The following is a 72,089-nucleotide window of genomic DNA, read 5'->3' on the forward strand; positions in this document are numbered from 1 at the left end:
TGAGTCTTACTCAAATTCACACCTTACAATAGAGCCAAGAACTCCTTCTTTGACCGATCTAGTTTGAACTCCTTCAAAATATTGTCAAGGTATGTATTCATTGAAAGTTTTATCAAGCGTTTTGATCTATCTCCATAGATCTTGATGCCCAATATTTAAGTAGATTTATCCAGGTTTTCCTTTGAAGAACTCCTTTCAAACAACCCTTTCTGCTTTCTATAAATTCTATATCATTTCCGATCAACAATATGTCATCCACATATACTTATGAGAAATTATATAGTGCTCCACTCACCTTCTTTTAAACACAAGTTTCTTCATAAACAAAAAAGCTTTGATCACCTCATCAAAGAGCTTATTCCAACTCTGAGATGCTTGCACCAATCCATAAATGGATCGCTGGAGCTCGCATGACTTTTAGCATCCTTAGGATCGACAAAACCTTCTGGTTGTATCACATCCAACCTTTCCTCAAGGGAACCGTTAAGTAAATGATGTTTTGACATCCATTTGCCAAATTTCATACTTGAAAAATGCAGCAACTGTAACATAATTCCAGTAGACTTTAGCATCGCTACGGATGAGAAAGTATCATCATGGTCAACTCCTTGAACTTTTGAGAAACCTCTTTGCAACAAGTTGAGCTTTAAAAATTGTGATATTGACCATAATCGTTTGTCTTTATCTTAAAGATCCATTGTACTCAGTAGACTTATGACCATCAAATAATTTCCAAAGTACATACTTTGTTTTCATACATGGACCCTTTCTCGTATTTCATTGCCTCTAGACATTTGTTGGAATCCGGGCCTAGCATTGCTTCTCCATAGCTCGTAGGTTCACTGTTGTCCAACAACATGACCTCCAAGACAGGATTACCGTACCACTCATGAGCAGTGCATGTCCTTGTGGTCCAACGAGGTTCAGTAGTAACTTGATATGAATCTTCATGATCACCATCATTAGCTTCCTCTTCAATTTATGTAGGCGCCATAAGATCATCTTCCTGCGTCGTCGTACTCTCAGGTTGAAGTGACGATTCAATAACTTCATCAAGTTGCACCATCCTCCCACTCAATTCTTTCAAGAGAAACTCCTTCTCAAGAAAGCACCCATTCTTAGAAACAAACACTTTGCCCTCAGATGTGAGATTGAAGGTATACCCAACTATTTCCTTTGAGTATCCTATGAAGATGCACTTATCAGCTTTGGGTTCGAGTTTATTAGGCTAAAGCCTTTTAACATAAGCGTCGTAGCCCCAAACTTTTAAGAAACGACAGCTTAGGTTTCTTGCCAAACCATAGTTCATACCATGTCATCTCAAATGATTTAGATGGTTCCCTATTTAAAGTGAATGTGTTTGTCTCAAATGTATAACCCCAAAATGATAGTGGCAAATTGGTAAGATACATCAAAGTATGAACCATATCCATTAGAGCACGGCTAGGACGTATGAACACACCATCACACTATGGTGTTCCAGGTGGCATGAGGTGCGAAACAATTTCCACATTGTCTTAAATGTATACCAAACTAGTAACTCAGACATCCACCTTGATGTCTACTCCACAACCTGTTCTTGTAGACTCGTGTTGGGCCTCCAAGTGCAGAGCTTTGTAGGATAATAGCAAATTTCCCTCAAGTGGATGACCTAAGGTTTATCAATCCGTGGGAGGCGTCAGATGAAGATGGTCTCTCTCAAACAATCCTGCAGCCAAATAATAAAAACTGTCTTGTGTCCCCAACACACCAAATATAATGGTAAATTGTATAGGTGCACTAGTTCCGCGAAGAGATGGTGATACAAGTGTAGTAATGATAGTAGATATTGATTTTTATAATATGAAAATATAAAAATAGCAAGGTAGAAAGTAACAAAGTGAGCATAAACAGTATTGCAATGCATGAAAATGAGGCCTAGGGTTCGTAATTTTGCTAGTGCACTCTATCAACAATGCTAACATAGTTTGATCATATAACAATCCCTCAGTGTGCAATAAATAATCACTCCAAAGTTCCTATCTAGTGGATAACGTAATAAAAATTGTTTGTAGTGTATGAAACCACCTCAAAGTCATTCTTTCTGATAAATCTTTCCAAGAGTTCGTACTAAGATAACAAGCTATCCTTTTCGATCGATCTATCAAGAGTTTCATAATAAATCAACTCTTTATGTACTTCATAGACAAGTTTCATAATAATTTTCAAACATTAGGTACTATATGATAGTTTCTACAATTTATATCTATTAATATGAGCCATGAAAACTATAGGATAAGTAGATAAGGAAACTATGACAGCAACGTGTCCAAATAGAACAGTCTGTAGCAATCTATATAAAAAGTGTACTTAAGTATCTCGAAAAATACTTAAAATTTAGTACGTGATAAACAATTTGTATGAAATTACTGTGTAAAAATTTCACAACTTTCCACGTTCCAGTAAAATATGATAATTCAAATCTCCAACAAAAGTTTCTATTTTTGTACAACACAGATCGCACATGCAGTTCAAGCATTCTAAAGGCAATTCTTGGAAATTTTTATTTAAAAACAATATTATAAATAAAATATAACAGATAACAAAGTAAATTACGCTCCAAGCAAAACACATATCATGTGATGAATAAAAATAATGTTGGAGATGAAAGAGGGGATGCCTTCCGGGGCCTCCCCAAGCTTAGACGCTTGAGTCTTCCTATGATATTACCTTGCGGGTGCCTTGGGAATCCCCAATCTTAGGTTCTTGCTGCTCCTTATTCTCCTCATATTGTATCTCACCTAAAACTTGAAAACTTCAATCCCACAAAACTTAACGGAACTTTCTGAGATGGGTTAGTATGATAAATATAGATCATTCACTTAGGTTACGTCAAGACAAGATTAATAATTGTTATCACATAATACCTACTCTATTATATCATTACCTTAATTTGTATCACTTAATATAAGCTATGGAAACACTGAAACAAGCAAACTATGCATGAAAAACTGAATGCGTCAAGAACATAACAGTCTATGAAGATCTGCATGAAAACCATACTTCCCTGACTTTAATAACTATGAAAAATTAGGAAAACTCATAGAATTTGCATACCAAAAGTTTGTGAAATTTCAGAATTTTTTGACGCTACAGTAAATTCACATAAATTCTGCACTAGACGCATAGTTTTTGTTTTTGCAGAGATTCAAACAAGCAAGTATCCCACACTGTCCTAAAGGCTTTACTTGAAACTTTATTGAAATAAAAGCTATAAAACATTATTAATACATTATATTAATCATGTTAACACTCAAAAACATTAAGGATAATTATTGGGTTGTTTCCCATCAAACGCTTTTCTTTAATGCCTTTTAGATAGGCATGATGATTTCAATGATGCTCACATACAAAGTAGTAAATGAAACATGAGCATCATGAATCACATGATAAGAAAATTTAGTTCTAACCCACTTCCTATGCATAGGGATTTTTCAAGAAAACATTTTTTTTGTAGCAACAATCAATTTGTATAGGAAGGCAAAACAAGCATAACTTCAAAACTTTGAACACATATGGAGGAAACTTGATGTTATTGGAATTCCTACAAGCATATTTTCCTCCCTCATTATAATTTTTAGTAGAAGCATGAAGGAATTCAACAATATAACTATCACATACAACATTATTTCATGATTCATAAGCATATAATTTTTATTACTACCCACACAAGCAAAATTCTTATCATTCATAGTAGTGGCAGCAAACTCGAGAAAATAACTATCATGTGATACTTGAGTGGCATAATCCAAATGAAAATAAAAATCATGATGAAAAGTTTCATGGTTATTATTAATATTTATAGCATACATATCATCACAATAATCATCATAGATAGCAACTTTGTTGTCATAGTCAATTGAAGCCTCTTCCGAAATAGTGGAATCGTCACTAAATAAAGTCATGATCTCTCCATATCCACTTTTATTATTATGACAATAAGATTTAACACCCTCCAAATTAGTGGGATCATGATTACCTAGATTTTACACTCTTCCAAACCACTTTCATCAATATAATCATCATAAATAGTAGGCATGCTTTCATCATAATAAATTTGCTCATCAAAACTTGGAGGACTAAAAATATCATCTTCATCAGACATATCATCCCCAAGCTTGTGGCTTTGCATATAATTAGCATCATGGATATTTAGAGAAGTGATACTAATAATATTGATATCATGCTCATCATTGAAGGAATGCCCATAAGCATTTTCATACATTCTTCCTCTAGCAATTGAGCACAATTTTCCTTTCCATCATTTTCAAGAATGACATGATAGAGATGAACAATATGAGACCACATCAATTCCATTTTTTGTAATTTTCATTTTATAAAACCAAACTAGTTAAAACAATAAACTGAAAGATTTAATTGCAAGATCTAAAGATATACCTTCAAGCACTCACCTCCCCGGTAACGACGCTAGAAAAGGGCTTGATGTCTACTACACAACTTGTTCTTGTAGACTCGCATTGGGCCTCCAAGCGCAGAGTTTTGTAGGATAGTAGAAAATTTCCGTCAAGTGGATGACCTAAGGTTTACCAATCCGTGGGAGGCATAGGACGAAGATGGTTTCCCTCAAACAATCGTACAACCAAATAGTAAAAAGTTTCTTGTCTCCCCAACACATCAAATACAATGGTAAATTGTATAGGTGCACTAGTTCGGCGAAGAGATGGTGATACAAGTGTAGTAATGATAGTAGATATTGATTTTTGTAATCTTCAAATATAAAAACAGTAAGGTAGCAAGTAACAAAAGTGAACATAAACGGCATTTCAATGCTTGAAAATGAGTCCTAGGGTCCGTACTTTCGCTAGTGCAATATCGCAACAATGCTAACATAGTTAGATCATATAACAATCCCTCAACATGCAATAAAGAACCACTCCAAACTTCCTATATTGCGGAGAACATAAGAAGAAATTGTTTGTAGGGTACAAAACCACCTCAAAGGTATTCTTGTCGATCAATCTTTGCAAGAGTTCGTACTAGGATAACAAGTTATCCTTTTTGATTGATCTATGAAGAGTTCGTACTAAAATAACACCATAATAAATTCAGATTCATAATAGGTAATCCAACACAAAGAACTTGAAGGAGCACACCAAGATTTCTATCGGATAACATACTATGAAAACGTGCAATCAACCCCTATGCCTAGATTACCCCATTGTCACCTCGGGAATCCGCGAGTTGATGCCACAACATATATCTAGTGAATCACTTGAATACCCCAATGTCACTATGGGTATCCACGTGCAAGGCATATATTATGTGCTCTCAAACCTGAATATTCAATCCAACATAACGAGATCTTAAAGTGAAAGATTCAATTCATCACAATAATAGCATGGGACAAACATCATATGATCCATGTATATTAACAAGGCCTGTGATATATCAAGATCATGACATCTCAAGAACATGAGAGAGAGATAGAGATAGAGAGAGAGAGAGATTAAACACATAGCTATTGGTATAAACCCTCAGCCCCTATGGTAGACTACTCCCTCCTCATCATGGTGGCCGCCGGGATGATGAAGATGGCCACTAGAGATGATTTCCCCTCTCCGGCAGGGTACTGGAACGTACCCAGATTGTTTTTTCATGGCTACAGAGGTCTACGGCGGCATAACTTCTCGTCTAGGGTAATTTCTAGAGGATTATATATTTGTAGGATTTTTGGGCGTTGGAATCACGCCAAGATGGGCCATTAGGTGCCCACTAGACATCAGCCCACGAGAGGGGGGCTAGCAAGGCCTGGTGTCTAGTGGGCACCAGGGGAGGCCCTCTGGTGGTTCTTTGCTCCAGTATCTCTCTTTTCTTCCAAACAAAATCGTCAAAAAATGTCCAATTCAGAGAACTTTTATTTCTGCACAAAAAACAACAACACGGTAGTTCTGCTAAAAACACCGTTAGTCCGGGTTAGTTCTAAATAAATCATATAAAGTGCAGCTAAACCATATAAAAGTATTGTAAACATAGGCAAACATGAATACTTCGTAAATTATTGATACGTTAGAGACGTATCACACCTCCACGATCACATCATAGATATTTTATCTTCTTGTCATAATTTTCTCAACTTCACTCTGAAATTCTGTGAACTTTTCAACATTTCAGACTTGCGTTTCATCAAGTAGATATACCCGTATCCACTCAAATCATATGTGAAGGTAAGAAATAACTATATCCATTGCGTGCTTCAACACTCATTGGACCGGATACATCAAAATGTATTATTTTCAATAAGTCACTTGCCCGTTCCTCGTACAGGAAAATAGGATTTTAGTCATCTTTCCCATGAGGCGTGGTTCCCATGTCTCAAGCGATTCAAAATCGAGTGAGTCCAAAGATCCATCAGCATGGAGTTTCTTCATGCGTTTTAAACCAATATGACTTAAGCACCAGTGCCACAAGTAAGTGGTACTATCATTACTAAATTTACATCTTTTGGCATGAATACTATTAATATGTGTATCACTACGATCGAGATTCAATAAATCATTCATCTTGGGTGCATGATCAGAAAAGATATTATTCATGTAAATATAATAACCCATTATTCTATAACTTACATGAATAATCGTCTCACAATAAACAAAAGCAATATAATGTTCATGCTCAACGCAAGCACCAAATAACATTTATTTATGTTTACCACTAATCCCGAAGGTAGATGGAGTGTGCAATGGTGATCACATCAACCTTGGAAACACTTCCCACACACATCAACACCTCACCCTTAGCTAGTCTATTTTTATTTCCCAACTCATGTTTCGAGTTACTAATATTAGCAACTGAACCGATATCAAATACCCACGTGCTACAACGAGCACTAGTAAGGCACACATCAACACCATGTATATTAAATATACTTTTCTTGACAGTGCCAGCCTCCTTATCTGCCAAATATCTGGGGCAGTTTCCTTTCTTGCCTTTAACCATTCTGAAACTAGTGGTTCTACTAACCATCAACATTTGATGCTCGTTCTTGATTTTTACCTTCCTGGTGTAAAACATCGCGAATAGCTCAGGGATCATCTACTCCATCCCTGGCATGTTATAGTTCATCCTGAAGCTCTAGTAGCGGGGAGTGACTTGGAGAACTCTGTCAATCACTATATTATCTGGAAGATTAGCTCCCACTTTATTCAAGCGATTGTAGTACCTAGACAATCTGAGCACATGCTCACCGATTGAGCTATTATCCTTCATCTTGCAGACAAGGAACTTGTCGGAGGTCTCATACCTCTCAACACGGACACGATCCTAATAAGCTCGAGCCCAAAGCGGATAAGTGTGTATTCATAGGATACTCCAAGGAAATAGTTGGGTATACCTTCTATCTCAGATCCGAGGGCAAAGTGTTTGTTGCTAAGAACGAGTCCCTTCCCGAGAAAGAGTTTCTCTTGGAAGAATTGAGTGGGAGGATGGTGGAAATTGATAAAGTTATTGAATCATCACTTCAACCTGAGAGTACCACAATGCGAGAAGATGATCCTATGGTGCCTACATCAATTGAAGAGGAAGCTAATGATGGTGGGCATGAAGCTTCATATCAAGTTACTACTGAACCTCGTAGGTCGACAAGGACACGTATTTCTCGTGGGTGGTACGGTAATCCTATCTTGGAGGTCATGTTGTTGGACAACAGTGAACCTACTAGCTATGGAGAAGTGATGCTAGGCCCGGATTCCAACAAATGTCTAGAGGCAAAGATATCCAAGAAAGGATTCATGTATGAAAACAAAGTATGGACTTTTGAAGAGTTATTTGATGGTCGTAAGGCTATTGAGTACAACTGGATCTGTAGGATAAAGACAGACGATTATGGTAAATGTCACCATTTGTAAAGCTCGACTTTTCACAAAGAGGTTTCCAAAAAGTTCAAGGAGTTCACCATGATGAGACTTTCTCACCCGTAGCGATGCTAAAGTCTATTGGAATTATGTTATAGTTGCTGCATATTTCAAGTATGAAATCTGGCAGATGGATGTCAAAATATCATTTACTTAACTATTTCCATGAGGAAAGGTTGTATGTGATACAACGAGAAGGTTTTTTCGATCCTAAGGATGTTAAAAGGCATGCGAGCTCTGCGATCCATTTATGGATTGGTGCAGGCATCTCGAAGTTGGAATAAGCACTTTGATGAGGTGATCAAAGCTTTTTGGTTTGTACAAAGTTTATGAAGAAACTTGTATTTACAGAAAAGTGAGTGGGAGCACTATATAATTTCTCATAAGTATATGTGGATGACATATTGTTGATCAAAAATGATGTAGAATTTATAGAAAACATAAAGGGTTGTTTGAAAGGAGTTCTTCAAAGGAAAACCTCGATAAATATACTTAAATATTGGGCATCAAGATCTATGGAGATAGATCAAAACGCTTGATAAAACTTTCAATGAATACATACATTGACAAGATTTTGAAGGAGTTCAAAAAAGATCGGTCAAAGAAGTAGTTCTTGGCTCTATTGTAAGGTGTGAATTTGAGTAAGACTCAAAGGTCGACGGTGGAAGAAGAAAGATAAAGGACTAAAGTTGTCCGCTAAGCCTTAGACATAGGATCTATAGAAGAACGCCTAGTGTGTGCAACACCTGGTGTGTGCCTTGCCATGAGTTTGTCAAGGGTACAAGAGTGACCCAGGAGTGGATCAATGGACAATGGTAGAAATTATCCTTAGTAACTAGAGGACTACGAAAATGTTTCTCGATTATGGAGGTGATAAAAGAGTTCATCGTAAAGGGTTACGTCGATGCAAGCTTTGACACAAATTTGGATGACTCTAAGTAGCAAACCGGATTCGTATAGTGGACCAGTCATTTGGAATAGTTCCAAGTGGAGTATGGTAGCAGCATCTACACTATGACATAGCTATTTTCAAAGTGCACACGGATCTGAATGTTGCAAACCCGTTGACTAAAACCTCTCTCACAAGCAAGACATGATCAAACCCAGATCTCATTGGGTGTTAATCACATGGTGATGTGAACTAGATTATTGGCTCTAGTGCAAGTGGTAGACTGTTGGAAATATGCCCTAGAGGCTATAATAAAAAAACTGTCATTTTTCTTGTTCATGATAATCATTTATTATCCATGTTATAATTGTATTGATTGGAAACATAGATACATGTGTGGATACATAGACAATGTCATGTCCCTAGTGAGCCTCTACTATACTAGCTTGTTGACCGAACATAGTTAAGGTTTCCTAACCAAAGACATGAGTTGTCATTTGATAATGGGATCACATCAATAGGAGAATGATGTGATGGATAAGATCCAACTTTAAGCATAGCATTTGATCATATGGCTAGGTTTATTGTCATTGCTTTCTGCATGTCAAGTATTTGTTGCTAAGACCATAAGACCATGCAACTCCCTGACACCAGAGGAATGCGTTCTGTGTATCAAACGTCACAACGTAACTGGGTGATCATAAATATGCTCTATAGGTATCTCCGAAGGTGTATGTTGGGTTGGCATGGATCAAGACTGGGATTTGTCACTCCGTATGACGGAGAGATATCTCTAGGCCCACTCGGTAATACAACATCACAATAAGCTTGCGAGCAATGTGACTAAGGAGTTAGTCACAAGATCTTGTATTATAAAACGATTAAAGAGACTTGCTAGTAATGAGATTGAAGTAGGTATGGAGATACCAATGATCGAAATCTCTGGCAAGTAACAAACCGATGGAAAAAGGGAACTGCATACGAGATTTGTTGAATCCTTGACATCGTGGTTCGACCGGTAAGGATCTTCATAGAATATGTAGGAACCAATATGGGCATCTAGGTCCCTCTATTGGCTATTGACCGTAGAGTTGTCCTGGTCATGTCTTCATAGTTCTCAAACCCGCAGGATTTGCACACTTAATGTTCAGTGACGATGTAGATATAGTTGAGTTATTATGTTGTTGAGCGAAGGTTGTGCGGAGCCCAGGATGAGATCACACGCATGACGAGAAGCTTCAGAATGGTCCAGATGGGAAGTTGGTATTCAAGTTCTGGAAGAGTTACAGAAAGTTGCCGGTTTTGTGACGGAGGTTCCAAAAGTGCTCTAGGGATCCACCGGGAGGGTCCACCTGCCCAGGAGGGCCCCATGGGCTATGAGAAGTGGCGCACCATCCCCTGGTGGGCTGGCCGTCCCTCCCACCAAGAGGCCCATGCGGCCAAAGGGCTGGGGCAGCCCAAGGGTGTGCGCCACCCCTTGCCTTGGGTGGCAAGGCAGCCCCACCTTGGCCTCCACACCTCCTAGGGTAAATCCTAGGTCGGCCACCTCTCCACCCTCCCCCTATATATCTGAGAGGAGAGGGAGGGATACATCACACAAGTCCTTTGTGGCACCTCCCTCTCTCTCTTGTAGCACTTCTTCAATGTCGCAATCGCGGTAGCGCTTGGTGAAGCTGTGCCGAGATCGCACCACCACCACCGCCACCACGCATGCGTGCTGCTGGAGAACTCAGCTACAACTTCATCCACGCCCGCTGTATCGAGGTGGTGAAGGAGTCATCAAGTTGTACATGTGTTGAAAGAGGCAGCGCTAGATCGGGACAGATCGTGATTGGATCGCGGGACGGATCACAATTGGATCGCGAAGACGTTCGACTACATCAACCGCATTTATTAACGCTTCCACTTTGCGATCTACAAGGGTATGTATATGCACTCCCCTCTCATAGATGTCGATCTCCTTAGATAGGTCTTGGGTGTTTGTAGGATTTTTTTTTGTTTCCCATACAACGTTCCCGAACAAAATTATTTTTAGAATGCTTGAATTGCATGTGTGATGTGTGTTGTACAAAAACAGAATGTTTTGCTGCAGTATTTGAATATGTTATTTTATTGGAACATAGAAAGTTTCTGAAATTTTAACACACTACTTTTATAGAAATTATTTGCCATGTTCTAAATTTCATAATTTTTGGAATTACAGAAGTACACTGTTTCCAAAATTGCTAGATACTATTCTGTTTGGACAAATTATTGTCATAGTTTTGTTAGCTACTTATCCTCGAGATTTCATGGATTATATTGGTAGTTATAAATTGTGGAAATGATAGTATACAATACCTAATGTTTGAAAATTAATATACAACTTGTCATGGCAGTACATGAAGCATTAATTTATTCATATGTGTACTAACCTATGTCATCAGTTCTTTTCAAGTTTTGTGTGGATGAAGTTTTTGAGACTTAGGTGAAACTGGGATACGAGAGGATTAAAAGAGATACGAAATATCAAGCTTCGGGATGCCCAAGGCACCCCAAGTAAATATTACAAGAAGTCTCAAGCATATAAGCTTTTATGTCCCACCTCTCTTCGTCAACAAATATAAGTTAGCCTCTGTTGATTCTAAGTTTTTTTGTCCACATGATATGTGATATTCTTTGAATAAAATTATTAGATCTAAAAATCATTATTGAGAGAGAGTCCTCACATAGCTACTTGATTGTTTGACCACTCATTGATCTTCACTTATATCTTTTCAGAGTAGTTTGATGTTTACTCTTGTGCTTCACTTATACCCTAAGAGTAAATTATGAATGAATGAAATATCATAAATATGAAATTATCAATGAGGTATATTTTTAGCGGTAGACTCCAATTTGGTTTAGAAAGTAAAATATATTGAAGTTTGACAATCATCGTATTAGTCATACAAGCAATTCATGAATGACTAGTATAAGAAAGAGAACTTTTACATTTAAATATATTATGTGGGACATCTTTTGTGATTGTGAATAACCATTAATAATTTTCAAACTTGATAAAATAGTGGAAGTTGGACAAGGAAGACACCGTAATGAGTTATGTTTGGATATATTTGCACATAAGTTATATTGTTATGGATGCTCCAACGCGTGGTGCTTGTTTAGAACCTTTTGCTAGCCAAAACTTCGTACTAAGTAGAGATACTACTTGTGCATCCAAATACTTGAGCCAAGTTTATTCCATGAGAGTCCAAAATACCTACCTATATATGGTATTTCACTGCCATTCCAAGTAAATTTGCATGTGCCACCTCTAAAACCTTCAAATAAACATCTATTTTGTGTGCCCGTACCGCTCATGGAGCAATCAGAGTGGTCGACATCTTCCATGCTAAGCGAGTCATTCTCATGATGAGTATTTATTCTCTTTGTATTGCACTATATAGGTTGGTAAAAAGGATTCATAGTCATGCCTTATACAAAAATAAATAAACAGGAACTCCTCCTAGAAAGTTGATTGTTTGGATGGTACCCGTGGATATGACAAGCCACGAAATGTATTTGAGTGGTGGATGGGGGTAAAATTTCAATTCTGTTTGGGAACCGCCAATGATGTGATTATCATGGAAGATATTGAAAACGCTATTGCGACGTCGGCATTAAAGGCATACCACCCCAAATTACATATTTATCTATGTTTTAAGCAATGAGCTCTCGCACCTCTGCAAATCCCCGCTTCCCTGTGTAAAGGGACAATCTATTTACTTTCATGTTATTTACTTTTTAAGTTGAGTCAACTTCCCATTCCAACCTCAGTCTATTAGTCATCAAGCATCATGTGGTGGGGAAAGATACAAACACATATATCTATCAAATATATTGACCATGATTCAATATTGTTGACAATTATCTTCATGATATGTATGTTCAGAGGCGAAACATTAAGCCCCTATATTTCTCGGTGCTTGATGGATGTTGTTTGTTCTAAAAATTATGCCGTGAGTACAAGCAATCATAGAAGACAATATGATAATTGAGTATGTGGAACTCTTACTTAGACTTGATGATGCATTGAAGTTGTTTGGTGACTAAGAATACAGGCTGTTAAGTTTCAAGAAAATGCATTACTTTAACCATGACATGTGAATTGATTGCTACTCAACCATGATGATTTATATGAAAAAGGTTGCTGGTTATGATGCTAGAAAAAGTGATTGGAATTATCATTGATCAAACTTATACATAATATGCTAGCATTCACACTTCATAAATTATTTCTTTTATCGTTTACCTACTCCAGGAGGAGTAGGAATTAAGCTCGGGGATGTTGATACGTCTCCAACATATCGATAATATATGAAGTATTCATGCCATATTCACCTATGTTTACAGTATTTTTATATAGCTTTGATACATGTTTTGTCATTATTTAGAACTAACCAGGACTGACATTGTTTACAACAGAATTATCGTGGTGTTGTTTTTGTGTAGAAAATGAAAGTTCTCGGACTCGCCTGAAACTCTTTGACGATTTGTTTTGTAATATATTAGCAATACTGGAGAAAAGAACCACCAGAGAGGAGCCACCTATGGGCCACAAGCCAACAGGGCGTGGCGACCCCTCCTGGCCACGCACAGATGGCTTGTGGGACCCACGTGGCTCCGTTTAGCGTGTTTCCAATACAAAAAATCCTATATATATAGAAACCATTAGAAATAAACAAAGAACTTCCACTCCATCACCGCAAATCTCTCTGTATCAATGAAAACCCATGTGGAACCTTCCCAGGACCCTGTCGGAGGGGGAAATCATCTCTGGTGGCCATGTTCATCATCCCGACGAAGGCCATGACAAGGAGGGAGTAGTTCGCCCTCGAGGCTGAGGGTATGTACCAGTAGCTATGTGTTCAATCTCTCTCTCTTTCTCTATCGTGTTCTTGAGATGTCCCGATCTTGATGTATCACGGGCTTTGTTAATATAGTACGATCATGTGATGTTTTTCCCTAGCCATCTTGTTGTGATGAATTGAATCTTTCCCTTTGAGATCTCATTGTGTTGGTTTGAATATTGTATTTCAGAACACTTGATGTATGTGTTGCATGTGGATACCCGTGGTGACAATGGGGTATTCTATTGATTTACTTGATACAAGTTATGGTATCAACTTGCGGATTTCGGTGACCTTGGGGATCTATGCATAGGGGTTGATTGCATGTTTTCATACTACGTTCGCTGATAGAAATCCTGGCGTACTCTTTATAGTTGTTTGTATTGGATTAAATATGATGAATCTGAAATTGTTTGATGCATGTCGTATACTTAACCAACGGATACTTGAGGTGACATTGGAGTATCTAGGTGACATCAGGGTTCATTGGTATGTATCATGGGTGTTATTCTAGTACAAACTCTAGGGTTGTTTGTGACACTTACAAGAATAGCTCAAAATATTGATCGGAAATACTGACTTTGAGGTGGTTGTACTACCTATGCCAATTTCAGCTTATGTTCTCCGCTACTTATGAACTTCAGAGTGAATCTTTATTACATGTTGAGGGATGATCATATGATTCTACTATGTTAGCATTGTTGAGAGATTGCGCTTGTGAAAATATGAACCCTGGGCCTTATTACCAAGAATTTATATAACATTTTGCTCACTATTTTCAACTTGCTACCTTGTTGTTTTTTGTTTTTTCAGATTACAAAAAACCTATGTCTATCATCCATACTACACTTGTATCACCATCTGATCACTCATCTAGTGCACCTATACAATTTCCATTGTATTGGGTGTGTTGGGGACACAAGAGATTTCTTGTATTTGATTGCAGGGCTCTTTGAGAGAGACCATATTCATCCTACACCTCCAACAGATTGATAAACCTTAGGTAATCCACCCGAGGTAAAAAAATTGCTGTCTACAAAACTCTGTACTTGGAGGCCCAACGACGTCTACAAGAACAAAGTTGCATAGTACACATCAGCAGGGGAGATTGCTTGGTCTTGACCTTCTTGCTCTTCTTAGACTTGGGTGCAAACCCAATTCCTTCCTTTGCAACAACCTTATTTTGATTGCTCAAAAGGTCATTGAGGTTCATATCATCTTGGATGCACGTCACAAGGCCTTTCTCGAGTTTCTCTTTCAACTTGACATTTTCCTCCACAAGATGCACATGCTCACAACAAGGGTTAGTAGCACTCGCATTATCAATTAACTAAAATGGAGGACACATGGATATCTCCTTAGTAAGATTTACTTGGATTTGATCATGAGACCTTTTTAGAGAAGCATGCACACTTTTGAAACCTTGTGCACCTTGTCAAGTGTAACAAACTCTTCATTGACTCTATCATGGTCAACCCCTAGTGCAACCTTTTCAGATTAGAGCACACGAGTAATAACAAAAGCATGATCATGATTTTTTCATAATTTTGCAAGGTCATCATCGTGTGACTCCTCAAGAACCAAATGAAGACCTCGCTCTTCTTCAATAGAAATGGAAAGATTCGCTATCTCAAAGGCATAATCATGATTATGACCCTCTAAATTAGAGATGGTCTCTTCATGAGACTCAGTGAGATCACTTGCCTCACCTAGTTGTTCCAAGAGAGCAACAAAGTGCTTCTTGGTCTCACCCTTGATTTTTATCATCAATTTATGAAAGGAATTTTCCTCAATGTTTACCTCCTCTTTTTCATCTCCACTATCCGTAGCATAAGGGGTAGTAGAAATGGTAGTTTTGATGTTGGAGGTTACCTTGTTGGTTGCATTGGCCATAAGGCACTTGGCAATGTGGTTGTTGTTGGGGGAGTCGAAGAGATCCATCTTGATTGGAGAAGATGTCACAATGGCCACGGTGGCCATTGCCATGCCTTCACCACTTGCATCATCATCATTACCAGAGAAATACTCTTCTTGAGCCACCAACACCTTTTGAGGCATTTTCTTGGGGAAGATGTTTTTGTTGGCGAAGGAATTGACTTTGTCTTTGCAAACAAGTTTGCCACCATTGTCTTCGCTCTTCTCATACAAACAATCCACCACAAAGTGACTCGCATTGCCACAATTATAGCAAGTCCTCACATGTTGCTTTCCCTTTGACCCGCTTGAATTGTTCTTGGAGAAGTCAGGCCTAGAGTTTCTCTTGTTGCCCCAAAATTGCCTTGATGCAAGATCCATGTGTTCGTGGTATGCTGTAACAGCGAGAGACCAACGCTCTGGAGGATTCCTGTTTTATTTCGTTGTCATCTTATGATTCGTTTGGTTGTCACATTCATCATCGCATCATTCGCACCATTAGCATCACATCGGCACTCCACCACCATCATTTTTTAAAACTTGCATCCGTCCATAGCCGTCGTTCTCTCCGTTCTTGTCGCGGACTGTTTCATGGCCAAACACAAACACACACACCCGCCACAACATTAAAATATAGTTTTTAAAGTGTGTGTTAAAAGTTTTTGAAATGAGTTGAAAGTTAGCACACGGTCTTACTATATTGTTGGTACACCGCGTGCCAAATTTTGTCGCATTCAGAGGTCGATTGATACCCTAACCGTTGAACATATAGCGGCACTATAGTCGGTTTATTCATCAGACGTTTTTGGTTTATAAAACCATGTTGTCGGGCTGGATGTTTTCCCTCTCATCTCCGCCTAGCCCCTCTGCATAGTGCACCGACCTGCGTGCAACCTAGTACGAAAACTAACCTGAAGCCGAAACGTACGGTCGTGACTGTTGGATCTGGATCAACCTCGTAATACTCTCAAATCATCATCCATTTTTCAATTGGACTCCTTGTCGTGGGTATAATCCTGACAGTAGATGAATAGGGTACGAATGGAGAAGGCAGAGTCCTAGCTACGGCAAGGTTGTTGTTGCTGGCTAGGCCTATGGGGATTTCCTTGGCAAATATGCAAAGGATTCTCCCGCGGCCTTGGAGCGTTGCGTTGGTGTTCCCTTGAAGAGGAAAGGGTGATGTAGCACAGCGGCGGTAAGTATTTCCCTCAGTTTGAGAACCAAGGTATCAATCCAGTAGGAGGATCGCATCAAGTCACAAGAACCTGCACAAACACAAAGAGCTTGCACCCAACGCTATGAAGGGGTTGTCAATCCCTTATAGATTGTTTGCAAAGTGAGAACTGAAAGCAAAAAAGTAAACAAAGCAAAGTAAAAGTAAAAGCGGAGACGATAATTGTGAGTAGACCCGGGGGCCGTAGTGTTCACTAGTGGCTTCTCTCATGAAAGCAAGTAGGCGGTGGGTGAACGAATTACTGTCGAGCAATTTATAGAACCACGCAAAGTCATGACGTTATCTTTGGCAATGATCATACATATAGGCATCACGGCCAAAACAAGTAGACCGATACTTTCTGCATCTACTACTATTACTCCACACGTCGACCGCTATCGAACATGCATCTAGTGTATTGAGTTCATAAGAACAGAGTAACGCCTTAAGCAAGATGACATGATTTAGATGGACAATCTCAAATCTATGATGAAAGCCCATCTTGTTACCCTTGATGGCAACAACATGATGTGTGCCTTGCTGCCCCTTCTGTCATTGGGTAAGGTCACCGCACGGTATGAACCCAAAACCAAGCACTTCTCCCATTGCAAGAATCATAGATCTAGTTGGCCAAACCAAACCCAAGACTCGGAGAGACTTACAAGGATATCAAATCATGCAAATAAGAAATCAGCAAAGACTCAAATATAATTCATAGATAATCTGATCACAAATCCACAATTCATCGGATATCGACAAACACACCGCCAAAGAGGATTACATCAGATAGATCTCCATGAAGATCATGGAGAACTTTGTATTGAACATCCAAGAGAGAGAAGAAGCCATCTAGCTACTAACTACGGACCCGTAGGTCTGAAGTAGACTACTCACGAGTCATTGGAGAGGCAATGATGTTGATGTAGAAGCCCTCCAGCTCCAAAGTCCCCTCCGGCAGGGCACCGGGAAGGGTCTCCACATGAGATCTCACGGAAACGGAAGCTTGCGACGGCGGAAAAGTGGTTTCGTGGACGCCCTGATTTTTTCTGGGATTTTAGGGAATATATAGGCCAAAGAGCTAGGGCAGGGGAGCTCCAGGGAGGCCACAAGCCTGGTAGCCGCGGGCCCCCTGGCCACGGCTAGAGGGCTTGTGGGCTGCCTGTGGGCCTCCTGCCTTGGCCCTCTAGTCCCCCGATCTTCTTCTGTTCTGAAAAAATTCATTTCGGGGATTTTATTCCGTCTGGACTCCGTTCCAAAATCAGATCTGAAAAGAGTCAAAAACACAGAAAAACAGGAACTGGCACTTGTCACTGAATTAATAAGTTAGTCCCAAAAAAGATACAAAAGATATATAAAACATCCAAAGTTGAATGGATAACATCATGAAACCATCAAATATTATAGATACGTTTGAGACGTATCAAGCATCCCCAAGCTTAACTCTTGCTCGTCCTCGAGTAGGGAAGTGATAAAGAATGAATTTTTGATGCTTTCATGCTACCTAGCATAGATGTCCTTTGTAACTCCTCTTACATGACATGAATGTTCAGATTCGTTAGATTCAAAACAGTAGTTTGCTATTGATGTGGACACAATAATACTTCAAGCAAACTAGCAAGGTAATCACGAACTTTCAAAATAACAAGGCCAAAAGAAAGTTATCCCTACAAAATCATATAGTCTGGCTATGCTCTATCATCCTTGCCCAACGAAGTTAAATCATGCACAACCTCGGTATTGGCCAAGTAATTGTTTTCACACCTTTACTTTCTCAAACTTTTTCAACTCTCACGCAATACATGATCGTGAGCCATGGTTTTAGCACTATAAGTGGAATGGAGTGTGGTGGAGGTTGCAAGGCAAACAAGGAGAAGATGGTCACATTGACTAGGCATATCAATGAGCTATGGAGAGGCTCATCAATAGATATCAATGTGAATGAGTAGGGATTGCCATACAAATGATGCACTAGAGCTAAGAGTAAGTGAAAGCTCTTAAAGAAAACTAGTGGGTGTGCATCCAACTTGCTTGCTCACGAAGACCTAAGGCAATTTTGAGGAAGCCCATCATTGGAATATACAAGCCAAGTTATATAATGAAAATTTCCCACTAGCCATGAAATGCACCGACAAGGCCATAAGGACCGATTTGGTCAAGGTTAACCGCCCGGTAACAGCCAACAGCTTTGGCTTCCATCCTTTCAAATTCTCGGAGAACTTGTCAATGAGGGCTCAAGGTGGTGGCGCTGGAGCCAATGAATGGATAGAAGAATCCCAAGGTACTGCAACGGAAATGGTTGGAGCTTGCACGACAAAAATGTCGCCACACTGCCCGCTAAGCTGTCGTCCCAACGAATGGAAGTTGTAGAGCAGTTGTTGAGGTTCACACGTAGACCAGAGCCATCCCCAGACAGGCCTAGCAGGGAGGAAATAACTTGAATATCCATGGGCAACGGCCTGAAGAACACCACTGCATCATCCGCAAACATAGACGTCCTCGGAACTTCGGGGCTAAACACGATATCCGAGAGCAGCCGGTTGCCGGTAGCCCAAGATGCCATCGTTTGCAAGACAACCATCGCTAAGATGAAGAGAGCCGACAACAGCAGGTCCCCCTGGTGCACACCACAAGCGAGGGCGAAGGCCTCAGACTACTAACAATTGATCATCACCTTTGAGGAGGCGGAAGCCAGAGCCCACATATCCACGAGCACCACCGACGTCCAAAGCCCCTTCTCATGAGAACCTCAAGCAAAAATTCCCAGGACAAGGTGTCAAAGGCCATGGAAGTGTCAATTTTCATCCAGACCGCAGAGGTTTTTCTTCCACGCAACCATTTCGCGCATTCTTCACCAGCTTGAAATTCTCGTGGATATTTCTAGCAAACACAAAGGCGCATCGAGCCTTAGAGATCAGACCGGGTAGAAGGGGGCCAACCTGTCTGAGAGGGTTTTGGCGAAGATCTTGGCAGCCGAATGAATGAGATTAATGGGCCTGAAGTCCGACAAATCACGGTATCCGCCTTCTTCTCGAGCAGAGTGATCACAGACGAATTGAGACAATCAAAGGAACCAAACCTCCCGGCATGCAGTGTCTGAAACACCCGAAGCAGGTCAACTTTCACTGTATACTAGCAGACTTTGAAGAACAACCCAGTGAAACCGTCCGGGCCAGGTGCACGGTCAGATGGCCTATCCATAATCACCCGGCGTACTTCATCCTCAGTAAAAAAAAAGGTGCCTCCAAGCAAGCGACCGTTTTCGGGGACAGAACCCATAGATCAAGAGCACCCAAGTTAATGGCCCGCGAGCGGGCACGCGCCTGGCCCGTCAGTCTGCGATAGAAATCACAGGCCAGCTCCACTTTGGCCTCCGGATCTGCAACACAATGAACGCCATCTTGCAGCATTGGAATCAAACCCTTGCAGCGTTGAGTGTTCGCCTTCATATGGAAGTATTTCGTGTTCGCATCACCCTCCTTCAGGTCCCTGACTCGAGGGCTGCCTTAGCCTGACCCTCTCCAAGGAAGGGAAGGGAAGGCACTTTCCTTTGAGAAGCGCCCGAAGGCCCCGCTCCTGCTTCGAGAGAGGGTGACGCTCTCTAGCCTCATATAGGCGCAAGATAACCTCATTAGCAATATGAAATTGCAGAGCGAGTTTGCTCTGCCTCCTTTGGCCCCAACTCCTCAGCCCCTTAGCAGTACGCCCCAGCTTGGTGTTGAAAACGAAAACCGGATCACAACACAAAACTTCCCTATCCCACGCGTTGCCGACTACATCCATGAAACCACACAATTTGCACCAGAAGTTCTCAAAGCGGAAGCGGAACGCCCTAGGTCTCGCCTCAGAGCATGACAACAGGAGAGGGCAATGATGTGAAATGTTGGAACTCAGAGCTGAGATGCCGCTGATCAGAAACGTGTCCTCCCAAGTATCATTGTAGAACACCATGTCCAGCCTAGCCAAAATGGGGTTCCGCTGCTCATTACACCAAGTATACTTCCGCCCCCTCAACGGCATGTCCAGCTAGCCCAACACATTGATAGTATGTGTGAACTTGTTCATAACCCCACGGTTGGCTCGGCCACTTCTTCTTTCTTCCGCATTCCTCACGATATTGAAGTCTCCACAAACGATCCAAGGCGAAATCTCCAGACTGCCCAAAGCGACCAGCTTCTCAGCCCGGCCCTATGGTCCATAGACAAATGTAACCCTCCAGGTCTTGTCATCTCTCAAAGAGGTCACCCTGATAGTGATCGAGAATTCCCCTTTGTGTACCAACGAGCAACACAGTCTGTCCGAGCGCCATGCCAAAAGAATTCCACCTCTCGTACCATCAGCCGACAAAAAATCAAACCCATCAGAGGCAGGACTAAGACACTGGCTGATCAGAAGCGGATCCACTGAAGCTAATTTAGATTCTTTTAGGCACACAAACGAGACATCATAGGGTTGCACAAATATCTTGACCAAACTCCGCCTAGCCAGGTTATTAATGTTAGGAAAGCAACTTATATGTATTGAAGGCCCAAGGGGCATATATATATTACAAATGACTTGAGGTGCAAGGAAAGTAAACATAGACTAATAAGGACTCCTAGACTAATACTAATAGAGTAATAAGGACTCCTAGACTAATAATAATACTTCCTACCCCCCCCCCTCAAATGCAAAGCGTATGCAATAGCATTGCATTTGAAGAAGTGTAATACTGAAAAAACAATGATAATCCAAATCCGCGTCTTGAGAGTGTCGTTGTAGCATGAAGAGTCTTCAAAACTTGTTGAGTCGCCGAAGGAGAGAACGAAGAGATGGCACCTCAGAGGTAGACACGGCATCACTTGAAGATACAAGATAAGTATCAAGAAAAGATGGGTTGTCAAAAGAAGATGGCACATGAGAGAATACAGCATTGTGCAGAAAATCATAGTCGACGACAACCGTCGGCGAAAGAAGCTCGGCGGATAAGGCACGATGGACGTAGATCGACAATGCAAAAGAAATCCAGAAAATCCTATAGAAAACAACAAGGGCAAATAGGCCACAAAAGTTGTATACAAAGGATCAGGACCGAAGAAAAGGCCGACGGGCTAAGGTATGGTGGACTCGCATGGCATGAGAAAACACAAAAATATCAACGGATTTGGTGGACGCAGCGGAAAAAAAACTAGAAAACAACTAGCGAGAAGAGCATGCAACACGAGACAAAGGTGCATGAGCATGCAACACCGGACAAAGGAGGTAGCTACGGGAAAGAGCTAACACATGAAGCAGCAAGCATGTAGGAAAGCAACACGTGGTAACAACAGGAGAGTAGAACGTTGGTTACCACGCAGCCATGCAAGCAATGTGGTGTCAGCAGAAGAAGAAAAAATATCCAGAACATCGTGCCCTCTTTTGTGAGAAGTCAACCATGTGGCTAAATCAGCAGAAGTCGGCCAAGTGCGGGACGCTTGAGGCCAGAGGGCGTTGCGCTGGTTGGTGCAGTGCGGGTGAGTTCCTGCAGCGAGCCGGACGGAGCGTGATATGTCTCAAACGTATCTATAATTTTTGATGGTTTCATGTTGTTTGAGCGGGGCTTGAGCGGGAACGGAAAAAAAATTGGATCGTCAGGACAAGTTGCGGCGTCCGGAGACCTAAACCTAGGCTCTAATACCATGTTAGGAAAGCAACTTATTTGTATTGAAGGACCAAGGGGCATATATATATATATATATATATATATATATATATATATATATATATATATATATATATATATATTACACATGACTTGAGGTGCAAGGAAAGTAAACATAGACTAATAAGGACTCCTAGACTAATATTAATAGACTAATAAGGACTCCTAGACTAATACTAATACTTCCTAACAATTAAGACCCCGGACAATCCATACTAGCAGGCGTAACGACATGGAGAACTGACAAAGCACCCTCACAAAGCAGAAGACAAAAGTCACGTACCGCAAGGCTCCACCTGATCCGACAGTAATAGAGCGCCCTGGCCAGCCTAGTCCAGCTCAACGAACAGATCCTCCCCTTGCACAAACAACGTCGTGATGGCCTTGACATGATGAGGGCGAGAGGTTTGTCAGATAGCATGAGATACTCAACCAGCACCTGTTCTGAGAGTCGCTCTTCCGGCTGAATGACCCTCATCTTGCGCAGCAGCACAGTCTATGCCCGCTCGGCCCTAGACGCGCCCCAGGCCGATCTTGCACAGGTGCTCGCTACGCCCAGGAGCAAATCTAGGCAACAGTTCACGCTTCTTCCTCACCGGTACCGACCTGACTGGCCTATGATCCGGGATGGAGGTAGGAGCTCGCAACTCCAAGCCCCCGAGTAGTGAGTCCATAGTCGAGAGGGGGACTTGCGGACCAGAAGGAGGGAACAGCTGATGCGGAGGGAGCGGCGAGGCGATCGAAGTGCGCGGAGGAGATCGCATCGGGCTCACGGCTGATCCTGTCTCGATGCCGAGGGGTGCCACACGCTAGCGCCGAGCAGACGGCGACCCGGGGGTCTGCTCAGGGGGAAGCACGACGCCCACCGACGACCCAAGAGGAAGCGATCGCGTTCCAAGAACCAGGGGTTCACCCTAGCGAGCGCCCCGGGCTCGCAAACAACTGCCTAGGCGTGGGCCGCCCTAACAGCAAGGCCAAGCCCCTAGCAGGGGTGGAGCCACTGACCGTAGAGCCCACGGTCATCTCCGACACCGACCACGCCAGTGCAGGAATGATCATCATGGAGGAGGCCCCAACCGTGGCGCCCGACTTGGCCACCTAGGCCAAAGCTGACCCATGAGGGCACGCCGAAGCCAGCGCAGGAGAGACCACAATGTCAGAGGCCGTGCCCGTGGCGCCCGACCTGGCCGCCGAGCCCGGCCCCTGGAGGAACGGAGCCGCAGTCCTACCGGCGGGGAGGAAGAGGTCGTTCAGCCTCTGTCCCACCTCCCCAGTCATCGTCGACCCCGAGGCCGCCCGGTTCGCCGAAAGGGTGACCACCAGAGCACGGACAGCTACCGCGTCCAGTGTCATCGACTCGCCCACGGTAGCAGCTCCTAGAGTAGTCATGTCGTCTAGTTAGGTCTTCATCGTCGTCAGGCTCGAAGTCCGGGTGGAGCTTCATGAAAGGCACTGTACTGTCCACCACATCCAGCACATGGATGGTGAGGTGATGGATGACGGCGTGCTGGTCAGTCAGAGGCGCCAGGATATCCGGCGTGAAAGGAAGGTCTTCGTCCATGGAGTTTGGCCTCCCCGCCGGCTCTAGCACCTCCAGATCGTATAGCTTGGGGATGCCGGAGGGATTACGCAGCCAGGCGGTCACATCGAGCTATCAGCGGTCATCTGATTGGAGGATCTCCACCAGTTGCCCTCCAAGGTTTTTTAGAAGCTGCCCGATCGCGTCACACTCCCACGTATCGGCCCGTAGCCCCTCGATGCCTAGCTTGGAGAATAACTTCAGGGGCACGCTCGAGGCCAGCGCGCTCCTATGCCAGCGCTGGAACCCCACCGGCTCACCACAGCAACGGAACCGGCCCAAGCGGGCGAAAACACGGTCGCACATCTCCATGGACGCGAAGGTGATGAAGAAGTCCGCTAGATGCGTCACCTCCATGCGGACCTGGCTCCTGTCCACCCCACACTGCACGGATAGAGCTCAAACCATGACCTCCCAAGACACCACAGACCCCCCCCCCCCCCGCCGCACTGTGGCCAACAGGGCACGACCATGGAAATCGGCCTCAAGGGCGTCCATACCCCTAGTGCGCGAGATGATCTCGTTGCCCCGCTCCGGGCGAAGATCCAGATTGCCATGGGTCCAGGTCTCGCCCAGGAACCGGCTCCTAGCCTGCAGGGGGTAGTGCGCCATGGAACTCGAAGGAGGGGGTGGGGCAACCACCGAGGAATGAGCAGGAGGAGGGCGAGCCGCCGGCTTGGCCGTTAGAGGAGGGCCCGGCGAATCTGGGAGGCATGGGGCAGGCTTGGGGGCGGGGAGAAGAGCAGTCTCTTGCGAGATGCTCCCAGAACCAGCAGCGATGGCAACGAATCTCGTCGGTGCGGCTCTCCTTAAAGTGCCCAGGATCCAGACATTAAAAACACCGGCCCACCAACCACCGGGGAATCCGATGCGACGGAGGGGGACCAGCCGGCCGCGGGATTTTTTTCACTGTTTTAACCCATAAGACGTAAATAATTCACAGAATAAACTCGATCTGGAAGTATTTCCGAATCTGACCCTTCTTTGAAACGCCAGAGACCGTGGCGTTGCTGCTGCACGTAGAAATGCCTGTCTACCATGATGTTGTAGACTCACATTCAAACGACAGTCTAGTATGCATTGCAGACCCAGGCCAAAACGTCAATGACTTTGACGTTTCTACTCAGGAGGCAAACGTCATGAACCATTATTCGATTTTGTCAAGGATTGCTAGCTGCTGGTAGAGAGAGTGTACCACGCTGGACAGTTGCATGCGCATCGGCTAGCTAGGTAGCTAGCTGCTCTACTCTACCCACCTAGCCCTAGGACTAGGAGTAGGAGTAGCTAGCTATGTCTCTCTCACTGAGTATGTTAATGGCGGTCCTGCTCTAGTAGCTAGAACGTCTAGCTAGGGGTAGATGTTTAGGTAGGTAGGTGGGTAGCTGCTGTCGATCCTACTTGCAATTGCAAGTTGCAGCTGAAAACGAGTATTCTGATCGAGCCCTAGGCAATGCTAGGCGCTCTCTCTCTCTCTGTCAGCGCTACGCGTCCACGGCACAGATAGATCGATGCAGCAATTGGCAAATTAAATTGTGCCTGGCAGGCTGCTCCGTCGACCGGCGTCGCAGTCTCTGCATAAAATGAGCTTAAATAAAAGGTTGCATGCCACGAGGAGCATGGCTGAGGAATCGCCAGAGCTGCTGCTGCAGGTGGTTGACAGCAACGCCGAGCTGCTGCTGTTGGTGCTGCAACGCCAGCTTCCATGTCGTTTCTAGCCAGGGAGGCAACGCCAGCGACAGTGGCATTTTAAACTAAGCTGCATTAGACTCGCGTTTGAATATATAGATCAAAAACGTTACGGTAGATTAACGTTTCTACGTGCAGCTGCAACGCCACGGACTGACGTTTCTAAAAGGATTAAATTCAGAAATACTTTCAAAATGAGTTTATTTTGTGCTCATGTTTATTTGCAAGGTCAAAACAGTGGAAAAAATCCCCGAGCGCGGAGCATCATTCACGGGGCAACATGAGCGCCTCCGGTTTTGTGCAAACATCCACCCATCATCGACCGGCTCCAGGTCACATGAGGTCGGGCAGGACCGACCGGGAAGCAGCCGAGCCCAGGCCCCCAGGGAGGACGCCTGAGACGACACAGGGCGAGCAACGGCTTTATCTGGCCGCCCGGCGTCGGAGCGACCGCCAGGCGGGGCGTTGAAGGGGGGAGGGTGAGGAGGGGCGCCTATGGCGGAAAGAGGAGGCGGCGGCGGCGCAGGGAGCGAAGCGTGCGGACAACCGTTAGAGCGACATCCGTGTCACGAAGCGCCAAACTCGACTCGAATTCGAGTCGCACGACCCAAGGGAAGCAGCAGAATCGATTACTCACTGTGCGCTAGCGGTGGATTCGCCGCTGTCGGAGCGGCGCGAACTGGGACGGGGCAAAGCTCCCCGCCGGCCGAATCCACTCAGGGTCGACGAGACGAGGTGCGGGGAGGGCCGGACGGTCGGGGGCAGGTCAATCCGCGGGTGGCTGGCCCTTAGGGCCCGCCCTGCCTCGCTGTGCGAGCGTGCGTGGATGCGTCCTCTGCCGGAGGGAACCCGCCGCTGGCCTGGGTGGATGGGAGGTGGGGAACAGGAGGTGGATGGGAGGGGGCGCGTCCCCTAAAGTCCAGTATGCACTAGAATATCAATTTTCATTACAATCTTGTATGGTCCCAGAACTGCATTACTCCCATCACTTCTCTTCCACGGCGTCTCGGGTTAAGCTGATGCTAAAAATTTGCTCATCTGTATTACTACGTCATTGCCACAACGGCAGTGAGATATCTATCGATCTCTCTGCCCACATCACGAGCTCACTGCAAAGCCAACGCCAGTTCCTTCATTCTCACGTGCTATCATGGATTCTGCTACTTACAAGTCACAGGCAATGTAAGTGTAGCTATGGTTAGAACAGTAAATGTGCACTGTGCATGTCTACTGTAATTTTTGCAATACATGTGTAATGTCTGCTGGAGTTCCTGCAATGTTGTAATACGACAGACACCAACCTATTTCACTTCCTATCACATCAAATCAAAGAGATGGATAATCTCTCTATAGTAGATCAAGAAGTGAAGCAAAAGGTGACTGACCTGCCGCGGGAGTTGTTAGTGGAGCAATTTGATCAAGTTGCTTGTTGATCTGTTCAACCCTCTCAGATATGGCATTTGAAGATGCGGTGTGCACCTGAAGAGCCTTCTCAAGTTTAGCTTGTTGCAACATGATCTGCTCTAACATGTATGTATCTCTTTCAAGCCTTGCTGAAAATTGCTCCACAATTGCTACTAGTCTGTCTTGGCTAGTTTGAAGACGACTTAACCACTCAGCCATTGAAACTCTAACGGCTGGGTCAGCTTCAGCACCATATGTCTGCCCCGGTGCATCTGATGGAGCAGCCTCAGCATCATTAGTGCGTCCAGGTGTGTTTGGTGCAGCAGTATCAGCACCATGTATTCGCCTTGGTACGTCTGGGTCAGGAGGTAGTGATTGATCAGCATGCTCCCCTTTGGCTGCAAGCTCCTCAGACCTCGTTCTGCAGGAGTGTCCATCATCATCCCCCTGCACTCAGTAAAGAAACACTACAATTACATATGATATGGAAATTAAAAATAAAATCAATAACAGAAATGAGATGCTTAACAAGTATACCTTGTGTGTTGAACGCCACTGAATAACACCGAGTGTATCATTGGCTTGAATGGTATAACGCCGTCTTTCCCACATATTTCCTTCCATAGTATGCTGGCATAATTTTATGGTGCTTGAAATCTGAAACAAATAACAGAAGCATAAGGTGTAGAAGATAACTTTTCCATACTCACAGCAGCATCTTATTTTCTTACATAGCTCCCTAGCTGGAGCAGTTCCGATTCAGACCACTATGTTCCCATGGAGCAACCAGTTGTCCAATCCCATCGATCTCATCATTAGGAAGTAAATATCCAACATTATTTAAGACCTACTAGTAGACAATAACTAGTTATAGCCCCTTTTTTAGTAGTCTAGCAACTGTCCACGATGGTACCACCCTACTGCAGTGACTGCTGCTGATGAAAAATGGTGAGATGCATAGCATCCCCAGCTGGCTTGTAGCTAAGGCAAGGGTGCTCCCCAGATCAAGTGAGCCGCAAATATAGAAACCATATCCATGCTCCATAGTGAAGTCACCATCCATTCTAGCCACCACAAAGGAAGAAGTACAAGCAAAGTTCAAAAAAGCGCTAGGCGTTAATTATGCGGTTGGCCACCTACTCGCGCTTTTCTAGCTTAGGCGCAACTAGGAATTACTCCCTCCGTTCCTAAATATAAGTCTTTTAAGTGATTTCACTAAGGGTCTACATACGGAGCAAAATGATTGAATCTATACTCTAAAGTATGTCTATATACATCCGTATGTAGTTCACTAGTGAAATCTCTACAAAGACTTATATTTAGAAACGGAGGGAGTAGGTGTTAGTACTGTAGCCTGAAGAAATAAGCTAGATGGGCTGGCCTAGCCATTAAACCACAGGCCCATCTTCATATTCTCCTAGTGAAGCTCTCGTATGGTGCAGCAGACGGGAAATTTAGGTTTCCTCCTCACGCCGCCTCTGCCCCTCGTCCTCTCTCCCTCTTCCTCTGTCCCTTGCCGGAGAAGCTCGATCCCTCGCTGGAATCAGTCAACTTGTCGTTGGAGTAGTTGAATCCCTCGTCGGCGAGGATTCATCCTCGCTGGGGAGATTGATTTATCACCTGAGAAACATGATTCCTGGCCGGAAAGGCTGATTTCTTGCCGGAGGACCTCAAGGCTGCTTTTTTGAGCGCCTAGGGCCAAAGTTAGGCGCTATGCCAACGCCCAGCGCTTAAGCACGCCTAGGCGAGCGCCTAATAGCGCTTTTTTGAACTATGAACAAGCATCCTCATCCAAAGCCCTTGAAGAAGTGGAGCTAGGTCTGCTATGTCTCTAGAGCCTCCTCAAAGCAGTGATGGCATCCCGCTATGAGGACTCACCAGCATGGCAGGAAATGCGCCACTTAGTCTCAGTAATTGAGTGGGTTGAATATGATGGGACGCTTCGGGACGAGACGGCACCCAAGGCACCGGAGTTGGCCATCGTGAACAGCCATGGTGGCTGTAGAAGCAACAGTGTCAGGCAGCTAACAGAATAACAGAACTAGGCAGAGACAACATGCAGGGGATCTGTTTCGCAGCGCCCAAGTTTGCAGCACTGGGATGGCAGTTGGGGTAGGAGCTGGAAGGTCCAGTACAGAGGAAGCCAGGAAGGAGTCCTTAAAGAAGTGGCAGTTGGTGGCATAATGATATGGCTGGGATGAGAGCCTTAACCTATGCTCAATACCATGTTAGAGAGTGGATTCTTGGACTGCTATGGGCCAATGTGGCCTGATTTATACATGTTATTCCAATAAAATAACGGCAGAAAGCGAGCAGTGGAGGCAGCCTGTGGGACAGATGCACCGAAGTATATACTTGGTAGTTGGTACCAGTAGGCACTGAGAGGGAAGCGCAAGTTGTTGCCCACAACACCAACAAGTGTACTACCAAATAAACACAGATGATGGTGGACTTAGATCCTCTTCAGATTGCTTCGTATATGAGGGTGATCCCAGGTTCAGAACTACGTGTCGGTATCTTATCATGGGCACATTGAAGTTTCTATTTGAACAATGTTCCAAGTCCTCTTGGTGTTCAGTTTCTATGTAGCCTTTTGCATGGAGCTAACTCCAGTTTTACTCATAGTTTAAAAAAACGGACCGGTGATCGAACGGTGAGGCGCTCTCGGTTCATGTTTTCACTGGTCAGACCGCCGGTCCACTAGTTCGATGTCCGGTTTTTAGTTCATGAAAGTAACAATAAATACTCTAGCCAATAGATAAAAATATATGCAACATCATGTGAGAGTAATCAGCTTTATCATCCCAATGAGTAATATAGCAGTATGGGACGCAACTACAAAAGTATAAAAGCCTACAACCTACAAGCGCACACACAAATATGGCTCACATACTGGTGTACCGTGTACGGCAGCCACCATGAACACACGCAACAGCCAACAAGCATCAATAATTTGATATTCAAATATCAAATTAACCAAAATACTCTCATACAGTCATAGTTGAATAGATCATTAGCAACAGCAAACAAGCATTATTTTCTCTAATATTCATATGACACTAAATGCATCACGCTATCACAGACCAGCATAAACATCGCAAATGAAGAATTGAAGATAAGAGAAGAATCAGAACATGGAACATGCCAGGCCAAGGTCAGGGCATCCGACTTAGGAACTCGGGAGGACAGCGGCAGCGATTGTCCCCTTGACCTAGAGAGGCAGGCTGCGCTGACTCACTCCAATATTTGCGCGTGGGCGCAGTGCATCCAGCGAGCACTGGACAACAGTGCGGGCAGTGGGCACGCGGGGGTGGCAACGGCGTGGCGCTCGGCGGCGCAAATCGAGCGGGGCAAATTGGGGGTTGGAGGAAAGTGACCGATTCGGGAGGCAAAACCTGCTAAGGGCATCTCCAACTGTGTACCCCAAATAAGACACAGTAAACCCCTACGGACACGGATACTGGAGCCGTCCGTCCAACCATTTGCACCATACGTCCGCCCCAGGTCTGGCCTACTCTAGTTGACATGTATGTGTTGAATCAATAGCATTTTTGGCATATGTAAAAATAGTTGCAAACATATGCATCACAACCAAAATTCAAAAAAACACCGGATGTTCAACAAGTTTTAACATCCAATAGATGCCAAAAGATGACAGTCCGGCTGTCCGTGCAAAAAAACGTCAATTTTTGCATGGACAGACGGCTATCAATGGCAAATTCTTCACTGTGCAGTCGGTTACTCCTCAACGGCCGGCTCCTCCAACTCAACCGCCAAACGCTTGAACATCCTTGCATGGTAGGCTTGCACGATCTTTGTCGCATCGGGTTCCAAGTCCTCCATCTTCAAGGTCAACATCTTGGCATTGTTTGAGTTGGCCACGAGCTCAACCTTCTTCTCTTCGAGCTTGATCTTCTTCTCTGTCACCGCCAAGAACATGTCAAACCTCTCAGCCTTCTTTTCCCTCTTGTGTCATTGTGCTTGAACATGCCTCCTTCGCCATAATGTCTTCAAACCACTCCATCATCTTGGCCATCGCCCCTTCTCGCTTTTCCTTCCACTTCCTCCATCGAAACCACCTTTTAACCTTCCTGGCCGGCTCAAGCCCTCCTTTTGTTGGGTCGGTTGGATCACCATCTTCCTCTTTATTAACGATTGCAGCGGTCTTAACGGAATTGGCAATGGATAGTAGCCATTTGGGATGCGCATTCAAATTCAAACAACAATGCATGAAGATGAAGTGCTTCTTCTCCACCTTCATGAACAATGTGCATACACGGGGTGGCTAGCAAAAAGGGGCATGGTCAACAGTATGCACACATGCCCGGCCAAATGACCAACACATAGAGCATATCCGGCCAAATGACCAACACATATAGCATATCCGGCCAAATGACCAACGCATAAATAACTTACTTGCTCTAGGACAAGCGCACGATTTGTTCACAGGTTGGAGTTGTTTGTAATGGCTGCCATACTTGTTGATGGCATATTAATGGTGTACCATCAATGGGAGAGCGACTTTGGACCACGATACCGGATCGCTTCCTTGCAATAGGGATCATAATACTTGTGCTCATGGAACCAAGCATGAACATCTTGAATGGTGTACCATCGATGGGTGAGCGACTTTGGACCATGATAGCTGATCGCTACCTTGCAATAGTGATCGTAGTGCTTGTGCTCATGGAACCAAGCATGAAAATCCGACCAGAAGGTTGAGCCCTTTTGCTCTGTGCCATGAAGCGATGAAACGAATCAAGGCTAGTGACCAACCACGAATCACACACAATTCGTCCTCACTCAAATTGGAACTTTCTCCCCTACCCCTATTCTTTGGGTCGGCACCGGCCAACCAATCGTCTGGCTCTGGCTCAAGGTCAGGTTGCTCGGTGTATGAGACTGGCCACTGGGTATACGTGCCGGGCTGTTGGGTGTATGTGCCCGATGTTAGAGTATATATAATATAGCCATGTACCCTTTTGTATTTATCCCATTGTATAAGGGGTTTCCTGCATATGTTCCACACCTGTACATGTATATATATCGGCCTATGGCCTCATGGGAATATAAGTTGCATATTTCCTAACATGGTATTAGAGCTAGGTCAATTTTTTGCACGTCGTAACAGTTGTTGTTGATCCGCTCCATGCCGCCACTCTCCTCTCTGGCCGTTGCTCGTCGTCGCCCTTCTGCCGTGTGCATCGCAGGACTGGGACGGCTCCTCGATCCCGTCGCCAGCCTCCTGTGTTGGATCCCGTCTCCCCGATCCAGTCTCTGGTGGATCCCGTCGCCAGCCTCCCGTGTCGGAACTCGTCCACGTCGTTGGTCTTCCGCCGCAGCTGCGCCGGTCCTTCGCCGCTCCCAGGCCCGCGTTGGTCCTCCGTCGCAGCTGCCGCCGCGCCGGTCCTCCGCGGCCCCAGGCCCGTGTCGGTCCTCTGCTGCCCCCAAGTCGGATCTCGCCGCGGCTGCTGCAGCACTTCGCCGTTTTCTCAAGGCTGGGTGCATTTCCAGATCGAGATGCTGCTGCTGCAGCGCTCTGCCGTTCCTCCAGGTCGGTTTGATTTCCAGATCGAGCAGCCAACATCTGCTGCAACTCACGTTGCCTGAGTTCCTTTGGTAAAAAAAAGAGAAAGAAAGAAAGAAAAAATGTCTACGCCAGCGCGCAACGTTGAAGTCCCTTGCTTCCCGGTGACTCCCGACGGCTGTGCTGGTAGCTCTTCTTCTGGACCTCCTGCGAGCTCTACATATGGTGATTGTCGCTCTACACCGACTCCTCTCGCGACTTTCATCGGTGCATGTCGCTCTTCCCCGACACCTCTCGCGACTTTCACCGGTTGTCCTGGTGCCTATGACTTCATGGACTACGTTTCGTCCACGCGTCTTCCCTTGGCGCTTGGTGCTTGTCTGCACACGACCTTGTCTTCTCCACCGGCCTTTGCCGACGATACTGGGCATGCTACACCGCCATACTTAGCGACTTCCACAGGTGGTGGTGGTCGCTTCTCTCCTCGTGCCACTAAACCACCTACTTCAGCTGTGTACTTCACTCATGACGAGATTGCGCGACTTCGCACCCTGCTATTGCCTCGAAGGGAGGCCATCGCTACTATATTATCTTTATAGATGATTTCTCTCGATACACGTGGATCTATTTCATGTCTTCTCGTAGTGAGGTCTTATCTATCTATAAGCATTTTGCTGCCATGGTTCACACTCAGTTCTCTACGCCTATTCGTGTGTTCCGTGCTGACTTTGCTGAGAGTATATCTCCAAGATTGTTGCGTGGATTTCTCGCTGAGCAAGGTACACTTGCTCAGTTCTCTTATCCTGGTGCTCATGCTCAGAATGGTGTGGCTGAGCGTAAGCATCGTCACCTTCTTGAGACAGCTCGTGCGATGATGATCGCCACCTCTCTTCCGCCTCACTTTTGGGGTGAGGCTGTCTCCACTTCCATGTATCTCATCAACCTTTAGCCGTCCACTGCCTTGCAAGGTGTGTTCCTTTCGAGCGTCTCTTTGATCGTTCCCCCGATTACTCGGCACTTCGTTTGTTTGGTTGTGTTTGCTATGTTCTTCTTGCCCCTCGTGAATGCACCAAACTATCCGCTCAGTCTGTTGAGTGTGTCTTCCTAGGCTATAGTGATGAGCATAAGGGCTATCGTTGTTGGGATCCTATTGGTCGTCGGATGCGTATTTCTCCGGATGTGATTCTTGATGAGTCTCGTCCCTTCTACCCGCGCCATCTTCCTCCACCTTTTCAGTGCAAGATATCTCTTTCCTCACTTTTCCTGACACAACTATCATTCTCATCGAGCCTTTGCCTATTCATTCCGCTACCTCTGCTTCTCCGTCTCTTGCCAATTTGCTGTCACCATCTCCCACGGTTTCTTCACCTAGCATGTCACCGGATTCTGCACCCTCATCTCCGGTGACTTCTTCGTCTCCACCCCCGATTCTACCTTGACAATTCCTCTTTGTATTCTTCCATCTTTTCCTCAGTATTTCACTCGTTGTTCACGTAATGTGGATGCCTCTGCGGATGTGTCATCCTCCTCGTCTCAGCCTACCTATGGATTGCGTCCCCGTCCTCGTCCGCCTGTTGATCGCCTTGGATTTTCCACCGCTGGTGCTGCTGTTCTTTAGCCGACTTCTTATCATGAGGTTGTTGTTCATCCTGAATGGAAGTTTGCGATGGCAGAGGAGATTGCTGCTCTTGAACGCACTGGTACATGGGATCTTATTTCTCTTCCTCCCGGTGTCCGTCCCATCACTTGTAAATGGGTCTACAAGGTTAAGACTTGCTTCTATGGTTCTCTTGAGCGTTATGAAGCTCGTCTTATGGCTCGTGGCTTTCAGCAGGAGCATGGTCGTGATTACGCCGAGACTTTCGCTCCTGTGGCCCATATGACCACTATACGTACACTTCTTGACGTGGCCTCTGAACGCCATTGGTCTGTATCTCAGCTTGATGTTAAGAATGCCTTTCTTAATGGTGAGCTGCGTGAGGAGGTGTACATGCAGCCACCACCTGGGTATTCGGTTCCTGATGGCATGGTATGTCGTCTTCGTCGCTCTCTCTGTGGCCTTAAGCAAGCCCCCCCCCCCCCCGCGCCTGGTTTGAGCGTTTTGCCTCTATGGTGACTGTCGCTGGTTTTTCAACAAGTGCTCATGATCCAGTATTGTTTGTCCACCTTTCTCCTCATGGTCGGAGTCTTCTTCTTCTCGATGTTGATGACATGATCATCACTAGTGATGATCCCGAGTATATTGCCTTTGTAAAGGCCCGTCTTAGTGAGCAGTTTCTTATGTCCGATCTTGGACATCTTCGCTACTTTCTTGGGATTGAAGTCTCTTCTACCTCTCATGGCTTTTTTATATCCCAGGAAAAGTATATCCAGGATCTTCTTGCTCGTGCTGCTCTTACTGACAAGCGCATTGTTGAGACTCCCATGGAGCTCAATGTTCACCTCCGTGATACTGATGGTGACCCCCTGCCTGACCCGACACGTTATCGTCATCTTGTTGGCAATCTTGTCTATCTAGTTGTCACTCATCCAGATATCTCTTACCCGGTTCATATTCTGAGTCAGTTTGTCTCTGCTCCCACCTCCGTTCACTATAGTCACCTCCTTCGCGTTCTCCGATATCTTCGGGGCACGATCTCTCACCGTCTATTCTTTCCTCGCTCCAGTTCTTTACAACTTCAGGCCTATTCGGATGCTACGTGGGCTAGTGATCCTTCAGATCGCCGTTCACTTTCTGCTTGCTTTGTTTTTCTTGGTGGTTCTCTCATTGCCTGGAAGACGAAGAAACAGATTGCAGTTTCCCGTTCGAGTGCAGAAGCTGAGTTGCGAGTTATGGCTCTTTTGACGACAAAGGTGACTTGGTTACGGTGGTTACTTCAGGATTTTGGTGTTTCTGTCACTACACTTACTCTGCTCTTATATGACAGTACATGTGCTATTAGCATTGCGCACGATCCTGGGAAGCATGAGCTCACCAAGCATATTGGTGTTGATGCTTTCTATGTGCGCGCTGGTGTGCAGGATCAGGTTATTGCTCTTCAGTATGTGCCTTTCGAGTTGCAGTTGGCAGATTTCCTGGCGAAGGCCCAGACTAGAGCGCAACATGGCTTCTATCTCTTCAAACTCGGTGTTGTTCATCCACCATGAGTTTGAGGGGGGGTGTTAGAGTATATATAATATAGCCATGTACCCTTTTGTATTTATCCCATTGTATAAGGGGTTTCCTGCATATATTCCACACATGTACATGTATATATATCGGCCTATGGCCTCATGGGAATATAAGTTGCATATTTCCTAACCCCAACTCCGGTTAGGAGTCATCCACTTGTCTGTCCTCAAAGCCGCCTCCGTCGTGGATGATGTCCAACATCTCCCCACCGTCAGCCGGCGTCGTGCCCGGTCGAGACAAACGCAGATAGCAGGCGCCGAGCTAATACATGCCCCACGTCCGGTTCCGGAAGAGCTGCGCGATGGTGAGTCGGCGGAATTGATTGTCGCATTGCGGTCGACGCCCCATGGCATGTGCAGGGCCAAGGGTGGTCCGGGACTGCTACTGAAGACCGAGTTGCTTGGCGGCATAGTAATACGGCAGTCGCAGCTCCGTAGACCAAGAGGGCAGGAGGGTACTGGAGTTTAAGAGCTGGCGCCTCGCCAACCATCTTAGCTGCTACCTTCCTCCTCCGCAGCTACCTTCCTCCTCCTCTGCTTGCGATGGCGCACGTTGCGTGTAGCTGCGGGCAGCCATCACCTCTGGATCCTCCGCTTCCAACTTTGGTGATAGTTCGGAGGTCTCAATCAGGTCCATACGGCGGTGCACCATGAAAAGGGCGGGAACTAGGATGGAGGGCAGACGGACCGTGACACTTAACCAACCGCAAATGGCACTGGTTACGGTTTTTTCCGGTCTGACCGTTGGTGGTTTTTAAACTATGGTTTAGTGACATCAATGTGCACCATGTTTAGCCTGGAGATAAAGAACCTAGGAGACTTCTATTTGTTTAATAGACAGTCTAAGTATTAATGTTCAATTTGCATGTGTTCTATTTTATTGCCAAGAGGCTCAAATGGTACTACATGGTCCAACGAAGATGTAAAATAAATTGGGCGTGTTTATTAGTTGTGTTGCCTTCCTATTAAATCCAAATCTGCACGGGAAAGAGTCACTGAATAAGGAATCAGAATTATTTTTTTGAACAGAAATATACCATAAAAACGTATGTTTTGGGCAGCCAAAAATTGTGTGTGCGCACGTTGAGAACCCATCTAGCATCTGTTATCCAGGCGTGACGAATGGAGTAATCATTCCCTCTAGTTGCACATGGTCTGCAAAGCACCCAAGTTGTTTCTTCTCCATAGTCTGTAGGGACAGCGTGCAGTTTAACTTGGTTTGTATCTTGTTAGAGTTGTGTCGAATATTGTGTACACGGTAGGTTACAGTTGGACTCTGAGTAGTATTGTGTTTAGACAGGATATGGGGTCATGTCCTGATAGGACACTTGTATCCTAGGCCTCTCATATATAGCGGGGTAGACACCCGATGTAACCTATGCCAACATAACAGCACGGTGTGCGCGGGGAGCCGGCGACGTGTGTCGGCGCCCAGGCGGCCGAGGTGCGGTATTGTGACAGTGTCACAGGGAGGAGCGCCCATAGTCAGGCGCCGAGGATGTAGCCATATCGGTGAACCTCGTTAACAAATCTCGGTGTCGTGCTTGTGTGATTGCTTGGTCCTGGGATGATCAACAGAATGCCTCGGATTATTCGTAACAAGTGGTATCAGAGCCCAGGTGCCTGGAATAAATCTCGGTGGACTCACGGGTGGTCGGTCATGGTAGGTGGGCTGGAACGCTGGTGTTAGCGGACCCATGGGTGACCGATGTGTGAGGGGGAGATTGTTGGGTTTTGTCCCACATCAATTGTGGGAGGAGACATAACACGACTTATAAGGGTGAGGGTGTCCCCTCCTAACAGGCTAGTCTTTTGGGGGAAGAGGGCCCAAGGCCTGTCATAAGTCGGTGTTGCTCTTCGGTTGGGCCTGTTGACGCATGTGGGTCGGAAACGCTGGTGTTAGCGGACCCGGGATTGCGTAACAAGTGGTATCATGAGCAAGGTTTATAGAGGTCGTGATTATGATCTAGAGGATGGATCTTCGGAAGTCGCGTTGAAATCAATGTGCAGAATAATCGTATCGAAGTTGATTGATTGAAAGATTTTTTGTGTGGTATTCGACGGGGGGCGACAAGAAGATCAGATCAGGAGCAATCAGAGGTAGCAGGTGGAGACATAAGCGGTGTGCAGGGACTCGCTGTCTCGGCGAGATTGGGTTGGCGTCCGGCGATCGACCCGTATCGATCGGCTGAGTGTAAGGCGTGCGAGACGCGTGCGCGTATGGCAGTTTGAGCCCGGAGGTGCAGCGATGGATCAGAGATTGATCGTGCCAGCGCCAGGCAGCGCAAGCTGGCCGAGGAGCGTACGTGTTCGTTGTGTAGAGCCAAGGAAATCTGATCGTGATATGAGGTTTTGTTAAGGGAAAAAAAAGAAAGCTACGTAGCAGATTGATGCTAACCATCAAAAAAAGAAAAGGAAAGATCAATGCATCTACAGCCTACAGGAGTACGTGATGGATTTCTGGATTGATCTCCATCACCAAGTGCAACAGGAAGGCTTACATGGCATAGTTTGGTTTTTTTTTGTACACGGGTTGTGTATGGGATGATGGCGTGAGGGTCTGTGATGCGTGTGGCAAGAATGGCAATGTGCGTATAAGGTTTGGAGGAGTCTAGAGCACGTCGCGACGGGATCATGCATACACAAGGTGTCAAGCAATGCACGGAGATGTGTGAGGCGGATATGACGCAAGGTGGAGCATGGTTGTAGCCAGATAATTTTCGGCTGGGTCAGACTGGACTGTCTGACGGATCGACGGGGATGTCGGTCAAAGAAGAAGACGGCGGTGATTTCAGCGACGACAACATAGGAGCGTGATGCTGATGGTGGCCAACTTCTGGGACGTGGAAACACGTGGTGCAGGTCTGAGGGCTTGTGCAGCTTCAACAGACTATGACACAGGGTTGATTCAAGGCAGTGCACACATGAGAGCTTGAAGTCGGCAGGGCACGGGGTAGCAGGGCCAGCTACATGGAGTCATGTTGAAGGTGGAGCTGGAGTCTGGTGAAAGACTTCACTCTGTGCTGATGGAGGGGCTACGGCGTAAATACGTGGAGAGTCGAAGCCTATTTCAGCGGATAGAGAGAGACACGTGGATCGGACTGGGTACCAGTGGTCTGATGGAGACGTGATACTCGGCACCGGTCGGTGATGATCGGTGGTACTCTGCAGTGGGGGTTGAGTGGTGTGGGTTCGCGGCCCTTGAGACTCGACCGGGACAGCAGAGGCTCGATGCGGTAATAGCACCGAGGCGTGCAGTACGCACGGGACATGGAGACGGGCCAGGGCTCTGGTGGTCATACATGTGGTGAGACAACTGCAAATTTGACTCGGGATGACTACAAGTAATGGTGAAATTCCTTCAAGTTTCAGACGGGAGGTCAAGGAAGAGCGGTGATGTTGAGTTCAGGTAACTCTTATGTGCGACACCCAATATGAGTTGTTCACTTTCACGCAGGTCAGTGATCGGTGTGTGATGGTGTTGGATACTCTGGAAGTTGGGAGCTCAACTAGAGTAATGTGGAGCTTAATTTCGTTCAAGCGTTGACTACGGTCTGGAAAAGAAGGAACTACAAGTTGAAGGTGGAGTCACATGGAGTCTTTGGAGTACCAGCGGTGCTCATGGATAAGCTCAAGTCCAATGTACATGGAAGTTTGACGCACAGATGAATTCAAGGTAGTGGAGAATATTCGCCAAGGTGGAGTTTGTTAGAGTTGTGTCGAATATTGTGTACACGGTAGGTTACAGTTGGACTCTGAGTAGTATTGTGTTTAGACAGGATATGGAGTCGTGTCCTGATAGGACACTTGTATCCTAAGCCTCTCATATATAGCGGGGTAGACACACGATGTAACCTATGCCAACATAATAGCACAGGCGTGCAGGGGGAGCCGGCGACGTGTGTCGACGCCCAGGACGGCCAGGATGCGGTATTGTGACGGTGTCACGGGGAGGAGCGCCCGTAGTCATGCCCCGGGGATGTAGCCATGTCGGTGAACCTCGTTAACAAATCTCGGTGTCGTGCTTGTGTGATTGCTTGGTCCTCGGATAATCGACGGAGTGCCTCGGATTTATTCTAACATATCTACTAAGTTCTAAACTGAGATACCTGCTGGTTGCTGCTTGTTCTGCTACTAGAAATTTGCTTGAGCTGTTACTTGGTAGACAAGGTGATAGGCAAGAACTAGTGTTTTGGCAATAAAAACTTGCTGTTTCGCGTTCTTATTGACGATTCTGCGCTGTATGATAGAACTTAATGTTTGCGGCAGTATATTTTTGTACCATGGAACATAGGGAAACTCGCTGCTGCGGGATCAAAACAAGTGGTTGGTCTGTTTCAGAGGAGGGCACCCAATACAGGGCACAAATACTGGGCACAGCTAGACTAATACACATCTAACACTAGGAAGTAATAGGACATGCAGATATGAATGTCAAGCTTTTGACATCTCTCCTGGAAGAAATAGCTATTGCAGAGAGAAGAAAAAACTATTAATCCACATACCATCAGAGAGGCTACTTTTTCTTTCAGCTGCTTTCTCCTACTGCTGTATGCAAAATCGGCGGGCTGAATTTGTTGTAACAGAGCCTGGTCTGCCACTATGCAGGAACCATCAGCTCAATATGCTTCCTCCGTTATACCCCTTGTAGCTGACACTTGGAAAATATTGGCATTTGTTAGCAGTGCAAAGGCCTGCTTCTTTGATAAGAACTCCAAATTACTGGCATCAATACTGTTTCTTAGGTCTTGGGCAGACTTAAACAAATGAATGTGTGACCCTTCCAATACTTTGTCCGCTGCAAAAGAAACAGTAGAACAATAAGTTTTTGATAATCCTCTGGCCAACACAAATAAATTTTACCCCAAAAAATTATTTAGCTCTACTATTAGACCCCTTGCTCTCTAAATCGGACTTATGCTATAGCAGCGGATATCAGGGAGCTGTATAATTTAGAGAAAATGTTAGCCCAATCATTATTTTTGGAGATTAAATGTGGTGTTTTTTAGTTGGAAACAAAACAAAAGTCAAAGTTGTTTCATGGATGAGGAGGATGAACCGGGTTGGAGGAAGTAGGAATTGGGGATGGTGTTCGGCCTTGGCAAAAAAACAGGGGCAAAAACAAGTCTGGAGGGATTGTCAAATTTAGCATGTAAAATGAAGCCAAAATTACTGGAAAGCGAACTTACAGCAGAATTTTTTGGGAATTATCAACTTTCCCTGATGAGTTTTTGCAGTGTTACTGATGGGATCAATGCTACCATTACCACTCTCCTGTGCAAATAATTATTTGGGAATCAGAAATATCAAGTCTGAACAGTGGGAAGCAAGGAACATGCTTTACACCCATTATATGAATATTGCTACAATAATGGATGTGGTCTTGTAGTTTACCTGTTGCAGTAATTGCTTGCCACAGACAGCTGATGTTGGGCCATCATTGGACGCGCACGACTGTGAAAGCATCCCAGGGTCTCCATCTGCATGTTCACAAGAGATATGAATATATAAATCATGATGGCAATATCAGAAATAGTGAAAAGTAACACAGATATTTGGACATCCTCGCCAACCCTGGCTCACAGTAAAACCACAAATTCAATTCAATGCATGTGACCTTCCATCCTCCGTATCTTGCACAGATTTTCATTAATAGTGCTCGAAGATTTAGTTTCCATCAAATATTCTTCTGGTGTATGGTTTATGCGTTACAACTAAATATAGAATATAACTGACCCAAATCAAATAAAAATGGAAGGTGAAAAATACAAACTATCATTTCCTTACTATTTCAAGATCCTAAAATCTAATTGATAGCAGCAATAACTATATGTGGCTCATGGATGCTAATAGCCTGCTACCCAACGCTGCCGGCTAAATTGTTCATGACACATGTTTTCATGGATCACCCCGTAAAATTTTACACAAGTCTTATGACATTGTCAAATTTAGCATTTAAAAAGGAAGCCAAATCACTGGAAAAGCGGACTTACAGCTGAAATTATCGAGGAATGACAAGTTCTCTTGATGGATTCTAGAAGTACTGCCCGCAGTTTCAATGCCAAAATTTTGATTCTCCTGTCCAGATAACAATTTGAGAAATCAGAAACATGAACCTAAACGGTGAGAAATAGCGAGCAGGTTCCCCAACCCAATATATTAATATTGATAAGACAATGGATGTGGATATGCGTTTATACCAGCAGCGATAACGGTTTCCTATTGATAGATGATATCGGAATATCATTGAGCAACATCCGATCTTCTCCACCTGAATGTTCACAGGAAAGTATGAATATACAAAATGATATGGCAATCGTCAAAAAAATCAAATTAAAATGAAACAAAAAAAGAAAACAACCACACTACTATTTTGGAGGAAATGGCATTTAATTGCACCATTGTGCCAATGTATCATGTCAATGTATCTGTATATTGTATATCAGATAAGTGAGATAACAAGGCCAGTAGCTAGCAAGGTATTGTATGTACCACGACTACACTCGTAAGCATAGACGAAGCGGGAGCAGTGGTGCTCCTCTGGTGGAAAGATCATGTTGTACTGCTCACAGTGAAGGACCTTCCGCGAGTGCACTTCCACCGAAAATATTCGACCGTAGCTGAAAAAATACAGGACATTGGGGTCCAGTGTGTGGACCAGCGCAAGCTTGGGAACAATGTTTGGTAGACAAGTCAACTTGTAGCTTTGGCTCAACCAGATCTCAGTGAAGGATACACTATACGCAAGCGACCAGTGTGCAGCAGCAGGGTCATCCAAAGTCCACATACTGACCATGGGAGCCTGTACCTCCGGAGAACATGGATGGAACAAAACGTATCGGAGCTTCCCGCTGCTCACCTTCACACACCTCGTCTTGTCCAAGTAATCCTGGGACTTGGAAAGGATAGCCGGCCCTGGTAGTGGAATAAAGTGCAATAGCTGCTGCTCGTCAAAGGGGTCATGTTGGCGCTGGATGAAACCCCCGGCGAAGGGGTCACAAGTAATGATGCCGCACGAGAGGTCTGTCCACCATAACCTCCTCTCGTGCGAGATCACCGAGGCGCTGGTACCCCACCCTTTCGGAATTAGCCCGTCGCACTGGAGCTTGTCAGAGACGGTCCACTTACCCCACAGGGTTGAGTAGCTCTGCAAGGTGGCGTAATTGGTACCGTGCATAGGACGGAGCTCACAGATGGCATAGTCCGGAAGCCCTCGACAGGATATGATGCCGGTGTTTCCTAGGTTGTCAATCGGGAGAGGGGGGCACGGAATGGTGTCGACCTCGCCGGCAATACCCTTGTACGGGAGGCATACCGCAAGCTCAGAAGAACCAGGTGTGTACATCAGATAAATACCCATGCGGTCGACAGAGATAATATGAGGAAAATCGCTCGGCGTCGCCTCCGCCGGACAAATTCGACGGGGAACAGTAACATGGGAGATGGCAGGTGGGTTCCGGAGGTCGAGGGAGATGTTGAAGAGTTCCGACCTGGACAACGAGGCATCAATCGCAGGGATGTCCTCGGCGAACACAACCGGGACGCTTGAAAGTATCATCCATTGCGGCGATGAAGGAGGTTGGGGGAGAGGAGGAGGAGAAGGCACCGCCGCCGCCGCCGCTGCTTCAGGCATCAGCCGAAGGTGAGTGAGGTGCGCGGTGGCCGGTGGCCCATGTGGATGGGGATTTGATGAAACGGCGATTCGAAGCTTCGCTTTTCTTTCTTGGGAATGGGGTTTAGAGGCATCTCCAGCGCCTACCTAAATTTCACAATATGATGTGTTGAACCAATATAAAGGGAAACGCTTTAGCTCAGACGTCTGGAGTCTCTCAATCGTCAGACCCTTTTGTTGTCGTTGATTCTTTTTCCATCTCACGGTCCATAATTCCAGCATTTATTGTTCCAATAAATCGAATCACACCGCAAAAAACTCACGATCTCCACAAATCCCGCGTCCCGTTCTTCCGCACCCGTTGCCCCCAATTCCTTCTTCCACTCCCATCGCGTCCGTCTCAACTCCGATCCAATTCTCTCCGTTTGTCACCGCGTCGCCGATGAGTCCAGGCTTCTTCTTTCAGTAGGCGAGCAACATGGTCTCATGGACGAGTCAACACTCAGCAGGTATGGAAGTAGCTCTCCACCTGCATGTTGCCGTAGCACCATCCAGCCCAGTGTGGTTTACCCCGATGCCTACAAACTCCCTTGAAGCGGTCATGGTGGTCTTCTTGGTGAGAAGTTTGCTGATCTGTGTGTGATTTTGCTTCTCCATCCCATCTCCCTGATGCGCTGTCGTGAACCTATTTGTCTGCTGAGACTCTCAAAAGTGAAGCAGCAACGACGTCCCTTCTTCCCAGCTATGATACAAGCATCGCCAATCTATATGAAATCGGCCCGCACCTCTTCTTATCTCCCCTAGTTAATCCATTTATTTTCATCTCAATTTGGTATGTATAAATTTACAGAATCATCCACTGACTTTGCTAACTAATTTAGTTCTAGTTTACATCTCCAAATTTGTATGCTTCCGATTGAGATCATTCATTTGAGATAGCATCATTTTCTATGCTTCCAATTTTTATGCAACAGTTGTTAAGACTTGCGTTAATACGATGCAACCAAATGTGCATGCTTCATACGTATAATTGTGCTTCGGCAGTGCATACATTTTATTCATAAGTATTATTGTTCTGATGCCTCACCTTGTCTTTGTTTCATTTGGTTCATCCTTTTAAAGTTGTGCTTCTACACTACATAAATTTTCTTCATTTCCATGCTTCATATTGTTTGTACTTGATAGCGAAAAAGTCCATGCTTCCTAAAATTCCCATGTAGTACATTGTTGATCTTAATTTGAAGGAATAGAATCAAGTTTTTGAGTCAGATTTTTTTGTTGACGAAGGATGCGACCCATAATCCCATATACTTTCTTTCTTATTTTTCATTCTTCCAGTTTCTGTTGCAAGCAGCATATGGTTATATTTGCTAATGTACATCTAAAGTTATTCCTTTTCAATAAGCATCATGAAGTGGAGGGAACCCATGAGTTTTTGAAGAGTTATTTTGCGGCAATTCGATTCAGTGATGCAGTTTTATGCCTCAAAGACAGCTGCAAAACCTGCGTCGTTGATTGAGGGTGCAGTATTATACTCTGGAAGTTCGCCCTTTCCTGAGCCCCCAGATGCGAGAACCATGAAGGCTACATGATAAAGCAGGCATAGGCCTACTTATGTGATGTTGTACATGATCCCTTGATTCCGACGACAACATGCACACAACCTATGCTGCTCGACGCCTCAAGAAGCTGTGCCAAAGTCAATCTTATGGTCTCCTCATCCAAGGTGTATAGACACAACTAGAAAGCAATTGCCATTTTGTTTTAAAGCGGATGTTTGACACATGGAAGCAAATAGACTTACTATGTCCATCAAAACATACTCCATCTGATAGCAGTTTTTATTCTCTTGTCAAACTTTTGAAGCATTTGTAATAGTGACATTGGAAATATTTTTCTCATTGGGGGTGTTTGGTTAAAAGAAATTCTAAAGTGGATGGAAACAAGATGCTATGGTTCTAAAAGTAATATTGATTTTCTCTTTGATAGTAGCAAATTTATATTGGATTGGCTGGAAGCAATTCTCCAGTTGATGGAAGCTATTCTCTAGTCGATGGAAGCAAGATAGCAATGCTTTCGAAACAAGATAACCAGTTATGTAGAACCTAATTTTTTATTACATTGAAGCAAAAAAACATTCACCACAGAAGAAAAAAATTCGATGAATGGAAACACCAATTTTATTCTAAAGGAAGCAAACTATTACACGGCATTGCAACCGTTTGTGGAAGTATATATTAATTGCATATATAGGAAGGAAAATTGAATTTAATAATTAGTTAAAATATTTGCTTCCTACAAATCTGCAAGTAGTTTCCTGAAACCAATTTTTTTTGCTTCCTACAAATCCTTGCAGTTAATCCCACGCAATTAGTGGCGTGCATAACTAGTAGTACCTGATTTACGGATGTAATTTAATGCAAACCCAGACTCCAGAGGGCCATCTCACGGATCTTATAGTTCTAATCCGATGGCTCATGATTAGTCTGATGGGAAGCAGGGATCGGTAGTCTGATCCCTAGCGGTTTCCCAATATAAATGCCTAAATTCTTAAAAGTACTCTCTCTGTAAATGCTTTTATATTAATTTATGAAAGGAGTACATGCGTATTTTTTTAAGTAAAGGAGCCGGTGGTGGGGCTTCACGCTTACATAGTTTGATTATTATTTTTGTCTGCTAGTGTATATTGTTATCGGTATTAAATGTATTTACGATGCTACTTTGATTTCAAAAACAACTCCATGTGCATTTATTTTAGGTTTTAAATATAAAAAAGTCATATCTTTTAATACTCGCGTCGGAATTCAGGTCCGTTTTCATCATTGAAATCCTTGCGACGCGATCTTTAAAACTAGATCTCACATGGATATGTTTCAATAAAAAAAGATGCCAATTTTAATGATATATGATGCAACTTTATTACTAGATGGTGCAACTTTAGTAATGTATTGTGCAACTTCTTCAAAATAAATTTTAAAGCTGCATGATTCAATCTCTTATGAGGTTTCAACCTAGCAACCATGACAACCATTTTTTCTAATGTGCAACTAGTCTTTTGTCCTCATCAACTACCTAGTAGTCAATGTGCAACCCCGTCCTTGTAGATGTGTAGTTTTTCACCGTTAGCACACCGTGCCCCACTTACTCTACCAACAGTACGTGCAACTTAGTCTCTTGTTCCAACCAATTGCCAGTAGTCGATATGCAACTCTTTCTCCTTTCTATTTGTGGATGTTTAGTTTCAGTTGGCGGGACAATAGGCACAGTTGCACATATTGTGCTAGGTAGTTGGTCAAGACAACAGACGAAGTTACACATGCACTCGCATGGATAATTGAATGATGGAAACTGCACATCCATGAGGTGTACTAAAAAGTTGCGCATAGACGGGGCGCTAAAGTATACATCTCACTACTAGGGGTGGTTCGAACGGGATGCTAGCAGAAAAAACTACACATCCACGGGGGTAGGGGAAAATTGCGCATCACTATTAGGTAGTTGGCCGAGTAGCATCCAAAGTTGCGCATCCATTGCTAGGCGAGGCAACAAATAGTAAAATCTACACATTCAATGCCAAGAAAAAAGTTGCACATCAACTACTAGACAATTGGCATGAGCAACAGACGAAACTACTTATGAGGTAGTTTGGGATGGAGGTGTCATTGGTGAAAATTGCACGTCCATGGGTAGTAAGAAAGTTGTACATCGACTATAAGACAGTTGCACATCGACTATGAAAGAGTTGCACCAAACGGGGAGTAAATTGCACACCCAAAAGATCAACAAAATATATCCATGTGAGATCTAGTTTTAAAGGGCACATCATGAGAATTTCAACCGTGAAAGCCAATCTTAATTTCGAAATTTGTTCAAAAGTTACGACAATTTTCTAAAAAATCGTATTAAATGCGTTCACATGTTCACATGAAGGAAAACTGTATGTCCACGAATAGGGGAAAGTTGCACATCGATTATAAGGTAGTTACAGATCGATTGCTAGGCAGTTACACAAAACAAGGAGTAAATTACGCCTAAAAAATTTCATCGAATTATACCCATACAAGATTTAATGTCAAAGAGCACGTCGTGAGGATTTCAACGGTGAAAGTAGATCTTAATTTTGGTTCTTGATTCAAAAGTTATGGCTTTTTAAAGAAAATGAAGTCCCAATTTAATATGTTCACACTTCTTTACACTTGCACTTGGCGTAATACTTCCTCCATAAACTAATATAAAAGCATTTAGATCATTAAAGTAGTGATCTAAATGCTCTTATATTAGTTTAAAGAAGGAGTATAAAGGAACATGAAAGGACCATGTGAAACTGGTTTTGACATAACGTGAGGGGTTTCCTAATTTTATGACATGGGGACAAAAAGTTGTTCAATCGGGGTGAATGCTTAGTATAACCAGCCAATGGCCACCGGCTAGACGCGTCCCACTAAATATGAGGATTTATTCAACCCTTGTTTAATTAAACTCCTTCCGTAATAAACAAACATGAAAGTCTTTAGATTACTAGAGTGGTCTAAATGCTCTTATCTTCTATCATTAAATAGTTAAAACTCATCATTCGATTTTCCTCTTCATGCAACAATGCCACATCATCAAGTCATGCATGTAGTCATAACTTACTTTTTTCGTTAATCTTTTCATACGAAACATACTCTCATGCATGAATTTTTTTAGGTATTTAACTAAGACATTTTTATAATGATTTTTGCATTAACATTAGTTTTCTAATATTTATCCATATATTTTTTAACAAATTTTTACAGCAACGCGTGAGGCATCATCTAGTTTCTTTATAGAGGAAGTATAATCTTCACTTGTAACCAATGTGCAGTTTCTTTTCTCGAGAGTAGCTTCTTTTGCTTCTCTGTCAACTCACCCGACTATTGGAAGTAGCATCCACGTGAACAGTAAATCGAAAAAATAGTTTCAAAAAATTCTGAATTCTTTTTGCGATGAACTTTGACAAATGTTCGAAGTGCTTGCAAATTTTTATCATGAGATCACATTCGTGTAAGGCATGGCAAAAAAACAAAATCGGTATTTCAAAATGAAAGTACGTTAAGTCGACTAGAGGGGGGTGAATAGGCGATTTTTTAAAAATTCATCACTATGGAAATTCCTAGTGAGGAAAGTCCTCAGTCATGAAGAACGTGCTACGGAAATAGTGAGGAACAGAGATGCAAAACAGGCTACAGCAAAGTCCTCAAAGTTAAGATTTCAATTCGGTTCGCACAGGTCACTAGTACAGGATAAGCAGGTGATGAAAAACTAAAGCGAAGAATTTGAGGTGATGAAATTGATGAAAGTCCTCGGTCAAATTCTTCAAACAGTAAAGGTTAAAGTCTTCAACATGCAATTGATGAAATGAAAGGGGTTGAGGAAATAGAACCAGGAGCTCGATGAAGACAGTGGTTGATGACCCAGTTCCAACTGTTGTGACAGTCGTACGTCTGGTTTGGAGCGACTAGGTATTGAAACCTAAGGAAACACAGTCCCTACCGTATTCTCCTAGAGCTAAGGACACACAATCCTCGCCCAACACTCGTGGTAAGTCTTTAGAGCAGACTTCCAAACCCTCACAAACTTGGTCACCCAGTGATCCATAATTGACTGTTGGATGCTCTAGACCATCACGCCTAGCCGTGTGAAGGATGCACGGTCCTCAAAGGTAATAGGCCTCGGTTCCACACAGGAACAAATTCTTCAGTGATGCCCAATCACTTGGGTTTTGGGTTTGGTTTGGGTGTTTTGGGGTATTTCCTCACTTGATGATTTTCACTCACAAACCTTGAGGAATTTGGGTTGCTCAAATATAAAAGTGTCAGTTTCTCACGGAGCAGCCAACCAGCTAATGGTTGTGGGGGTGGCTATTTATAGCCAGGGAGCATACCGACATGATATGACATAAATACCCTCTCTAAGCGATCACGAACGAAGACGTGTCGAAGTGAAAGCCCCATATGGATTACTAAAAGGGATTCTAGATTAGTTCAGTACGGGTAGTTATTTTATTGATCTAAGATAAGATGAAAAAGAGTCCAATTTTTTTATTTCCATTCCCTGCTTCATTTAGTGTTCAGAGGGTGGATAAGGTTTAGGACAGGTGGCGCCCAGTGCGGCAACGGCAGAACTTTCAACTGTGAAAGTCCTCATGTCTCAAATTCCTCACTAGAGGATTTGGTAGGTGTAGGTTTGAGTTGAGCATCATTGAGGAAATTCATTCTGTAGTATTACCTCGACCCCCTTTAACAGTACGATGTTCCTATGACTCAAGAAAGAAGAAAATGAAACAAAAAGAGTAAATCCTCAAGCTTCAAAGTCTTCAGAGCATTTTCTTCAAGGAGCACCGAATTCCTCATCTTCAATTTCTTCATGAGGAATATCAATTTCGTCACAATTTCTTCGCGATCAAAGTCTTCAAGTAATGACCAAAGTCTTCAATAGACGTCAATTTCTCCGCGACCAAAGTCTTAAAGAAATGACCAAAGTCTTCAACCGAAGTCAATTTCTTCATGACCAAAGTCTTCAAGAAATGACCAAAGTCTTCAACTGAAGTCAAATTCTTCACGACCAAAGTCTTCAAGAATTGACCAAAATCATCACGTGATGACATTTATTTTTACGGGTCGATATTCATCAAATAACTCAAACTCCTCAGCGACTTATAGAGCCTGTATACACTCACAAACATGTTAGTCTCTTAACCTATAAGTCTTTAACCCACCAAAATCACTAAGGGCCACTAGATGCACTTACACAAAATGCTTTCAGAAGTAGCATTTTCAGAGCATCGTTGTTGTTTTTTTATCACGCCTTACTCGAATGTGATCTCATAATAAAAGTTTGAAAGCACTTAGAACTTTTGTCAAAGTTCATCACAAGAAAAATTCCGAATTTTTTGATATGTTTTTGATTTTTTTACCGTTCATGAGGGTGCATTTGAGTTCGAGCTCAAATACTCCACATCCCTCTTGTGTCCCTTATAATGGTATAAATAGTTTCACTATCATCGATAAAGAAATATTGATTAATCATTTCAAATCAAACACGTTGTCAACAGATAAGTTCTACCGAGATCGCATAGAGCATTCGCTGACAGTGAGACATCGGGCCTCATCTCTTTCTTCCTCTGCCTCATCTGCGAGGACAAGCGCCTTGTTGTTTCGTCGCCCATGGCCATCATGGAGTTCGCAGGCGCCGTTGATTTCGTCAGGTGATGCACCACCTCTGCCATCTTGGACACCATGATGTTGGACAAGGTCACTTTGCCGCTAGATGTGACCCTCGGCGTGGCCTTCGCGCCTATGGATGCATCTCTCATGGTCACCGCACGACTAGACACGGCCATCACATATCTGCATGAGGTGACCACGCCCCGCCACGTATATATTATCTTGTGATGTGATGTACCGATATATATATATTGTTAATATCGAACCTAACAAATGGGTCATACATGTTAGTGCTCATTTTTACTTTATTTTTATTTTTTTTCGTTTTCATATCTCTCCTCGCCATGCCAAACAGGGAGTCGACAAGGTGCTCGCGAATACAGGGAGAGTGGCGAAGGCTGTCTTGCTTGGGTGACTGCCTCGTGCGATACACCCGGGGGTAGGGAGGCGACGTGGCGCCCGGCGATGACAATGGCTAGCCTGAGAGGATGCGACATGGCACATACGACACCGGTATATTGTTGGGGAACGTCGCATGGGAAACAAAAATTTTCCTACGCGCACGAAGACCTATCATGATGATGTCCATCTACGAGAGGGGATGAGTGATCTACGTACCCTTATAGATCGTACAGCAGAAGCGTTAGAGAACGCGGTTGATGTAGTGGAACGTCCTCACGTCCCTCGATCTGCCCCGCGAACAATCCCGCGATCAGTCCCACGATCTAGTACCGAACGGACGGCACCTCCGCGTTCAGCACACGTACAGCTCGACGATGATCTCGGCCTTCTTGATCCAGCAAGAGAGACGGAGAGGTAGAAGAGTTCTCCGGCAGCGTGATGGCGCTTCGGAGGTTGGTGATGATCTTGTCTCAGCAGGGCTCCGCCCGAGCTCCGCAGAAACGCGATCTAGAGGAAAAACTATGGAGGTATGTGGTCGGGCAGCCGTGAGAAAGTCGTCTCAAATCAGCCCTAATTGCTCCATATATACAGGAGGAGGGAGGGGAACCTTGCCTTGGGGTCCAAGGGACCCTCAAGGGGTCGGCCGAGCCAAGGGGGGGAGGACTCCCCCCCCCCCCAAACCGAGTTGGACTTGGTTTGGTGGGAGGAGTCCCCCTCCCTTCCCACTTCCTCCCTCTTTTTTTTCCTTTTCCTTTGATTCTTTATTCTTGGCGCATAGGCCCCCTTGGGGCTGTCCCACCAGCCCACTAAGGGCTGGTGTGTCTCCCCAAAGCCTATGGGCTTCCCCGGGGTGGGTTGCCCCCCCCGGTGAACTCCCGGAACCCATTCGTCATTCCCGGTACATTCCCGGTAACTCCGAAAACCTTCCGGTAATCAAATGAGGTCATCCTATATATCAATCTTCGTTTCCGGACCATTCCGGAAACCCTCGTGACGTCCGTGATCTCATCCGGGACTCCGAACAACATTCAGTAACCAACCATATAACTCTAATACGCATAAAACAACGTCGAACCTTAAGTGTGCAGACCCTGCGGGTTCGAGAACTATGTAGACATGACCCGAGAGACTCCTCGGTCAATATCCAATAGCGGGACCTGGATGCCCATATTGGATCCTACATATTCTACGAAGATCTTATCGTTTGAACCTCAGTGCCAAGGATTCGTATAATCCCGTATGTCATTCCCTTTGTCCTTCAGTATGTTACTTGCTCGAGATTCGATCGTCAGTATCCGCATACCTATTTCAATCTCGTTTACCGGCAAGTCTCTTTACTCATTCTGTAATACAAGATCTTGCAACTTACACTAAGTTACATTTCTTGCAAGACTTGTGTGTGATGTTGTATTACCGAGTGGGCCCCGAGATACCTCTCCGTCACACGGAGTGACAAATCCCAGTCTCGATCTATACTAACTCAACGAACACCTTCGGAGATACCTGTAGAGCATCTTTATAGTCACCCAGTTACGGTGCGACGTTTGCTACACACAAAGCATTCCTCCGGTGTCCGTGAGTTATATGATCTCATGGTCATAGGAACAAATACTTGACACGCAGAAAACAGTAGCAACAAAATGACACGATCAACATGCTTCGTCTATTAGTTTGGGTCTAGTCCATCACATGATTCTCCTAATGATGTGATCCCATTCTCAAGTGACAACACTTGCCTATGGCCAGGAAACCTTGACCATCTTTGATCAACGAGCTAGTCAACTAGAGGCTTACTAGGGACAGTGTTTTGTCTATGTATCCACACAAGTATTGTGTTTCCAATCAATACAATTATAGCATGGATAATAAACAATTATCATGAACTAAGGAATATAATAATAACTAATTTATTATTGCCTCTAGGGCATATTTCCAACAGTCTCCCACTTGCACTGGAGTCAATAATCTAGTTCACATCACCATGTGATTCCAACGAATCCAACACCCATATAGTTATGGGGTCTGATCACGTCTTGCTCGTGAGAGAGGTTTTAGTCAACGGTTCTGAAATTTTCAGATCCGTGCATTCTTTACAAATATTTATGTCATATTATAGATGCTGCTACTACGTGCTATTCGGAAATGCTCCAAATATCTACTCTACTATACGAATCCGTTTCACTACTCATAGTTATTCGGATTAGTGTCAAAGCTTGCATCGACGTAACCCTTTACGACGAACTCTTTAACCACCTCCATAATCAAGAAAAATTCCTTAGTCCATTAGTTACTAAGGATAAATTTTGACCGCTGCTAGTGATTCAATCATGGATCACTCTCTGTACCTCTCAACATACTTTGAGTCAAGGCACACATCAGGTGCGATACACAGCATGGCATACTTTAGATTCTACGGCTAAGGCATAGAAGACGACCTTCGTCTATTCTCTTTATTCTGCCGGGGTCGGGTTTTGAGTCTTACTCAAATTCACACCTTACAACGCAACCAAGAACTCCTTCTTTGCTGATCTATTTTGAACTCTTTCAAAACTTGTCAAGGCATGCATCTTATTGAAACTTTCATTAAGCGCTTTTGATCTATCTCCATAGATCTTTGATGCTCAACGTTCAAGTAGCACAATCCAGGTTTTCCTTTGAAAACTCCTTTCAAACAACCTTATATGCTTTACAGAAATTCTACATCACTTCTGATCCACAATATGTCAACCACATATACTTATCAGAAATTCTATAGTGCTCCCACTCACTTCTTTGGAAATACAAGTTTCTCATAAACCTTGTACACACCCAAAATCTTTGATCATCTCATCAAAGTGTATATTCCAACTCCGAGTTGCTTGCACCAGTCCATTGAAGGATCACTGGAGCTTGCATACTTGCTAGTATCTTTAGGATCGACAAAACCTTCTGGTTGTATCACATACAATGTTTGCTCAAGGAAACCGTCGAGGAAACAATGTTTTGACATCCTACGTGCAATATTTCATAAATAATGCATCAACAACTAACATTATTCTAACAGACTTTTAGCATCGCTATGAGTGAGAAAGTCTCATCATAGTCAACTGTTTGATCTTGTCGAAAACATCTTTGCGACAAGTCGAGCTTTTCTTAATAGTGACTTATCACCATCATCATCTGTCTTCTTTTAAAGATCCATTTTTACTCAATAGTCCTATGACCATCAAGTAGTTCTACCAAAGTCTACACTTTGTTTTTACACATGGATCCTCTCTCGGATTTCATGGCTTCCAGCCATTTGTCGGAATCTGGGCCCACCATCGCTTTCTCCATAACTCGTAGGTTCACTGTTGCTCAACAATATGACCTCCAAGACAGGGTTACCGTACTACTCTGCAGCAGTACGCGACCTTGTCGACCTACGAGGTTTGTAGTAACTTGATTCGAAGCTCAATGATCATCATCATCAGCTTCCACTTCAATTGGTGTAGGCGCCACATGAACAACTTCCTGCGCCCTGCTACACACTGGTTGAAGTGATGGTTCAATAACCTCATGAAGTTCTACTACCCTCCCACTCAATTCTTTTGAGAGAAACCTTTCCTCGAGAAAGGATCCGTTTCTAGAAACAAACACTTTGCTTTCGGATCTGAGATAGGAGATGTACCCAACTGTTTTGGATATCCTATGAAGATGCATTTGTCCGCTTTGGGTTCGAGCTTATCAGACTGAAACTTTTTCACATAAGTGTCGAAACCCCAAACTTTCAAGAAACGACAGTTTAGATTGCTCTAAACCTCAGTCTATACTGTGTCATCTCAACGGAAATACGCGGTGCCCTATTTAAAGTGAGTGCGGTTGTCTCTAATGCATAACCCATAAACGATAGTGGTAATTCGATAAGAGACATCATAGTATGCACCATACCAGATAGTGCGTGGCTATGACGTTCAGACACATCATCACACTATGATGTTCCAGGTGGCATGAACTGCGAAACAATTTCCACATTGTCTTAACTGTGTACCAAAACTCGTAACTCAGATATTCATTTCCATGATCATATCGTAGACAGTTTATCCTCTTGTTACGACGAACTTCACTCTGAAACGGATTTGAACTTTTCAACATTTTAGACTTGTGATTAATTAAGTAAATACTCATGTATCTACTCAATTCGTCAGTGAAGTAAGAACATAATGATATCCACTGCGTGCCTCAGCACCCATTGGACTGCATACATCAAAATGTATCACTTCCAACAAGTTACTATCTTGTTTCATCTCAATGAAAACAAGGCCTTGCTCATGTGGTATGATTTGCATGTCACTAGTGATTCGAAATCAGGTGAGTACAAAGATCCATCAGCATGGAGCCTCTTCATGCAATTTATACTAACATGACTCAAGCGGTAGTGCCACAAGTAAGTGGTACTATCATCATTAACTCGTATCTTTTGGCAGCAATATCATGAACATGTGTAACACTACGATCGAGATTCAATAAACCATTGAAGGTGATTTATTCAAGCAAATAGAGTAACCATTATTCTCTTTAAATGAATAATCGTATTGCAATAAACACGATCCAATCATGTTCATGCTTAACGCAAGCACCAAATAACGATTATTTAGGTTTAACACCAATCCCGATGGTAGAGGGAGCGTGCGACGTTTGATCATATCAACCTTGGAAACACTTCCAACACGTATCGTCACCTCGCCTTTAGCTAGTGTCCGTTTATGCCGTAGCTTATATTTCGTGTTACTAATCACTTAGCAACCGAACCGGTATCCAATACCCTCATGCTACTAGGAGTACTAGTAAAGTACACATCAACATCATGTATATCAAATATACTTCTTTCGACTTTTGCCAGCCTTCTTATCTACCAAGTATCTAGAGTTGCTCCGCCTCAGTGACTGTTCCCCTCATTACAGAAGCACTTAGTCTTGGGTTTGGGTTTAATCTTGGGTATCTTCATTAGTGCAGCAACTGTTTTGCCGTTTCACGAAGTATCCCTTCTAGCCCTTGCCTTTCTTGAAACTTAGTGGTTTTACAAACCATCAACTATTGACGCTCCTTCTTGATTTCCACTTTCGCAGTGTCAAACATCGCGAATCGCTCAAGGATAATTGTATCTATCCTTGATATGTTATAGTTCATCACGAAGCTCTCACAGCTTGGTGGCAGTGACTTTGGAGAACCATCACTATCTCATCTGGAAGATTAACTCCTACTTGATTCAAGTGATTGTCGTACTCAGACAATCTGAGCACACGCTCAACGATTGAGCTTTTCTCCTTTACTTTGTGGACAAAGAATCTTGTTGGAGGTCTCGTACCTTTTAACAAGGGCACAAGCATGAAATCACAATTTCATCTCTTTAGAACATCACTTATGTTCCGTGACGTTTTACAACGTTTTCGGCGCCTTGCTTCTAAGCCATTAAGTATTTTGCACTGAACTATCGTGTAGTCATCAACAACGTGTATGTCGGATGTTCATAGCATCCACAGACGACGCTCGAGGTGCAGCACACCGAGTGGTGCATTAAGGACATAAGCCTTCTGCGTAGCAACGAGGACAATCCTCGGTTTTACAGACTCAGTCTGCAAAGTTTGCTACTATCAATTTTCAACTAAATTTTCTCTAGGAACATATAAAAACGGTAGAGCTATAGCGCAAGCTACATCGTAATTCGCAAAGACCATTAGACTATGTTCATGACAATTAGTTCAATTAATCATATTACTTAAGAACTCCCACTCAAAAAGTACATCTCTCTAGTCATTTGAGTGGTACATGATCCAAATCCACTATCTCAAGTCCGATCATCACGTGAGTCGAGAATAGTTTCAGTGGTAAGCATCTCTATGCTAATCATATCAACTATACGATTCATGCTCGACCTTTCGGTCTCATGTGTTCCAAGGCCATGTCTGCACATGCTAGGCTCGTCAAGCTTAACCCGAGTGTTCCGCGTGCGCAACTGTTTTGCACCCGTTGTATGTGAACGTTGAGTCTATCACACCCGATCATCACGTGGTGTCTCGAAACGACGAACTGTAGCAACGGTGCACAGTCGGGGAGAACACAATTTCGTCTTGAAATTTTAGTGAGAGATCACCTCATAATGCTACCGTCGTTCTAAGCAAAATAAGGTGCATAAAAGGATTAATATCACATTCAATTCACAAGTGACATGATATGGCGATCATCACGTGCTTCTTGATCTCCATCACCAAAGCACCGGCACGATCTTCTTGTCACCAGCGCCACACCATGATCATCCATCAACGTGTTGCCATCGGGGTTGTCGTGCTACTTATGCTATTACTACTAAAGCTACATCCTAGCAAAATAGTAAACGCATCTGCAAGCACAAACGTTAGTATAATGACAACCCTATGGCTCCTGCCGGTTGCCATACCATCGACGTGCAAGTCGATATTTCTATTACAACATGATCATCTCATACATCCAATATATCACATCACATCGTTGGCCATATCACATCACAAGCATACCCTGCAAAAACAAGTTAGACGTCCTCTAATTTTGTTGTTGCAAGTTTTACGTGGTGACCATGGGTATCTAGTAGGATCGCATCTTACTTACGCGAACACCACAACGGAGATATATGAGTTGCTATTTAACCTCATCCAAGGACCTCCTCGGTCAAATCCGATTCAACTAAAGTTGGCGAAACCGACACTTGCCAGTCATCTTTGAGCAACGGCGTTACTCGTAGCGATGAAACCAGTCTCTCGTAAGCGTACGAGTAATGTCGGTCCAAGCCGCTTCAATCCAACAATACCGCGGAATCAAGAAAAGACTAAGGAGGGCAGCAAAACGCACATCACCGCCCACAAAAACTTTTGTGTTCTACTCGAGAAGACATCTACGCATGAACCTAGCTCATGATGCCACTGTTGGGGAACGTCGCATGGGAAACAAAAATTTTCCTACGCGCACGAAGACCAATCATGGTGATGTCCATCTACGAGAGGGGATGAGTGATCTACGTACCCTTGTAGATCATACAGAAGAAGCGTTAGAGAACGCGGTTGATGTAGTGGAACGTCCTCACGTCCCTCGATCCGCCCCGCGAACAATCCCGCGATCAGTCCCACGATCTAGTACCGAACGGACGGCACCTCCGCGTTCAGCACACGTACAACTCGACGATGATCTCGGCCTTCTTGATCCAGCAAGAGAGACGGAGAGGTAGAAGAGTTCTCTGGCAGCGTGACGGCGCTCAGGAGGTTGGTGATGATCTTGTCTCAGCAGGGCTCCGCCCGAGCTCCGCAGAAACGCGATCTAGAGGAAAAACTATGGAGGTATGTGGTCGGGCAGCCGTGAGAAAGTCGTCTCAAATCAGCCCTAATTGCTCCATATATATAGGAGGAGGGAGGGGAACCTTGCCTTGGGGTCCAAGGGACCCTCAAGGGGTCGGCCGAGCCAAGGGGGGGAGGACTCCCCCCCCAAACCGAGTTGGACTTGGTTTGGTGGGAGGAGTCCCCCTCCCTTCCCACTTCCTCCCTCTTTTTTTTTCCTTTTCCTTTGATTCTTTATTCTTGGCGCATAGGCCCCCTTGGGGCTGTCCCACCAGCCCACTAAGGGCTGGTGTGTCTCCCCAAAGCCTATGGGCTTCCCCGGGGTGGGTTGCCCCCCCCCCCCGCCGGTGAACTCCCGGAACCCATTCGTCATTCCCGTTACATTCCCGGTAACTCCGAAAACCTTCCGGTAATCAAATGAGGTCATCCTATATATCAATCTTCGTTTCCAGACCATTCCGGAAACCCTCGTGACATCCGTGATCTCATCCGGGACTCCGAACAACATTCGGTAACCAACCATATAACTCAAATACGCATAAAACAACGTCGAACCTTAAGTGTGCAGACCCTGCGGGTTCGAGAACTATGTAGACATGACCCGAGAGACTCCTCGGTCAATATCCAATAGCGGGACCTGGATGCCCATATTGGATCCTACATATTCTACGAAGATCTTATCGTTTGAACCTCAGTGCCAAGGATTCGTATAATCCCGTATGTCATTCCCTTTGTCCTTCGGTATGTTACTTGCCCGAGATTCGATCGTCAGTATCCGCATACCTATTTCAATCTCGTTTACCGGCAAGTCTCTTTACTCGTTCTGTAATACAAGATCTTGCAACTTACACTAAGTTACATTGCTTGCAAGACTTGTGTGTGATGTTGTATTACCGAGTGGGCCCCGAGATACCTCTCCGTCACACGGAGTGACAAATCCCAGTCTCGATCTATACTAACTCAACGAACACCTTCGGAGATACCTGTAGAGCATCTTTATAGTCACCCAGTTACGTTGCGACGTTTGCTACACACAAAGCATTCCTCCGGTGTCCGTGAGTTATATGATCTCATGGTCATAGGAACAAATACTTGACACGCAGAAAACAGTAGCAACAAAATGACACGATCAACATGCTACGTCTATTAGTTTGGGTCTAGTCCATCACATGATTCTCCTAATGATGTGATCCCATTCTCAAGTGACAACACTTGCCTATGGCCAGGAAACCTTGACCATCTTTGATCAACGAGCTAGTCAACTAGAGGCTTACTAGGGACAGTGTTTTGTCTATGTATCCACACAAGTATTGTGTTTCCAATCAATACAATTATAGCATGGATAATAAACAATTATCATTAACTAAGAAATATAATAATAACTAATTTATTATTGCCTCTAGGGCATATTTCCAACATATATCGCTGAGACTAAGCACATCACAAAGAGATTTAGGCATAGTTGAAACACTAGCACCAAGGTCACACAAAAGCATTACATTCGTATTCTTTAAGATTTATTTTAATAGTAGGTTCCCATTCATCATGCAATTTTCTAGGTGTAGAAACTTCTAGCTCAAGTTTCTCACACTACATGAATCAGACACTTTGTCGTCTGCCATAACAGACAACAAAGAGGTGTTCCACCGACGGCAAAGGTCTTTGTCGTCTGCCTCCTGTCGGCAAAGTTCCTACGACAAATTTCGGCGACAAAGTACCTTCTTTGTCGTCCGTCTGCCCTAAGCGGATGGCAAAGGCCTTTGCCATGAGCCTATGATACAAAGCACACGTCAAAGATCTTTAGACGGCAGCCGACAGTTAACTCCTCCGTTAGAGGCTAACGGAGGCTCTTTGTCGTCTGCCTCACTCGTCATCTTTGTCATCTGCCTCCCTCAGGCTTTGTGCCGTCTGCCACGCAGGGCCACAGACGGTAAAGAGCCTAGGCTTTGTGTCGTCTGCCACACAGGGCTGCAGACGGCAAAGAGCCTATATGGGCCAGCGCTCAGTTTGCCCAGCCGGCTGCTCATATTCTTTGTCGTTTGCCTCCCTCAGGCGTTGTTCCATCTGAGAGTGCAGGGTAGCAAACGACAAAGAGCCTATATGGGCCAGTTGGGTGCCACGTGGCACCTTTGTCGTGTGCTGCCTCATGGCAAAGGCCTTTGCCATCAGGTGGTAGACGGCAAAGAGCCCATATTGTCACAGTTTTGTTTATTTTATTTTAGTTCACATCACACACACATATATATATATATAATTCATAGCACATATATGATATATAGGTCACAACACATATATGATATACATATAAGGGAAAATCTATGAGAGGCGCTGCACCTCTGGCCTCCCGTGCGGCGGGCGGCTCGCAAAGATTCGTGCAGAATCTTGCGGTTGCCAGCGCGCGACCGACCGCCCCGACCCCGCCCACCTTTTTTACGCCCCCAGGCGGGGGACTGTTCAAATTTCGTTTTTTTCATTATCCGCGCCCCATTCTCCTCACAAGCCGTTGCCCCCGAGAGTCAGTCTGGCGAAAGCGAAGGCGGATCCGGCGATCCCCGCACGACGAACTGCGGATTCGGCGCGAGGAAAGGGGGGATCCGGTGCGGCGTAGGGTGGATCTGCAACCGTCGCAGGCGCTGGAGGGCGAGGAACTCAGGTCAGTGCTTTTCTATCCGGCAGTTACTGCTCATTCTCGGTAGGGATCCGTCATCGGGGTTGGTCGTCGGTGGCGAAACGCCCGCGTTGATGTCCTCCGTCTGGGCGGTGGCCGAGTCGGAGGAGGCCGAGGAGTAGCCCTTCTTGGTGGTCCTCCTGGAGGTGATGGCGTCCGCCGACGAGGAGGGAGGAGGAGTTTTTGTTGGTGGGGCTGGTGGGGAGTCTGGTTGTGGTGATGGTGGGGAGGGTGATGGTCGAGTGTGAGGAGGGGGGGATGATGATGCGCCGGCATTGAGGAGGAGGCGCGCGGCGTGGGGCGGGGAGGGGGCGCGGCCCTGGTGGCCGAGGAGGAGCGGGGTGGCGCCCTCGGAGGCAGAGGCGGGGGCGTCAGAGGGGGCGATGGAGAGGACGTAGGGAGAGGACAGTGGTGCTTCTGTAGAGTGCGGCGACAATGGTGGGGGTGTGCAGGTGGAGTGCGAGATGGGGCGTCCTCCTGTTGCTTGATTTTGCGGATGGGCCGTACCATGGGGAGGCGATGACGAGGGAGAGTTTGTCCTCCTAGACTGCCTGACTGTGAGACCGACTGGTCGAACAGAGACGAAAGTATGGCCATAGTGACGATCATACTGACTGCAGACAAAAGTATCTGCCACCGACTGCAGGTCGTCGGTGGCGGCCAACTCAAGCAGGTAGGAGGAGGGGTTTGGGTGGGGATGGTCATGGGCGGAGGGGGACATGGCGGCGGCGACGAGGTTGCGCAGGCCCCGGGCACATGCTTTCGTCTGCAGACATTAGTTAGTTAGCTAGTTAGTTAATTACAGGTGATGTCCACAAGACGTCAGTACATCTTCAGTTAATGTCAGCATACATACATCGATGATGGATCACTTCACTTGACAGGTACTAGTAGTAAGCAAGCAAGCAAGTAAAGGAGGGAGTGACAAGTGTGCCAACACTGTCCAGTAACCTCCCTCTCAATCATCTCATCCGTGGATAGGATACGCTACTGACTGTCTGGTCAGTTTCAGTTAGAATCGAGTACATGAACTGCTGTTGCCTGTTGCTTCACTGCTGCTCGACCATCCCTCCTCGTTGAAGCAGCAAGCAAGGTCTCCTTTCCGAATAATGGCATCCTGCATGATCCCACTGCATGATCTGCCTGCCTCCCTGAAATCACGCATGCGGCTTACTTACTTGAGAATGGCCTTTTTTATGTGACAACTGAATATAAATAATTTGGCAAGTAAGCATGTTAAAATTGATGATCAATTTTTTTGCAAATCTCACAAACTAATCCTCTACACGACAACTAGATATAAATAATGGACGCTACTACACAGAGGTGCCGCACCCGCGCCTTCCTGTGCGGCGGCCGCTATCGAGCCTTTTTTGTGAGGATCGTGCTCCCCTGCTCGTAACAGAAGCCTGTGTTGAAACCGAAAAGCAGTTCATGCATTCAAAAAGGAACGACAAGGAGCAGAAAAGTTAAAAAATATAGCATGGTAGACACAGCAGTAGGCACTGGATACTGTGGTAGGCACTATTCACCCCATAGTTCAAGCCCAACTGCATGCATCAGTTATTATTGTCTGGTTTAAAGTGTTTTAGTTGCCAAATTATAATAATTAGTTCCAGTATTTAGAGCATTTAATTGCCATACTAGACATGTTTAGTGACCACATTTTTTTCTATCAGTTGTTTAGTCATCACATTACAGTTACTTAGTTGTCAGATTACAAGTATTTTTATTGTCATATTAATCAGGCTTAATCACCACATTATTTTATACATACTTACTTATGCCAGTACTAAGCTAGCGATTCCACTACACAGTTACAACCTATGTGTTTTCGAGTTTTCATATAGGTTTGCCTTAATATTACCATTTTTTTGTTTTTTAAATGAAACAGGGATTTCTCAAAATGCCAAGGAGAAAGAGGAACTGGACGGAACATGCTGTAGGTGGTAGGGGAGCAGTCAATAAGGTTTCTGGTTTTACATTTTTATTACTCACCTTTTATTTTTCTTACGTCAGCACATTGTTTTGTAGCAGTTGCCACTTTTTTCCTATAGTATTTGCCAAAACAATAGTTCATAGTTACCATTTTTTATTTGTTTTTCTCAGGGCCACATTGACGGTACTGAGCAAAATAGGGCATCACCACAGGCTATTTGCAAGCTATACAAGCACATAAATGAAGATCAACGTGCTGCTATCAGAGACATGGGTACTGGAGCATTCCTTGACATCAAGTGTGGTTACTTGCACAACACCCTCGTGACATGGTTCACTAGGCTATACCACTCAGGGAGGAAAGGTTTTGTTGTGCCTAGACGTGGGTTCATCCCACTAACCGAGGAATCTGTTCATAAGATTTTGGGCATTCCTCGTGGAGATATCGGAATCAAGTATGAAGCTGACTATGACAATGAAGATGAAATTGCAAGTTCTTTGTTTCCAGGCGATGGCAGCAGGCCAAAGATCACGACAGTTGCTACTGCAATCATCATCAACAACAATGGTGATGCTAGTTTTATATCGTCTCAACCGTGTTGGCTCCTACAACGGATACAAGGATCAGCAACAAGTGCTACCCCATGCTGGTAAAAGTCTACTTTATGAGAGTTTTTTATATTTTTTGCTGATTTTTTTTGCTAACACTCTTTTTTGTTTTGTTTTTTCAAAAAGGAACACATTGACCAGGCAAACAGGCTCAACTTGTGCAAATTTGTTGTGGCCCAGTTACATGAGCACCTCTCAAAGGGCAAGTTCACAAAATGATGCCTTCTTTACTACATGGTGAGTGACAATCCAAAATCAAAAGTACAAACCCAGCAAATAATTTTGTTGTGGCCCAGCTACATTTTGTCTTTTTTGGATCTGTTTTTGTACCCAAAAACCACGCAACTATGGTTTTTTAAAATCTGGCAGTTAGTGTGTATATATGTGACAACCAGCTTATATATATTTGACAACTATGTTTATTTGAATCTGGCAATCAGTTTTAAGTGATTTGTGTCTTTTTGTATTATTGTTGCATCCACAGCTACGGTATCTTGATGCTTTGGATTGTGATGGCATGGAGCTTGAGTTACCTGACACCCCGTACACAGTGAATGCATGGTCCAAGACACATGTTGATGTTGTCGCTGAGATGGACATGCTGGAGCATGATCCACCCAGTTTTGGCAACTTTTAGGTTCTTTTTTGTCTCCTTCCACATTTATGACAATAGCTTCATTTTTAGAATAGTATTTCCATAGGATAAATGTCTCATGGAAAATCAACTATTTTTTCCGTCTTTTATGCACGCACATGGAGTTGAAGGGAGAATTTAGAGAGGAGAGTCACAGCAGATTTGATCTGTTCGGGGGACCTGGGGGCTTCGAAACCTGGATGAAGCAAAATATACATCCTAGTTGCTGTAAAAGTGTAAGAATTTTTTTTGTGTATATGGATGTGCAATTTTTCTCTGCGGCAAGGGCTTTTGAGTTCATATGTATGTGTATTTTTTGCTCTAAAAATAACGCTTTTTCTGTATTTTTTCTCCTCACAGGATAAGCTTAAAGCTACCACAGTTATCACCAAGTTTGCATCAGGGGTTGGCACATTGTTTAATCAATTTGCATCAGGGGTTGACACACTCCTTACAGAGCTCGTGCAGGGACTGACGGCACCCGCAACCATAAATACAACTACAAGTAGAATAAAAAGGGGCACCGAGGCAAGAGAAAGTGATGATACATCGTCCGAAGATTCAGCAGAATCTGATAATGACACAAATGAGCACAACGTGGATATTGAACGTGACAAAAAGAAGAGGATGACAAGGTAAAGTAACCCGACAACTAGCCATATAAAATGTGTAAGTTGTAATAGTGTGCCACTTGTCATTTTCACACTTACCATTTTTTTCCGCAAAACACTAATGCAGAGAGGAGGACATCATTAGAGGCAATGTCAAATCACCATTGACAAAAAATGTGAGAGATGTGGCAGGTGAAATGGAGAACACGACGTATGATCCATCTCAGGGAGCAAATTTCTTCGGTGGTGCTCGCGAGAGAGAAGTTTGTGACAACACATCAAGTGGGGATCCATCTGCACAGTTTGACACCAAGTCTCCATCAAGATCAACATCACATCTGAACCTCCCATCTGACAACGATATGTGCAGTCCACATAACAATTCCCTCGCAGATATACTTGTTCACTTATATCCGAGGGGAATAACCAGGAGTTGGAGGAAAAGATTAGAGGCAGCGCAGCAGGGCTTGCTAATAGGCTGTGCGAACTGAAAAGCACAAGACTTGATGATATAGAACAGGGTGATGGGAGCACACATGAAGATATTAAGCGCATCGTTGTGAAAGAGCTCGGACTGCTGAAAGAAACATGTGGGCAACAGTTCGAGGAGAGAAATACTCGCAAAGACTTAAGGAAGATCAATGCACGTCGTATAAAGATCATGCCAAGGAGGTAGTTTTTCTTGTGTTTACTTGTCATATATAGATTTTAATTCGCTGAAGCATGCATGGCAGACTGCATGCACTTGTTTACTGTAGGCAACAGCGAAGGCAAGTCTGAACTTGCCACATTGTTTAACCCACTTTCCATATTATCAACCACTTACTTTCCTGAGAGAAATGACTTAATTACCATATTTTTCAGTGTTGTTTCATACAAAGCTTTGTTGGTTCTTTTAAATCTAGTTGCCACAAAAAAATGTGCTTGTCATTTTTAACGCTACCTAGATGCTGTGTAGTCTTATATAAGCTTTGTCAATGCTTATAAACTCGCTTTTGCCATAATGTTTTTTTTGATGTGCTTTTTGTCATTTTTAATGCTACTCAGTTGCCATGCTTATAAACTCACTTTTTTGTTGTCTCATAATGCTTTTTCATTGCTTATAAAATCCAGTTGTCACAAACACTTTGTTTGTAATTTCCATTTTAATAATAACTAGTTGTCATATTTTCTCATGAAGCTTGTCAATGCTTTTTTTATAAAGTCCACTTGCCACAAATGATTAGTTGTACTTGTTATCTTAATTGTACCAAGTTGTCATATTGTCTCATAATGCTTTGTCACTTATTTTGTAAAAAACTAGTGGTTTGCGGTGTTTTTTGCTGGATTAGTCAGTTTGAATTCTATCCAGTTGTCGTCTTGTCTCATAAAAGTATTTCTCGAGTACTATAAATGCTACGTGTTCTTTTTGTTATGTTTATCAGTATTAATTACACTCAGTTGTCTTATATAAGCTTGTAAGTCGTTAGTTTACAAAAGCTTGCCTGAATCTGCTTTTTAAGGCAACTTATATATTTTTTCCTTTTTTTATCCGGCAGGAAGTGTCCTGAATCCACGCAAGAAGATGGGGAGAAGAAGCGCAAACATGCACAACAAGCTGGAGTGAATGTTTCAATAAAGAGGTCAGCAACACTATTTTTTCCGAAAACCACGTATAGTTTGCCATCAACTAAAAGAGGTGTTTTCAAAATGCATTTGACTATCAGTTTCTTCTAACACTTTTTTCTCTTTCTTTTTTGCATGTTTTTGTTTTACAGAAAAAGCACTGCAACATTGAAGCAGCCTTCACCAAAACGACAGGCAACAAGGAGATCACCACGGCTTGCACGGATAACATCCTCAAACGTCACCGGCGCTGATGTCTCTCATGCACCAATGGAACAATCATCATCACGTAGCAGTGCAAAGAAAGCAACATGTTTTTTGGCTACAACATGCTCAGGAAGGATCCGAATGCGCTCACAAGTCAAAGATGGAAGCGTCAACAACACACCTATTACAATTTCTCCAAAAATGAGCCCAAGAATGCAACCAAGCACTGGAATTGGAGAAAGTAAGTGCACCGCCATTATCTTGTCGCCAACTGTTGATACAAACATGCACAGCGGGAATAAAGTAGGAGTTGATGTGGCTACAACACACTTAGCCAGAATCCGAATGCGTTCATTAGTCAAAGATGGAAGTAGCAGTAGCACAGCTATTGTAGTTTCTCCAGAAAACAGCCAAACAACACAATCCGCAGAAATCGGTGAAAGCAAGTCCACAACTATTATCTTGTCTCCAGCAGTCAATACAAATGTGCATGTTGGATCCGGATCTTCTTCAAGCTCAACTAGGATATCGCCACTTGGTAAAAGGATCTCACGGCACATGACTAATGATGGCAACTCAACTCCCATTCCAGAACATGTATTAAATGTAATAAAAGATCTTTCAGAATCTGCAAAAAGGCTAGGGATGTTTCAAGGCAAGAAATATGATTCAACAGGAGCTATTCCGAAGACGCAAGCAGCGAATGCAAACAAGAGGAGTCATGGTTCTTCATCAGACAAGGCTAGAGATAACCGGCCTTGGGCATTTACACCTCCTTTGTTCTCCCTTGGTGTGTCACCTAATCTATCAAATCCAAGCAATGAAGTGAACATAGATTATGAGCACCTTGATGCAGGCAATCCTTTAGAAATAATGCCATTATCATGGGCCCAACCAACAGGTATTCGGAACATGATCATACATAATTCACTTTTTGTCAGTTTTATTCTGTGCTGAGTCGCCATTTTTTATTTTTCATCAAAAAATAAGCTAAAAAATTGCTTAGTTGCCAGATTACAAACGCATCCTACTTTCCAGAATTAATAGCTTGTTTTTCCACATTAAAAAGTTCTTAGTTGCTAGATTTAATAGCTTGTTTTCCAGATAAAAAAGTTCTTAGTTGCCAGAATTAATCGCTTGTTTTTCCAGATTTAAAAGTTCTTAGTTGCCAAAATTAATAGCTTGTTTTTTCCAGATTAAAGAGTTCTTAGTTGCTAGAAATATGTAGTTTCCAGTTCTAAAAGTTCTTACTTCCCATGCTACAAAAATATGTAGTTCCCATATTAATATTATGCCTGTCCTGCTAAAAGTTCTTACTTCCCATGCTATAAAAATACCTAGTTACCATATTAATATTATGCCAGTCCTGCTTTTTTTTGTTCCTTGTAGTAGTTGAAACAGGCCTGCAGATGGTCGAGTATCCATTATCAGACAAGGTGACTACATTTCTAGCCACTAGAGATCAGGACAAAATCAATGCTGATCTAGCTGAAGAGCTTGACGACTATGAGAGGTATCTCGAAGATTTCTTTAAGAAAAAGCGTGCAGCAGCAACAACAGCTCGAGCAGCGAGAAGCAATAACATGGCAGGCGAAACTGGTGTTCAAAGTGTGACACCAAAGACCAACCCCCATAAGGGAAGAGTGAAGAAGCCGTCTCGCTTTAAGCTATCGCCATACGATGATGATATCAATGTCACCAGCGAAGAAGATATCTATAAGAAGCTAATGTTGAGCAGCAAATATAAAATGAATGGAAATTCATCGATCAAAAAGTAATTGTCTGCTTCTTTTTTTTTTGCTTCTCCATTTTTGTTTTTCTTGCTTTTCTCACTCTTTTTATAGTATTTTTTATGCTGCTTTTTTGATGATTGCTTCACCACAAATATGCAGCGTGATGATCATCAAGTATGAAAAAAACTGGGTGTACACATGGGATCTCGCTGATTCAACCTAGATCACACGGGAGTTGTCTACTAATTGTGCCGAAGTTGGGATAGAGTATCTGCAGGAAATAAACAAAGTTGAGGGCAAGTTGATACTCTCACACTTAGTGGCCAAATTCTTGTTGCAAGGCGCGCATAGTAAGAAGATAGTGACTAACATTTTCGAAAGGAAGAAGAACTTTGCTCTTAGCTGCGAGAATTTAGTAAGTAACTCATTTTTTCCATCAACCTGAAACAAATTCTACATGATGTGCGACTAAAATGCATGTGTTTGCAAAATTTTACTTTTTAGTTAGCTGTATAAAATACAAATGCTATATGTTAATGTATTCTTTTTGTTCTTCTTCATGTGCTCCCACAGATCATGTTCCCTGTTATTGAAGATATGGGAGGGAAAGAAGTGTCAGGACATCACTGGTATGTTTTATGCATCAACAATACTGCACAAAGGTTTGAGGCGTTAGATTCACTTCGCAGCAAAGGAAACATTGGTCTCATCTACCACGCAAACGCTGTAATGAGAAGAATCAAGGAAGCATGGAAGTTATACTACCATAAGTCGAGGGTTCAGATTGAAAACTATGAACTCGAGATCCTTGACACCCCAAAACAGGCTGTAAGGTGAGTAAAATGTTTTTTTATCTTTTTTATTTTTATAATTTGGAAAGTAAGGTTTTTTTTAAATCTGGTAACTGAACAATCGCAGTATGCCAAACTTTTTTGGCAACTAAGTAGTTTGTGAAGTGTAAAATGTTTAATGTAAAATCTGACAACTAAGAATAGTAATTAGTTAACTATTATTTTAACAATATGACAACTAATCAATTTTGAACTTGGTATATCATGAGCGTAAATCTTGAGCCCTTCATTTTTTGCAACTACAAACTACAAATATCATTTTCACTCATAAGTTTGGAAAAAGCTATCTCTCACTGGGTTTTTTTAACTGCAAGCACAAATAGGAGTGTGCACTATGGCTTCTACATGCTGGAATATCTTGATAAGTGGGATGGTGTAAATGTGCCTCGAATTCGGAAAGAGGACATCCAAAAAATAAAGAAGATAACAGCCAACAAATGGCTCACCGCTCCTTTCAACAAAAACAAAAAGTGGAAACAGCAGCTTGACAAGAACTGTCCGGGAGGTAAGTAAAACACAATGTACGAACTAGTACCTTTTTTTATTTTGGAGGTAAGTAACTCATTTAAATTCCTTACATGAGTTGACTAGTAATCATCTGTTTTTGTTAAAACTGTCATGCACCAGAGTAGACAACACTTGCCACATTGTTCCATTCGCTTTTGCCATATTATTATCCACTTACTTGCCTGAAAAAACTAATTTAATTGCCATATTTTTTTATGTTATCGCATAAATCTTTTGTCGGTGCTTACAAATACTTGTCACGGAAATTTAATGTGTTTGTCATTTTAATTCTAACCTAATTATCGTGTTTGTCTCGTAAAGCTTTGTCATGTGATGCATGAGTGCTTACACTCAGCCACCAAGTAGTACTTGCTTGCGAGCTGAAAAATATTTTTCAGATTACATGGCTGGTGTACGCCATGCTACAACCATCCAGAATAGGTTCTATCCCCTCGCAGAACATAGTGCATTCAGAATTACATATATAAACAGCATCCAGAATATTATGTATAAATAGAATGAAAATTACACAATGCATCCGGAAAAACATGTCTTCTTCAGTTTGGAGGGGGGCGGGTTTTTCCCTCGTTAAGCATGTCCTCGCATCATGTGTGACTGATCCACACAGCCGACAAGTCCTTTTCTCTCTCTTCTCAATGTTCAATGGGTGCTGGAACGACTTCTTCCTCTTGCGGCCTTTTGTGTTTGACTTGTCTTGGTCACGAATGATAGGCTCAGGAGCAACTACATGCGAAGAATGGTGCTGGTTGTTCGAGCCACCAACTGGAGTAGAAATAACAGTTGTAGCAGGAGCCATTGGCCAAGCGGATACACTCTCACTCATAACACTCATGGATGCATTTTGGCATTGATTTTGGGTTTTGAACGCAGTTGCACGAGAAGAATGGCCTTTGTTGTTGGAGCTAGGAGCAGCTTGGGCAGTATAGACTCCTGGAGTAGCAGATCTTGACATAGGTTGCGTAGCTGGCGCACTTACTGCAGCCGGCAAAGCACTTCGGACAGAATATGCACCTAGAGCAGCAGATCTCGACACAGGTTGCGTGGTTGCAGGTGTTGCTGTAGCACCGTAGCCTAGAATGTTTGGCTCGACAGGAGCTACATAGGTTGAATGCCTGATGGGGTCATAGTCCTAGGGTAGGGTCATAGGCCTGCCATACATGTCCTACCCAAGGACTACCCCACACAAAGGACAGGACCCTAAGTCTGCCCCGACTGAATTAAGGAGTCCCCATCATCCAGTCGGTAACAGGCCCTGAATCGTCTAGTCGGAGACTAGCATTCGGAGGGCACCAGGCTAACCGACTGGGTACACTCGGTACATCGTAACCTCTTTGGAGGGAAACTACCGTACGTTTCCGGGTGCATTTATTAGCATTTAGGGCATACGTTACCTGTAACGTACGCATTCAATCGCCACTACCCCACCCCTGAATCAGAACCGTTGTGGAGGGCAGTGCACTCTATATAAGCCGCCCTCCCCCACTGGTAAAGGGGTTAGCAAATCATTGTATTCCATATTACACTCGGTAACAAGCTCCGAGAGCACTGAGACGTAGGGGTGTTACCTCCACCATAGAGGGGCCTGAACTCATACAACCTCGCCGTAGCTAGGACTCTGCCCATCTCATTCGTACCCTACACATCTACTGTCAGGCTTATACCCACAACAGTTGGCGCCCACCGTGGGGCAGGCGTCTAAGCGACTTCCGGCGAGTTTGCGACTACTTCCTTTCATCATGTCGTCTGGTGGAGATTCGAGCATGGGTCACCAGATCCACTTCGGCGTTCTCTCCTTCACCGTCGACGATTCGGCGTGGCTTCGGGAGGCGCCTCTCGACGTCGAGGCGCTTCCCCGTCGCGGGGCCACACACTTTCGTGCCGGCGCTCGCAGCGTTCTCCTTCTCCAACAATCGACTCCATTATCGGCTTGCACCTCCGTCATGCGCCGCAACAAGCGGTCCCGCAGTCCGCGTCTCCAACGTTGGGTGCAGCATGCCCGAGCGCGTCAGATCGCGTCCTCTCAAGTGGCAGTTCTGGAGTCTGTTGTGGTTGCCCCGCGTTCCCAGTGCTCGGGCTCGGTTCCGACTGAGCTCCCTTCCGAGTATGCAGGTCGTGGGCTTGCAGCAGAAGTACACATGGCCAACTCCCATGAAGATCCCCGTCAAGCTGGCCGGAGCGAGCGCGAAATTGGCGAAGCATCCGGTGCACGCCGTCCACCTCGTCGTTCTGCCAGTCGGCACACTCGGCGGAGCAACGTGGAGTTGTTCCGCACACCTCTCCTCAACTTGGCTGCGGCTGCCCAGATTGCCGATTCCCTCCAGCTGACTGATTCAGAGGCAGG

The 72,089-nt window shown here is 44.2% G+C and overlaps 1 protein-coding gene across 1 annotated transcript; it reads right to left on the reverse strand.

The window, feature by feature from the left end:
* Positions 1-27,711: 27,711 nt before the first annotated feature.
* On the reverse strand, positions 27,712-43,622 carry LOC123429645. The gene is made up of 7 exons (XM_045113662.1): positions 42,334-43,622; positions 42,042-42,112; positions 41,835-41,919; positions 41,236-41,321; positions 41,031-41,115; positions 40,347-40,639; positions 27,712-27,800 (listed from the first exon to the last, which is right to left on the reverse strand). Exons 1-6 carry the CDS (start codon positions 43,472-43,474, stop codon positions 40,461-40,463), a joined length of 1,647 nt encoding a protein of 548 aa, XP_044969597.1. The 5' UTR covers positions 43,475-43,622; the 3' UTR covers positions 27,712-27,800; positions 40,347-40,460.
* Between the last annotated feature and the right edge of the window lie 28,467 nt (positions 43,623-72,089).

The sequence above is a fragment of the Hordeum vulgare genome, chromosome 1H (assembly GCF_904849725.1).
Source record: "Hordeum vulgare subsp. vulgare chromosome 1H, MorexV3_pseudomolecules_assembly, whole genome shotgun sequence".
NCBI classification, from domain to species: domain Eukaryota; kingdom Viridiplantae; phylum Streptophyta; class Magnoliopsida; order Poales; family Poaceae; genus Hordeum; species Hordeum vulgare.

Excerpts from the sequence above, each read along its gene's own strand:
- LOC123429645 (XM_045113662.1), bottom strand. The coding sequence starts at position 43,474 with ATGCCTGAAGCAGCGGCGGCGGCGGCGGTGCCTTCTCCTCCTCCTCTC. Across the intron at positions 42,113-42,333 it reads TGCTTACGAGTGTAGTCGTG|GTGGAGAAGATCGGATGTTG; the intron begins GTACATACAATA and ends GTGAACATTCAG. Across the intron at positions 40,640-41,030 it reads AATTCCCAAAAAATTCTGCT|CGGACAAAGTATTGGAAGGG; the intron begins GTAAGTTCGCTT and ends TTTCTTTTGCAG.